The sequence below is a fragment of the Herpailurus yagouaroundi genome, unplaced genomic scaffold (assembly GCF_014898765.1).
Source record: "Herpailurus yagouaroundi ecotype Mexico unplaced genomic scaffold, PumYag 165, whole genome shotgun sequence".
NCBI classification, from domain to species: Eukaryota; Metazoa; Chordata; class Mammalia; order Carnivora; family Felidae; genus Herpailurus; species Herpailurus yagouaroundi.
The window spans coordinates 19,877,936-19,950,024 of record NW_024412406.1 but is presented as its reverse complement, the minus strand read 5'-3'; the positions used below and the strand labels follow the sequence as shown (position 1 = coordinate 19,950,024).

General features: G+C 36.5%; 1 long non-coding RNA gene across 2 annotated transcripts; it reads left to right on the top strand.

The window, feature by feature from the left end:
• Positions 1 to 29,271: 29,271 nt before the first annotated feature.
• LOC121038194 (uncharacterized) lies at positions 29,272 to 58,025 on the top strand. Of its 2 annotated transcripts, XR_005794216.1 has the most exons (4): positions 29,272 to 29,369; positions 49,771 to 49,940; positions 50,747 to 55,842; positions 57,814 to 58,025. It is a non-coding gene; the product is annotated as an uncharacterized LOC121038194 (long non-coding RNA). The 2 variants fall into 2 exon arrangements; XR_005794217.1 differs by lacking the exon at positions 49,771 to 49,940 and having other exon boundaries at positions 55,682 to 55,842.
• The last annotated feature ends 14,064 nt before the right edge of the window (positions 58,026 to 72,089 follow it).

Here is a 72,089-nt window from a genome sequence, read left to right as displayed (position 1 = left end):
GTAAGACAGAGTTAGAACCATATGATTTAGAATTGTGGTGGTGGCCACCAGAGAAACTAAAAACACAAAAATGATTGAGATTGATGGTGTCAGAGGGGGACATTGGAGGTATAGGGATTGAAGCTTTTCTTTCCACTGACACCTTGTGGGTTGTAATTGTTTTCATGGTGCACATGTTTTACTTTTATGATAAAAGTGACTTTTATTAAAAGGCAAGTTAACCACTCAGCGAATTTTAAATGGAATATATAGCTTACAAATCTCAGGAAAGATAAAAGGAAACAAGGTATTTTGAGGAGTGACTTTCCCTACCATGTATTAATATCCCCCAAAATATGAAATAATGTCAGAAAATACAACACAAATTTCATTAAACAAATGACAGAAGAGCAATATATAATATAACCCAATTTTGTACAAAATATTTAGAAAACATATAATTAATTATAACAAAAATAGTGTTAATTTAAAACATCTGTAATCTCTAATGCAATTTCTAAAAATTTTCCTTCAAAAATTCCAAGCTATAGAGAAAGCTATGCTCATGAAAATATATATTGAATCCTTATTTGAAACAGCAAAGCATTGAAAGCATCCTAAATTTATTGTATACAGAAATAGATAACTTATGTTAAAATATCCTAAACCACTGAGAAAGGATAGAGCTAATGATGGGCCCAGTGGTGAAGGACAGAGATCTTCCTGGAAAGAGCAGATCCGATGGTGCCCTCTGCGTGAGGCTGATGCTTGAATACTAACTCTGTTGGAGCACCTATTTGTTCTTTAGAGACAGCACTTCTAGTTGCTAGAAATACACAGTTCTCTGAGATGCACTATGCCCAGTGGTAGTTTGGTGAAAAGTTTACCAACTGGCTCTCCGGGAGGAAAAATTCTGATTTCCAGGATGCATATACTCCTGTCATGGCTGATTTTAAGATATCAATGTGATGTCACTAACTGCAGGGTACCACAGAATTTTACAGCATTTCCATCATAAACACAAGAGAATAGGTAATAGTAAAAATGTAATGAAATGAAAAGGAAGTAATGAGTTTTGAATATGCGTTAGCTTTCTTTTTAATGAAATTGATTTAATTTAAACCGATCAATATGATTTAAGTTTCTATCATTTTTAATAATAGCCCTATTTAACAACGAACTCACAAAACTCCTGAAAAATTAACAATCGTCTATTACGAGGCCATGTGAGCATGCTTCCACGGCCTCTTCACTTCTTAGTCCTAGCTTCTGCATCTGGGAAGTTCAAATGTATCTTGTACCATGATCTATTTTTATTGGAAGGGGTTCTTTTTTTTTTTTTTTTTCTTAGAGAAAGAGAGAGAATGCAAGGGGGGAGAGGGGAGACAGGCAGAGAGAGAGAGAGAGAGAGAGGGAGAGAGAATCTTAAGCAAGCTCCTTTCATGTCCAGAATTCTTTTCATCTTGCAAACTGAAACTCCACATTCCTTTTTCTGCAGTGTTTGGCAACCACTATTCTACTTTCTGCCTATATAAAATTTACTACTATGGGTGTTTTGTATAAATGGAATCATTGGCTTATGTCACTTAGCGTAATGTCCTCAGCGTTCATCCATGTTGTAGCATGGGGAGGGGTTCCTTTTAAGATAACCAATGATCCTGCCAGCCAGAGGATCCCTGTCGGACAATGTTCTAGTGAGAATTAAGTACCAGCCACGACTGAAAACACACATGCCAGACCCTCCAAGTTCCTCTTGCTTGGCTTAGGGTTTCCCTCAAAGAAATCCTACATTGTCTAATCTTCGTATAAAAAATACTTGCTCTTCTATCATAGAGTCTGGAAGTGGTTGATGAATGAACTTGGGAAAACCAGTTTGGAGCCATGTTTTCTGTAGGAGTCTGTGAGCCCTTGAACACCTACTCTTCTCACCTCTGACCCTCAATCCAAACTGTAATCAGGAGGAGCCCAATTTTAACACTCTCCATACATTCTGATGACTTTTACACCTTTATCCCTAGCTCAGGTTTCTCCTGAGCTCCAAATGAATATTCAATACCTATCCCACACACTGTAATATCAACCCCACTCCCTTCTTCCTCATATAATTCTCTAGCTTCTTCCATATGAGCACATCCAGCTGCCTCTGTAGTTTAACCGTCATTATCTGAAGCCCAGTATAACCGTAGTTCACTACCAGTCTTCCTCTCGTTGGGCTTCTCTTCAACCACCTGCTTCATTTATACCAGAGTGATGTTACTCAAATTTAAAGGTGATTTGCACCTTTCGGCAACTTCATAAGACCTCCTCATCATGCCCTTGCCTACATTATGCTCCCCTCTTTTTCTCAAGCCCTCTCATATCGGAAACTTCTCTGGGAATGACTATAGTTGCCTTGCACATGCCACATGTTCAGTTTCCTTCTTCATGTTATCTCCTTGCATGAAAGTTCAAATTCTCTTCTCCTCCCCAGCATTTCAGCCTAAAGAGCCTGTAACCATCCTTTAAAATTAACTTTTTAAAATAAAGCATTTTATGGCCATTTCTCCAAAAAGAGATTGACCATTTTCCTTTTTTTTTCAAATTGCTTTCTGCATAATCTACCATTGTACCTATGAAATTCTATTGTACTTCCCTGATTATATGTCTATTTTCCTCCAAAAGAAAGCTATAAGTTATTTGAGTTAAAGAACCAACTTTATTAATTTTTGCATTCTTAGACTATCTGGTAAGTATGTGTTATTCGATCTTTAAAAGGAATAAATAAATAAAACCATTAATCATTAATTTTATTTATTTAATTCTATTAATATAGATTTTTAAGATATGAGCCTTAAAACCTGTATGAGCCTGTGTATATGAAAACTTATTAATAAAGCAAGACACAAAACTGCATTTATATTATGCATGTAACTTGGTGACACATATGTACTTAGAATAAAAGCTGGAAGAAAAATACACATTGCTAAAGTTTTTTCACTAGGATATTAAAATTTGAAGTGCTTCTCATTCTCTCTTTCTTTCTTGTCCTCTCCTCTTCCTTCTTTTCCAAATGTTCTGTCAAGTGTTCAAATTTCTTTTATAACTATATGTATTTATATATATTTATTTTAGGAGACAGATGGTTACATGATTCTCAATGGTGTATCTGGTTTCATGTGTATAATTTCTTTCAAAATCACTTGAATATATAATCCTAAGAAATGCTTCCTCATGAAGACTGATTGAAAAATGGTCAAGGGTTTGGGACAAACTATACTAACTTAATTACACAAACCCCCAAAGTCAGGTTATTGGTAACTCAACTCATCTCTGTAGTCTCTAAGCTGTCTCCAAACAGCCCAAGAACTGCCCCAAACGAATCATGTTTTTTAAAGATTCCCCCACCAATAATTCCTATTCATTTTCCCCTAAATTTTCCTCCAAAGCAGTCCTTTATTGTATAATAATGTACTCTCACAGCATCTATGTGACTTAACCTATAGGCAATAAATCAAGTACACATTTGAAAATCATGGTCAAAACGAGATGGAGAGTTTCATACTTCTATTGACTGAGTATCCCCTGTATTAGACAAAACCCCCAAATATCCATGGACAGAATTTCTTTCCTTTCTGTGAAGGCAGTGTCGACTGAGAAGCTTGAGCGTTCTAAATTGTGCCCTCTCACCCCCGGGTCACATCCAATTCAAAGACCAGAACATATACGAGGCGTCTCTACTCTTTGGTGCCTAGCACAAAGAAGTTGCATAGTTAATACATACTCAAGAGTGGTATAAGTAATCAATGCAGAGTCATATCATTGCTTGGTGAGATACAGCAGGAGAGACAGCCATAACATCAATAAAAGAACAGTGATTAGAAATATAAAATTATTGCTCCCTGTTTTAGTATTAACTTTTTATAGAAGGGAAATGGAAAGGCAGAAGAAGCTAGTTGGAGTCAAATTTATGCTGGGCACCATTTCATATTGGTCTTTATTCATATTAGATCAGTGATTTAAAAAGTAAACATCAGCACCCAAACATGTGAATTTGGATCCTGGCTTCGCCCCTGCGTAATTGTGTGACTTTGGACAAGTTACGTGATGTCTCTAACCCTCAATTTTATTAGCTGTAATCTGGGGATGATATTCACAGACCTACTTGAGGACATAGTTGTGAGTATTGAGTTAACACATAAAAAGCCTTAGCACAGGGGCACCTGGGTAGCTCAGTCGGTTAAGTGGCCGACTTCAGCTCAGGTCATGATCTCGCGGTCCGTGAGTTTGAGCCCCGCGTCAGGCTCTGTGCTGACAGCTCAGAGCCTGGAGCCTGTTTCAGATTCTGTGTCTCCTTCTCTCTCTCTGCCCCTCCCCTGTTCATGCTCTGTCTCTCTCTGTCTCAAAAATAAATAAACATTAAAAAAAAATTTAAAAGCCTTAGCACAGAGACTGGCACATAATAAACACTTTCTAAGTGTGATTTACATTTTTTTATCATCATTAGTTAACTGGTATATCATCCCTTTGAGGGAGGTATTGCTATCACCATTACTCACCTGGGAAGATCTAAACCGAAATACAGAAAATTGTCATGTGTTACATAGTAAAACTCAACTCCAAACTCAAGGCACAGAGATTTTGCTCATATATCACAAACAATGCTTTCACAGAACAGGAAAAAAGGTATATTATATTTAAACCTTGGCAACCTAAAACCTCAAGGAACTAAGCTTTTCAAAACAGCAGAATTTTCTGGAGAGCTGATTCTTATTCCCTGTAAATACAACATTCTTTTGGTTCCAACTCTGTATGTTCATCAATCTAACATGCACTTAACATAATGTATTTTATTCTTTGTAATTCAGGCTCATTATTTCTATCAGTTATTGTACAGAGATATAATAGCCCGTGTTATCATGCCCTGAAGAGCTAGTGAGTTCTAGACAGAAATTTGCTCCTTCACTTAATGGTCCTGGCTTGCATCGATTCAAGTTTTTGGATCTGTGGCTCTATTGTTTTGCGTCTCCTCCTCTGTCCTGGGCCACAGCCTTCACAGGCCACTGGTGGCAGTGTGCCTACCAACAGCAGCCCCTTTCTCCCGATAATGTTTATTCTACATGTTCTGTGGTGCTGATAGAAATGAGTATATACAAACAGAGTGATTACAATCATGCAATCAGAATAAGCAGAATCTGAGTGAGACCTGAAGGACAATATAGGTCAAATCCATACACTTTATATGTGAGCATCGTAGCATCTCTTTTGGCTCTGTACAGGCCATTTGCACACTCACTTGTGTTCCCTGTTTCAACAGGGTCCGTACTAATGTATTTAGCAAATTCATTCAACTTTACAACAACGTTGACTTGGAATATCTAAATGCCTGAAAGGAGATTATATAAAAATTATTTTGAGGGGCACCTAGGTGGATCAATTGGTTAAACGTCTGACTCTGGATTTTGGCTCAGGTCATGATCTCATGGTTTGTGGGATCGAGCCCCACATCAGGCTCTGTTCTGACAGCATAAGCCTGCTTGGGATTCTCTCTCTCCCTCCATCTCGGCCTGTCTCCTGCTCATGCACGTGTGCACATGTTCTTCCCATCTCTCTCTCTCTCTCTCTCTCTCTCTCTCTCTCTCTCAAAATAAATAAATTGATTTAAAAAATTATTTTGAAGAGGAAAACTGTTGTAAACCACAGCACTGGAGTCTGGGCTGTCTGTGCTTGGTGTTGTGCAAATTTATGTGCTGACAAGACATTGAATAAGAAGTTTGTTATTTAGGAATATTTTCAGAAATTTTACCTGTGGTTTTTAAAAAATATATTTAGGTTTATTTTTTATTTATTTTGAGAGAGAGAGAGAGAGTACATGGGAGAGGCAGACAGAGAAGGAGAGAGAGAGAATCCCAAGCAGGCCCTGCACTGCCAGTGCAGAGCCTGATGCAGGGCTCGAACCCACGAATCGTGAGATCATTAACCGAGCCAAAATCAAGAGTCAGACGTTTAACCAACCGAGCCACCCAGGTGCCCCTTATCTGTGTTTTTTTTTGCATCTACAACAGGTTTACTGGAAAGATGAAATAAGTATTTGAGACAATCACTTATCAGAGAATAATCTCTTAAAGGATGTTCATTCCAACGCATAAAACATAACACATACGATAAAATGTTATTATTTTTCTTGCAATTCAATCTCCTCCTTAGTTAGAAGAGAAATGGTGACCTAATTCCTCTAAACCATTTGTAAATATTTTAATGTCAATTTCAACTTATTTCCTCACTGGATGAGATTCTAAAATTTGCCAGGTTGTAGAAAATTTGAAACAATGTTTCTTCTCTTTAACTTCATATTGTTTTCATCTCGTCTGAAATCCTTTTCAGACTTTTTTGTCTGTTAGGATTCTAGACAGGAAGAAGAAAACACAATGCGACACACTGAACATTATTAATTGCAATAATCAACCTGTATTTGTTTGGTGGTGGACTCCCTGAATTTGCTTTCAGCCTTGATGAATTATTTTCTTTTACACAGACCTTTCTACCCTGGCCTGAGTCTGTCCCAAAACATTTACTGTCCTTAAATTTTTGATATTTTCACATCAAAACCTCTCCCTGTAATCATTGTTAAGCTTTTTTATCAACGCACTTTTACTTCTATAACATCCTTAACTTCTTCATTCCAATATCTTATTAACCTTTTATGCAAAATACTTACTATAATATTGGCAATCTGTTTGCTATTCTGCTTATATTACGTGTCCTTTTCAAATTCTTGCCTCCACATATTAATTATTCCCCGCTATAATACCTTGTTTCCTTACTCTGCCAACCCAAATATCCTCTTTTCTCTGTATCTTCCAAGAAGCCTTCTTGGTTTAACCACACCTGATTTTTTTATGTTTTTTTTTTTTAATGTGGCTGTGGATTATTCATATTATTTGTCTTGTTGGATATGTTTTAATAAAGTTTTCTTTTGCCTTTTTCTTTTTTTTTAATTTTTTAACGGTTTTTTTTTGTGTTTTTTTTTTTGTTTTTTGGTTTTTTTTTTGAGACAGAGACAGAGCATGAACGGGGGAGGGGCAGAGAGAGAGGGAGACACAGAATTGGAAGCAGGCACCAGGCTCTGAGCCATCAGCCCAGAGCCCGACGCGGGGCTCGAACTCACGGACCGCGAGATGGTGACCTGAGCTGAAGTCGGACGCTTAACCGACTGAGCCACCCAGGCGCCCCTCTTTTGCCTTTTTCAAGAGTACATGCCCCATCTTTCAAAACGGAATAAGAAATCTATCACCGATAGGCACCATCTTTTTTTTTTTTTTCACTCATATTTATCTCCTTTAGTCAAGACATATTCTCTAATTTACATTCTTGGTACATGTTATTGCTCAACTGATAGAAGAACTTGAGATAAAATGAAAAAGCTGAAATTTTATTGTACGTTTTATAAGCTCTTCCATTTGATCAATTATTTCTTAGGTATTTGGCTAAAATTCATGAACGTTAGAGTTGCGACAGGTATTAGAGGTCATTAGGTTTGATCTTATTTTACAAATAAGGATTCTTGGGCCTGGAGACATTAGGAACAATATCCAAGGTGAGTGAGCTACGTATCACTCTCGGGACTGAATTCTGGTCACCTGATTCCCAGAACATGACTCTGGGCTCTATGACAGGTTGCCACTCTCCTTCAAGTCCTGTGGAGGCGCTAATTTAGCAATCCAGGTATCATGCCTGAGATTTGGGTAGAATAAAGAGCCGTGGCCCCTGTTTCACAGATGTGCCAGAACAAAGAGATGTTAAGTGTCTGGCCGAGGTAGCAGAACAAATCTACAAAGGTGTCAAAATAGAACATGCTTCTATTGTGTTATACTTCTCAGTGTTATCTAGTAAACTACTCTGCCTTTGTGAGAACAAATTCTATCTTCCCCAGAGGCTAAATAACTCCCTAATGGTAAATTAGTCACTTAGGAGGCACATTAACTCTCCCAGGCCACTGGGGTGTCATTACTTTGAAATCGTTTGTTTCTAGACCATTGGCTGCAATGATAGTACGCTACTCTAAATGGTACCCTAGTGGCCCAAAAGACCTAATGCACCTTCCTTAGTGCTAAACTTGCTGCAAAGCTTAGGGATGGCTCCTGAAACCCCTTCACCTCATAGAACATCTAGACATGTATTAAGCTTTTTTGGCCAAGGTTGGCATCGTATCAAATTGTGTCTTTGAGTTTATTTTTACTTCAGGGGTCTTACTTCTGCTTCCAGTGATTCTCCCTCTGTCCCTTTCCTGTTCACCCAGTATCTAACTCATACACCTTCCTCCAGGTGCTCATTTTGCTGTGCTATCAAGACTTGTAATCACTTTTTACATGTCAAAATATACAAAATTCAGTCCCATTTCCAGAAAAGTCTACACTAGCCAGTTTATATTAATGGATAAAATAACATATTAAGATTTTAATAATGGTTTAATTATTAACCACTAAACCATTCAATAAAATTAAGCCATTTAATAATGCTGTTAATAGCTAATAGTGAATTTATGTATTGCCTCTAAGATATGCTTTAAAATCATGTATCTAAAAAAAAAAAACATGTATTTTAATCCATTAGACCAAGGAATACATGAATATTATAAGAGAGTCAAAAGGTACAAAAAGTTGTAGAGTAAAACATAAATCTCCCTCCCTGATCTAATCCTGAGTCCGGGTTCCCTATAATCTGGGCCAATTCCTTTTACCAGTTATTCATGTTCAAAAATATGTGAACATATGTCTGCATATGTATGTGTATATATACACATATATGTGTATATATGTGTATACACATATATGTATTTTTTTCACAAATGTTACCTTATTATAGACATTATTTTATACCTTGCTCTTTCACTTGAAAATATAAATTGGGGATAATTCTATTTTAATACATGCAGAATAGCAGCATTCTTATTTTTTTTTAATATAGTTGACACACAATGTTACAATTGTGTGTATTGTATGCAATACAGAGATACAGGTATGCAATTCAGTGATTTGACAAGTTTATCCATTATGCTATGCTCACGACAAGTGTAGCTACCATCTGTTCCATGACATTGCTATTGTATCACTGACTATATTCCTCATGCTCTGCCTTTTATTCCCATGACCTACTCATTGAATAACTAGAGGCCCGTATCTCCCATTCTCCTTCACCCATTTTGCCCAACTTTCCACACTCAACTTTTGGCAACCATCATTTTGTTCTCTGCATTTATAACTCTGATTCTGTTTTTTATTTTTTTTATTTGTTTTTTTTTTTTTTAGATTCCATTTATGCGTGGAATCATATGATATTTGTCTTTCTCTGGCTGACTTATTTCACTTAGCATAATACACTATAGGTCCATCCATGTTGTTTCAAATGGCACAATCTCATCATTTTTATGGCTATGTAATATTCCATTGTGTATACATACCAGTTTCCTTATCCATTCACCTATTGATGGACATTTAGGTTGCATCAGTGTCTTGACTGTTGTAAATAATGCTGCATTAAACATAGGGGTGTGTGCTTTTTGAATTAATGTTTTCATTTTCCCTGGGTAGATACCCAAAAATGGAATTATTGGATCATATGGTATTTCTATTTTTAACTTTTTGAGGAACCTCCATACTGATTTTATTTTTAATGTTTTATTGATTTTTGAGAGAGAGACAGAGCATGAATCAGGGAGGGGCTCCAAAGCAGGCTGGAGGCTCTGAGCTGTCAGCACACAGCCCAATGCAGAACTCGAACTCATGAACTGTGAGATCATGACCCAAGCTGAAGTTGGATGCTTAACTGACTGAGCCACCCAGGTGCCCCCCTCCATACTGTTTTCCACAGTGGCTGTGCTAGTTTGCATTCCCACCCACAGTACATGAGGGTTCCTTTTCTCCACATCCTTGACAAAACTTGTTGTTTCTTATTTTCTTGATTTTAGCCATTCCAACAGGTATGAGGTGATATCTTATTGTGGTTTTTAATTTCATTTCCCTGATGATCAGTGATGTTATTTTTTACAGATGTGTAGTTTTCCATTGTATGGATGTACCATAATTTATCTAAACCTAGTTAGATAATTTCTCTAGTCCCCTACTGAGAGACATTTACAATTTTTTTCCTCCCCAACCTTCTGTTACAAACAAAATGCTACATACAGTATCAGCCTTTATACATATGTGTGAGTATACCTGTATAATAAATTCCTAGAAATGGAACTGCTGAACAAAGGATATGTGCATTTTTAATATTGATCCATATGATTAAATAATTATCCACAGAGTCTGTAACAATTGAAATTATCTCAACAATCTGTTGTGTTCTCACATTTTGGTGTTGGTCAACTTAATAGGTGAAAAATGATTTTCCATTGAAGAGGTTAATACAACTGACTCATGGAGCCAAGATTCAAAATTCTGACCAACTCACACCAATGCCTTTTGCTCCTCTTAGCCTGGTTATGAAGACAAATTTGGGAAGAGTGTTTTCTGTATGACCACACAAGTGACAACACATACGTAGACATCTATATTGTCTGGCCTGAGAAGTCAGGAGTAAGAGGGAGAGAGGTATAAAGTACTGACAAGCACAGGTCTGAAAGAAAGCCAACATCGATAGAGAACAGGAAGAGACGAGAAATAAAAATCTCAGCTGAAATAACACAGTGAGAGCCTGAGATACTGATATGACTAAAAGAGCATGGTGAGGAGGTGTGGTGTCAGTCTCCCCAACACAGAGCTTCGATTTGGCTCAGCAACCATTAATATCTCTCCTTCGTCAGTCCTCAGGATTCGTTATTCTCATCCTCACGGTCACATATTTACAGGTTTTGCTTTTGAAACATTTGTAACAGACTTTTTACCCTATACACTCAGCAGGAAATAGTAAGGATCATGTCTCTCTGAGGTTCTTTTCTTTCTTTCTTTCTTTCTTTCTTTCTTTCTTTCTTTCTTTCCTTCTTTCTCCTACTTCCTCTCTCTCTCCCTCTCTTTCTTTCTCTCTCTTTCTTTCTTTCTTTCTTTCTTTCTTTCTTTCTTTCTTTTTCTTTTTACATTATTGGGTTATTATATTTGAATCAACGGGACAAGTGATACGTGAGTAGTGCCCCAAAGACTCTGCTTTCATTAAAAAAAAAAATTAAATAGGATAAGCCAATCTTTTCCAATAAGAAGAGAAAAAAAATACCCAACCCAACATAATAGTCTTTATAGCCTCATAAACCACAGTACCACCCAAGATGTTAACAAGCTGGCATGTTTTGAGCATCAAAGATAGAGAGGAAACTGTGTTTACATGTTTGGCACAAAAACTAATGAGGAAAGTCAATTGGCCCTTTGTCTTGAGGGTCTGAAGCGCTGCGCTCTAATGTTTGGTTTCTTCGTTGGCACTTGTTCAAGTAATCACTCGTGGCCTGACAAAGCCGTGCTTGTGTTTTATTAGTGGCCATGCTGAACTCTCCCGCTTGGGCTGTGTTGTCTCTCAATAGAGTGCTGCAACAGAGGGCACACTTATTTGAAAACACTAAATCAGAGCATGATGATCTTTGCCCAACCAGAGCAACCCAGAGAACAACAAAAAATGTTCAGAGTACCGTTCCTTTTGTTTGCAGTGGGAGGGAGGCAAGAGCAGTAGGAAGGTAGAGCCTGTGCCTGTGGCTGAGTAATTTGGAAATGGTAGCTGCAAAACCTCATTTATAAAAGAAATCTTTCCCCCTTCTAATCATGGAAGCTACATTAACATCTGAACCTGCTGTAATGCATCACACGGCGCAATCCACGAGGCCCGACTCCAGCCTGCAGTGGCGGGAGACGTCAAGGTGACCCCAGAGGTCTTTTCTTTCTGGAATTCTAAGGTGCCATGAAAGAATAATCATATTACTCTGTGAGGAAGCTGACTCTGTCTTTGAAAATATAGTCTGGTAGAGAGGAAAAGTTCCAAAGTAGGTCAAAGCACAGTGTTTTTGTAACTTTCTTATGAGGTTGCTTTTTTATCTTCCTTCCTGCCCTTCTCCCCTCCCTCCCTTCTCTTTATTATTGCTGTTGTTGTCATTGTTGTTGTTATTATTATTTCCATTTAGAGATAAGAATGCTTTGGACTGTCCTGGAATTTTTATCTCCACAATTGAACAAGTATCCAAACATTTGGCTGCTATTTTCAAAGTTCTGAACCAGAAATGAGGACTCCAAAATCTGGTTGCAAACAACATTTTTTAAGTGACAGTTTTGGCAGTCTTACCTACAGATCCAGTAAAAATAAAACCCAGAACAGTTTGTTCTTAAACTATTTCTAGTACCAGTACTGTGAAGAAAGTACTGAGCTACACATAATTAAATTTATTTTTTTTTTAAGTGACTGAAATTTTACATGTTCAAAATGAGAATTCGGGATAGGTTAGGAGATGTCCTCGCCTTTGCCAAATCCTTGAAGTTCTCTCTGGCTGTCTGCCTCCCATCAGATCTTTTTATGAAGGGTGAAAGTATACACTCAATGCATTCGCTGCCGCTGAATTAGTCTAAGTGATGCCTACACTGAGAAAATTAGAAGATGCTCAGTGAGAGTCACTGCTTGGGAAATCACATGCTGGAAAGTTAAGAGTTTAGAATATACGGAATTTATTTGACTAAAGTGTCACCTATCTTTCAATAAGTAGCATTTTCTTTGCTCATTGCTTCTTAAATGTTTTTTTTTTTTTTTCTTTAACAAAGAGGATGCTGATCGCAGTGATGCTTAGTGTTACCGTTCTGTAGCACTTTTTATATAAGCCTCTCAAGCTTTCATTGTTCCTGCAGGAAGGAGGGCATTAATTTTACATGTGGGCAAAGTAGTTCCGAATTCCTATTCTTGTTGTTAATAATATTTACTCTTATGTAATGACTATGGTATGCCAGAAACACAAATGACCTGTTGGCGGTGGCAGAATAAGTAAACATGGGAAAGCCTTCTAGAAAACACAATTCTGTAAGGGAAAAAAAAATGTTGGTGGGCTGCTGGCCTTTGAAATCCACCTAAGGCGATGATAAGTGGAGTCTGATACCTGAAGCCCAAAGTCCTAGTCGGTGGAGGAGGCAACGTGTTTAAATAGGATTTGCTTTTATTAATAGGCAGTTCTATTCTCCGCCTTGAGATCAAGGGGGATCTAGTGGGAAGAGATCAGCCTCACCCGCGCCCCAACTCCTTCCTGCCTGTGCCTCTCTGCCAGCCACCCCATCTCTCCCTCCGATCTCCTGTGCCCTCCCACCCCACACACGCACCCAATATTGTTTCTTCCCGCAGGCTCTGCTGCAGGAATGTCAGACATCACGGCTCACATTCAGAGCTCAGCTTGCTATGAACGTAGCCAGGGGATGGAGGGTAGGGGGAGGAAAGAGGGCTGTGCGGTCCTCAGCCGTTTCTCCACGGAGGAGCTGTCCACAGCCTGGGCTCAGGATGGATGTGCCAGTGCTGCACAGGGGCCGTTTCTGCAGGTCTGCGCCACGTCCCTAGGTAGGGCGGCCGGCTGATCGGCACAGAAAGGGGGGGAGGGGAGGGCGTCCTGACCCCTTCCCCTCAGCTCCTACCTTCTGGGGACGAGTCACTCAGAATCTATCAACATGGATGCTAAAAGCTAACAACTATAATGATCTTTTAAGGGAAGATTTTTTTCCCCCGTTGGAAAATGTATACATACTCTGCCTAAAAACCATTAGCAGTTTTAATGCACGTGAGACCTTTTATGAAAAAGCGTGGACTAAATACATTTAGTTCACCTACAGTGGCATATATACACATATAATAATGCAGTCTAAGTATATCATGATATGTATAGATATAGACATATATAGATAGATATAGATGATATAGATATAGATAGATATAGATATAGATATAGATATAGATGATATAGATACAGATATAGATAGATATAGATGCCATTGTAACTCATTCTTTGTGTAAACAAGTTAGGCTTCAGAATTAGCTTAGTCACTGGACATATTCAATGCTTTTAACTCATGAGGCCGGGGCTCTGCTCACCAAATGCTGAAGAATCAAGGCCAACAAAATAGAATAATAACAAAAATGTATGAACCCATGTGAATTTCACAGGGCAAATCATATCTCATAGAATAAAGATAATGGTTCTGTGCCTTACCGTTCTTCTGTTGGCATGACCACTATGTTATCAGTCTAAGGATTCCCCAGGGATGATAAAACTTAAGGCTGATGTATTAAAATAGTTAGATGAGGGCAATGGATTTAAACAGTGAGTCAGGCGATAATGTATTCACCTATTCAGAAAATTGGAGAGGTAGAGCAAAGGATAAGCAGTGGGGAAGGTGAAGGCAGAGGATCTTGGGTAATTTCCTTCTAGAGGTGAAATAGTTTCAGAAAATTGTTCAGATTTCAAAATGAGAGTTGTTGGGAACCAAGCACCCGAATTTGAGTAGCACTGCAAAAAATTTACCCTAAGCGGTAATGAAAGAAAAGACACTTTATCATCCCCTGAATGTATTTTCAGAGACATAAAGAATTATCTTATTTAAATAACTGTGTGGTGTTTTTGTTTTGTTTTGGTTTGGTTTGGTTTTTTTTTTGGATTGGGTGTTTATCATAGTTGTAAGAGAATGAAACCAGAAACCATGGATGTATGCAATCAACAAACAGTAGATTGTACACGTCAAAGAAATTCAGACTTAATACACCGGTTTCACGGTCTGTTTTCTTTAAGAACCATTGCTCTTTTGTCTTTCTAGCCCTTTAAAGACATCAAAGTAAATAAATAAACAACTCAAAATATTAAGTGCTAGTTACCCACAGACTGTGGATGTTGGTAGCATCAGTTTTTGCAAGCAAGATTTGTGCATTAATTTGTAAAATAGGATTTTATAAGAATTCCATAATAGCTAATAAATGTTATTCAACACTTTCCAAATATTAACCAAAATATCTATTGTTTAGTTTGCACAAATTGCTCAGAAGTAGAATTACCATCACTTTAGCTAAGAGAGACTAGAATATCACAATTAAATTCGTTGGCTACCTGGTGTGATTGGTACTGGCATTCTGTGAAAGCCTATGGGCTATTTCATCACTGAAAAACATTCAATTTAAAAATTTAACAGGACCAAGTTTTCAAATAACGTCAGCTATTTTAAAATAGTTGTAACATTAATACATTACCCATCCTATAAGAAGTTAGGAATTACACTATGTTCCTAATAACTAAATTTCACATGTTTATGAACTGTCAGTAGCCTCAATAGAAATTCAGAAACTATTACCAGAGATTTGCATTAAAATTTAAAGTCCATAAATAACAAATAATGGCATATTTTACTTTTTAAAATAGAAAAATGATAAAAATATTTATCATTTCCTTTTGATGAATTCTGCCTAAAGTCATCAATATTATTTTATTATGATAACAGTAAATTTCTCTCCACGGTCTCTCTGGTGTTACATTGCTTCCAACTATATTCTGAACTACATTTCTCAAGTTAAACTTATTTACATGTTGGGGGGGCAGACATGAGGCTACTTTATAATGAATTATACCTTACCACCTAAAGATTATTTTTTAATTAAAGGATATACTGTACTGGGTGTCATCATTTATGTATGTTATGTTTTTCATTCAGACAGAGACATTTGATTGCTAGGCTGGACACAAAGCAGATCTGCTTGGCAAATGGTTTAAGACTTTCACTTCTTTGATATTATTTTAAAAATGGTCATTTCATCTATCAAAATAATATGAAAGCACAAATATTTCTGAAGCTATTCAAAGAAATGGCTCTCAGAAAATAAAATCATGATTTTAAAGTTGTTGAGTCCTTCCCTTAATTTAAGAACTAACGTTCTTAATACAGACCTTGATGACCTGATGCTGTTATCTCTACATGATACTATTTTTTGACCTTTGGAATTATTCATAAGCCTCAAACATAGTCCTATGTTTTAAGCATGTCTTTGAAGTCTTTGACTAGATTCAATGTTTACAAGGATTCTCTCTGCATGAATTGGGTCATGTTGTTATCATGTCCTCAAACCAAAGAAAAATGTAATATGTATCAACACATATATGATTCATCCTAGTTCTTCAGAATGAAAACAACAATTTGACTCAGCATTTTAGGAATTGTTGAAATACAGCCGTAATTTAATTTTTCTAGGTTGACTTTTTGCAAGCATCTAATGTCATGTTATTTTGCAAGCATCTAATGTCACGTTATTTGGAAAATATAAGGCCTTTCCTAAAAATCCAAGAAGTCGGTTGGCCATTTCAATCATGGAAATAGAAGATAGATTTTTCCTGTCTCTAATTTTCAACAATTCCAAGGGTTCTACTGAGAAGTGAGATAATGCAAATGGACCAAAGCTCCAAGCCAGGCATCCTCAGAGAAAATCTGAGTCCTGCAAGTTCGATTAAGCTAGCTAATTTTCAGTCCAACAAGCTAATTTCCAGACAGACTCTTCTGATGTTTTCCCTCTGTTTGTAATTTGCATCATTAAATAGTTCGGTGTTTCAAAGCAGCCACGGTACTAAGGTCACAGGGCTTTGTGTTAAATAGCAACCACCTCGATTTTTTTTTTTTTTTAAAGAAGGAACAGAGAGCAGCTGATCCTGCTGTAGTATGATTTTCTTTCTTTCTTAGTAGGAAGAGGCTGAAGTGTCTTGTGGATCACAGAAATGTTGCTTTGGTTTGGAGAACAGCTTTCCTCGGTGCCTTTGTGTTCCAGAAAGCAGCGCAGGATCACAGGTGGCCTTGATTATCAAGATTTTTTTTAATGGTGTACCCCTCCCTTCCCTAGAACAGCAGGACATCTCCCTGACATGAATATCTCATTTTAAGTGGCACAAAACTCAAAAATCTTAAAGAGATATCCAAAACCTAAAATTAAAAAAAAAAAATCTACCATGGAACTTCAAAGGGTAAAATTGATTAACAAACATCACTGGTACTACAAAAGGGTTATACAGGCAGCTAAGTAGAGCTATGACCTCTCCTGGTCAATTGTTCCTAGAAGGTTTCAAAGAAACTGCTCCGGAAATAACATGCCATATACAGAGAAAGCGAGAAAACACCTCTTCGTTCTTACCTATACCTCTACAGAATAAAATAATTTCTCTTTGTCTCTCTGGTCACAGGAATATGTACTTTGGCTCATTCGCACCCTGGAGCACTGTTTCTACCCTACACGCTGACGTTAGAGCTAGTATTAAAAAATCTTCAATCATAGAACTCCAAGCCATTCATATTAATGTGCCTGAGTCAAATTACCCTTTCTATTCTGCAGGGGGAAGAAAGACCATAAAATGCTCTCTGAATCCATAAGGACAACTCCGTTGGCACAGATGGGAATTTTGCTCTGATTCCCAGAACATGAACTAATAACTGTAAAGGGTTTCTTTGGAAACACCATATTCTGTCACCGACCCATCTTTTACCATAGCACACACTCCTCAACCATTCTCTCGTGATGTTCCCAGGAAGTTAAAGACAGCTCAGAAGAAAAACTGTCGTCTTTAACAAAGAAATGCAATAGATGTTTGTCGTGGGAGAAGGCCTAATTCAATTTGCAGTGTCTCTGGGTTTCTATTTTGACTCAAGTTGTTTTCAGCACATTCTCTCCATGTTACCAAAAGTTAGAAAGTATATTTTAAGAAATGCCACCATTTTTTTTTATATTTACTGAGAACAACATGCTCAGGGATTTATTTCCATGAAAATGTAGACTGCAGAATTTAGAAACATGCAATGTAGAAGAATCCAACATGTTTTAGGATACCACTAAGATGTAGGAAAGCTTTTGCCAGACAATAAGAGGTCTTAATGTTGGGAAATATGTACATGACCTTGTCTATGTCTTTTCGTTGACATTAGTTTTGATGGTGATAGGAAAAACTTGGGAATTGTAACACATTCCACTCTTGAAAGGAATACTTTTTGTTTTTTTTTAACAATAGTTCACTAATGCCAGTCTCTTTCAAGAAGTAATTCTGTTCCCTCCTCTCTGGTCCCTCAGCAATTGGTTTCTAGATTAAATATAATGCTTACTCCTTTTGCATCATACTATCTCTCCCTCACTAGAGTATGATCAGCTTGTGGGCAGGAACTGATTCCTATATAGCACTGACGCAGTGCCTGGCACATTTGCTGAACCAATCGTGCATGGAATTAAAATGTATTTTGTTTTTCTTAGAACTGTGTCATGGCATCTCATCACATTTCCATTATTTCGAAAAGCTTTGATTTGGGGGGAGAAAAGCAGAAGCCTATTAAAGGCCCCTCCAACAAAGTCAAAATGCAATAAGTTCCATTAGCAGAGTGAGTTATTAAGGAAGCAACAGAGGGGCGCCTGGGTGGCTCAGTCGGTTAAGCCTCCAACTTCGGCTCAGGTCTTGATTTTGTGGTTTGTGAGATCCAGCCCCGTGTCGGGCTCTGTGCTGACAGCTCCGAGCCTGGAGCCTGCTTCCGATTCTGTGTCTTCCTCTCTCTCTGCCCCTCCCTCCCTCTCTCTCTCTCTCAAAAATAAATAAACATTTAAAGAAGCAACAGAAACCAAATACTCATCCGTAGGCCATGTATACAAATGCTCTGGTGCAAACAGCCCTATGCTATTTAAATGGATGGATTCCCACAGGAATTTCCTATGCATCCTACCCTGGGTATGTTCGGAAAATGGGAACAGATTCAGTTATCTATCTCACCTGCCTACTTAGATCCCACGGAAGAATATGAAAATACTTCAATAAAATGAGTGATGCAAGCAAGGGTCTTTGGAGTGCAGTCTGATGTGTGCAAACATGACATATCTCATTAGTATTATAGTCCATCTTTTAAAAAGACATGCAAGATTTGAGATATGATAATTACTTTTTAACAACTTGGACCTGCTAAGTTTCTCAGGTAACCATAACTGTTACCGGTCTCAGTACAGACCGCGATGCAGGCCCCACACTCACAAAACTAGAACCAGAACCTTATTCTTTCATACTTCTGCACGGATCTGGGGCTAAAGAGCGGTGCGTCTATGTCAGAAGTTCAGGTGACTAAAAGCAAAGCCAGCTGAACAGCTGCATCGGCTAGATCATGGAATGACTTGGGTGGGTAACAGATGTGTTACCAAGGACTTTTGTTTATCCGTTGCACTTAGGGTAAAGAGAATCTTCAGGCTTTTAATTTGGTTCAAGAAAACTCATCTTCAAAAAGCAATTTTTTTGGCCCCCACTCTATCGGGCTGCACAGAATTTTCAAAGCAGCACAGTGTTGTAAAAAATGCCCTTTTAATCAGATTACCCTTGGCGAACGTCCCAAACTCAGGCTGAAGTGCAGGCCTTGTAGTTTCTCAACAGCTTACACTAAGCCTGCACCATGGAAATAATCTACTTTTAAAACCCAGGAAACAAATCGACTGCACTAAGGACATAAGTCGCTGTCATTAGGGAGTGATTAGGCTAAACATTTTTATACACTCTCCTAGCCCACTTTCAAATTATATATCTCTGGTTGATAGCAGGGAAGGTACTTCAGGTGAGTGTTCAGAACAGCCACGCAGAAATCCAAATGAATACAATGGTCAGAGAAAGAATTAAATGGCCTCTTGTTTCAACTTTAACCTCCTAATACCTAAATCAGGATTTTTCTGAACCCAAAATGGAGAGTTTGTCACGTACCACACACACACAAAATATTTTTCTTTTTACCATAGCATATCTTCAGGGCTCAACACATCACACATTCTTTATTTATTTTCGGCTAACACGTTTCCTGTGTTGCATGCTTTGTATAAAAAATTCTGTGGGAATTAAGAACAAGAAAGCAGTGTTTTTATAACTTAATATTACACTATTCATTTATCTTTAACAGTGAGGCTAGTTTTGGGGACTGGTGACTCATCATGATGTTATATTGTAGCATATAATAGGAGGTTACCGCATGGTCCTAAATACGCCACCCCTTCTTGTCCCAATAACCCCCACACATACTTTCCACCCCAGCACACATGTACCCCCACCATAAAGTACTCTGGGAATAGGAGACGTACGATCCCACATTATATTCGCTGTTATTTTACCTGTTAAAATGTTTATACTCTTTAATGAAACTCTTAGCATTGAGTTTCCTGGTTTTAAAGGCATTTCTGAGATTTTTCTTTCTTGTTCCTTCTGTGTTTAGTTTGCTTTTAAGAAATAAAAGCGAAAAATACCAACATGTTAAAAACATGTACACGACATTTATTTAATGAAAGAAGCTGAAGAGACATTTTCAGCCAGTGGATATGAGAGGTTTATTTTTGCCCCAGGTGATTGAAAAGGGATTGGATTTAAGAATGGACTATTCTACTGGCCCAAAGCTCTTGTCCGAGCAATGTTTGAGTCCTACTTTGGACATTCTGCTGATAGTTTCATTTCTAATTTATGAAACATTTCATTAATCCTCAATCTGTCAGCTTTTTCTTGACAAAAGAGGCTGACAGACAAAAGATTAAAATTTATTAAATACTCTACACTTCAAAAGTTTTGAAACATTCTGTTCATTTGAGTCCCTATTTCACCTAATTTTAAACAACTGCACTTTTCTGAATTTACTCGGAAAGCAAGTAGACAACACAGCATAACAATTTTTAAATACCAAGATATACAACACCGAATCTAACCATGACATACAGAAAAAAATCAAAATACAGCTATCCTTGAGCAGAATTGCTAGCATGCACATTAAAAGCGTCTCTACCCCAAGTATTTCAAGCATACATTTTTTTGTATGCTCTTCCTCATCCTCTCGCCAACCCCCCCACTTTTCCAATCTCATAAATAATTCATGAACTGATAAATATGCAATTTCAAAAAGTGCAGACAAGGCAGCACTGCATTAAAAAAAAAGGGGGCGGGGGACTTGTGCTTTTTACACACAGGTCCTGTGCTGCACTTTACGGATGACAAATTTGCTAGTATTCAAACCCTGTATTGTATATATGATGGGAGAGTGCCTGCATTTCTGGTCAGATGCCTTGCTAGACATGTTATGAACTGTCTGATGAAGACTGTAATACATAATATATAAACATTTAAAGAAATTAAGTTAGCAGTGATTTAGAGCTTGGCACTATATCATTGGAATTTGTGAGTAAATGGTTTAAATGTTCACTCTATCAAGCAGGAAGAACAGAGATGTGCACGTCTTGCAGGTAGAAGAATTCTCTAGTGATAATACCATAAAGGTCTCAAGCAACTAAGGTTTCTTCTAAGCAAGAGTCACTTATGTGACATCATAAGAACATTCTTCAGAGGCCAATTTAACAAGATCAACAGTAAACTGTGCTGCCTGAGCTTTCAGACAGGTAAAACCACCCATCTGAGAGCCGGTATATAGAGCAGAGCTGAGAACCTCCATTTTGTGGGCTAATTGCTTGATTACCAGCCTGAAACAAAATGGAGGCGAGACCTTTTAAAGCAGCTCAGGGCTGACGTATCAGAGGGAAATGTCTTAAGGGGGTAAAAACATTCCTTAAAGAACATTAGGTATCTAATCAGATCAGTATTAAAGGTAATATAATAAATACAGATGGCGTTGCACTCACATACTAAGAATATAGATAACAGGTAGAATAAAGTGTTCATTGAAAGAGAGCTATTCTAGTTTAGCAACAGTTAAGTTAAAAAAAAAAAACAAACGGATTTCAGTCTGAAATGTAACCTTTCAAATGAACACTTAAATTGGAAAACACCATGGGTAAGAAATAGACCACAGCATTTAATTTGGAGTGGCTAGTTGGAAGCCTATATTTACTGTACTATAATTTCAAATTTAATTAAGTCACACTGCTGACGCCAGTAGCATCAACACAGTAAAGATGATTAATTGCGTGCGTAAATGAAATATAAACAGCCCTAAAAGTAACATTAATGCAGAACCTTGCACACAGAAATGGTGTGATAGATTCAAGTGTAAGCGCCTACCTGCGTCTTTGAGACACACGCCAGAAGTGGGATAAGGGCCTTGCATTTGAATGTAATCACTGTACCAAAAATATAACCTTTTACGGGTCATTATTTTTCTAAGACATGTGTCCAACCTCCCCTTTTCCTCTCCTCCTGTACCTCAACCCCCAACATGATTTGTTATCTTCTAGAAGACTTTTCACACAATTTGCATTGTCATCTTACGGCCTGGCTACCGGTACACAAACATGAGCTGACACTGCAATGGGGGGACTGGGCTGTCACAACAAGGCAGCTGGACTCTTACATATTCCACTTTGCTTCCATTGTACTTCCATTCACAGCAGCAGTGGGACAAAGGGCCTGACAGAGCTAACCACGGATTGTCACCTTGATTTGTCCAGTCTAGCAGATATGCAGAAATGAATTATATTCTCCTGCTTATGAACACAACACAGAAGCAAATAAGCTCGCAAACAGCATCTTCCAAACCATATTATCTAAGAAACATCAAGCTTCTTCATCGATACTACATGCTGCCTCACTCGGTAGGTGAGGAAAAGCAGAAAGAACCATCCGATTAGTGAAGACACGCAAAGGCTCCCCTCCAATAATATATTCTTGACATTAGAGCCTAAACTCTCTCTGATTGAGAGATATGTAATTTGTATTCTGCTTAGCTTTTATTTTTGATGAACGCTTTCACAGTGCTTCAAGATGCAAACTTAAATCATATTTTGGAGAAGAATGTGCTATGTGAAACCTAGTAAATAAAGCTGTTGTTCTTTGAAGAGAAACTAAGTTAAATTGAAATATTCTTCTTAAAAATGACAAAATGAATGAGTTCACTCAATGTCTGTTATACTTCTCCATAAACCCAAAGCCTGTATTATTTAAATCTCCCCAAATGTTAAAGCTCTAAGCCTGAAAGCACCCAAAATAGTTGGCTGCTAATGAGAAAATTCGCTGGAAGATTTTTTTTTTAATGCCAGTTGTTTAATTTATTACTTTATTGACAAGGTGTTTGTATGCCTTAGAGATCCGCACAGTCTTAATAGCCACACATGGATAAACGAAGCAGACAGGGTTTTTGCTATTTCTTTACGGAAAGATGCCTTCAAAACCGGAGAAAAAGGGAACATTGTTTTCTACTAGCTTTTTTGAGGGGAAGTACAAGAACATTTCTCCTTGCAGCAAAGATAAAAATTGTTGCCATCTTAAAAAAAAAAAATACTGATGAAGATAAAGATCACCTCACATGCATGCCCTTACAAATTCTTTCCATTTTTGGAGACAATGCAGGTGCTTGCTGATCCCTCAAAAGACACTTTTTCAAAAACACTGGGACCTTGTGTTTAGGAACACTTCGGACAACATAATGTGACCTGCGGTTTGTTTTTATTATTATTTTTGAAATCTACCCACCTTGACGGGGATGTGCAGAGCGCTTGGCTCTGAAGAAAAGCCTTGAGAAGCATTCCTTTTTTAAAACATATGAGACAGGGCTAATCTGAAGACGGAGTGTTGAAGAAGCAAAATACTGCATTTTGTGTCTGAACATATAATGTTTAAAATACTCACACCAAAAATATGTTTCATTCAAAAGACCTATTAATTTTGAATTTTAAACTGCACTATTCCATTGTCTTCTGCTTATACATATGGATTCTGTTCACAAGGCAACACTTGGTACCTAGTGTTTTAAATGGTGACTAGCATAAACCAACAGGATACACGTAGTAGACAATATGTATGAAAAGAACATAAAACCCTACCCCATACAGAAATGCAAATGTTATTTGATCAAAGAGCTGCACGTTGATAGTGAAGGATTCGGTCAAAATAAAACCTTCACTCTAGCAAGATGCAGAAGAAAATCCGGCCTAATTCGCTTTAAAGGTATTTGGGAAAAATCTAAACGTACCAAAAAGTACTGTTTATTATTGTCCAAGGAAATACTGTACAAATGTGTTTTGCCTCAGAATTCTAGGCAGCCACCCATAAGTGCTCTGCGGCCGTTCACCTGCCTGCAGCAGAATCGGGGCTTGATGGTTACGGTGGGTGACAGAAAGGGGCCGTTGGAAGTGCTATTATGCAGTTTGCACAGGAAGATTTCAGCACATTTCAGCTGTGTCTAGTTATGCCGGGTAGTCGTGGGCTTTTTTCTCTTCTTTTACTAGTTGTGCATGGCTTCCAATACTAAAATCCGACCTGGACGGTGTGACCACCATTTACAGCACCTTGTGCTTTAAGATTTAGCATTATTTGATAGATTTTCAAGTTGCTTTGGCATTTCAATCTGCCTTATAGTAGTAAATAAAATTCACACATTAGTGCCTTCGTGCACATGGTCCCCTTTTAAAAAAATGTAATTCCACTTTATCCCTTTATTTTAATTGTAAGTTCCAAGAACATAATACAGAGTCTTAGGTTTTCTCCTAATTCATAGCAGAAATCCATGCCCACGTTAGGGCTTTTGTGAAAAAATGTGATCTTAAACATCAAAGTGGTTCCTCAAAGCTTGTCTTTTGTGTTTTTAAAATAAAACATGTACATTTTTTCTTTAAAATTGAGCATGTCATATTGCACGTGGCTCTAACATTTGGAGTTTATTTGCAATTATTTTCTAATAAGTACAATTAGATCTCTCCCTAAAAGGTGGAAGAACATTCTATAGTCATTGGAGGGGAAAATAAGTGGCTAGGTTGAAAACGTAAAGATTTGAAAGAAACACATACGACCGGCTATTTTTTTTTTTAATCAGTAATTATGCTTAAGGGAAAAAACATGTTTCAAGGCATTTCATGGAAAACGCAAATGAAATAGTTGGAAACATAAGATTTCGCCTCGGAATCTTAATCGTTCATTCCCTCCCCTCATTACATTGCCACCCCACGCCAGGATGTTCTTTTGAAACATAGGTTAAAAGGGGTGGGGGGCGATCAAATCACTGTTCAGTATTGCCCTAAACTTTCATTACATTTGAGAGCAAGGAAGCAACAGCACTCTACTCCCTGATAGATTGTTGAGGGGGCCGTCTGAGGTTCTATTTTCCACATAGGGTCAAGACTGCTGACATGGGATTAATCAGCTACTCCTCCTAAACCATGAATCAGAACAATTGCTGTCAGTTTCATATGGTACAACTGCCTGGAAACAGAAGAGGTGGAAAGTGAGAGAACAGATCAGGAACGTAGGAGAGGGGATGTTAGTGGATAGTTGTCACTCCAATTTGGCTACTTGTGATTCGGTATAGTAACCAAATTAAAATGATGAAATATGAGCTCAACCCAGTGATTTTGGAACATCATTCCCCACCTTCCCCACACCCCCCACGCCCCGCTTTGAGATCTTGCTCTTATATCAATTGTGACATTTTATAAAAACTTCACACTCGTTTACTTTCTTTTGGTAGACATCATTTATGTTCAAGTCCACATTTAAACATGTCTGTTGACCCAGGGTTAAATTCAACGAAGCCTGTGCAAAATGCGTGCAGCTCTTCTGCTACATATTGCAAAGCCAACATTGAATTTAACCTCTCCGTGAATGTTTGCATTACAGAATTGGAAAATACTAGGTGCAAATGTCTGCATAAAGGGGAACTGAAATCCTTCACTCTTAGGGAGGAGTGTGACAAGCTTCTTTCTATACTAGGATACACTTACATTAAAATGGCCTTGCTCCTAAATGAGATTGCGTCTATTACTAACAATGATATGAAAATGGACACTTATTGATCACATGTTTGGAAAAATAACCATCTCTTGCTTTATAGATGACATTCAGACAAAAGCAAGAAGAGTTTTTCCTGGGGATAAAGTATTACACTCAAAATCTTTCTCTATTTGTTAGCATTAGAATTGGATATTTGCAGGAAAGCAAGCGTAATATATGATCAGGCTACACAGGCAAAGGTGATTAATTATGGTGCCATAAAAATGAAATAATATTTTATTAGAAAATAGGAAAATGCAGGGAATTTTTCAAAATGAAAATTTATTTTCAATTATTAACTTTAATATTATTCAATAGCAATATTGGGTTCAATTGTAAGATACAGTGCTCTGGAAAATGGTCCTGCCATGATTAAAAAAGTAAATGCATGTTTCTATGTTGATAGATTTTTTAAAAGAATTTGTTATTCAAAATGTTAAAAACAAAAATTATATATAAATATAATAAGTACAGAGTCATGTATAAATATAATTATTTTCTATGTACCCTGAGGTTTGCTTTTACACAGCTGATTAAAGGCAATAAACTTATTTTGGTGTTTCATGATGCTACCACAAAAGTGATCATAGCACATGACGTAATAGAAAAATATTCACACTGATAGTAAATAGTGCAAAAATTATAAACCTATAAACTAAATCCATTCAACATATACTCAAATTATATTTTGGTTTTTTTTATTGAAGTATAGTTGACACACAATGCTCCATTAAATTATATTTCACTTTATCTTAACCACATAGTACAGACAGACGAGCAATTAGAGTCTTGTCATTATTAAAACACGCTGCAGAATCAGTGTGTTAAAGGAAATGGAATGACCCCAAAAGAAAGGTATGTAATATAAAAAATACATATTGTCATTCTAGTGAGGCAATAGTAAACACTCACTTTATACCACAAAAATTCTATAGACATTTGAAATGCAAAATTTAGTGTATCTGTACTAAACTCTTTGAGACAATTGAATCACTGAAGAAATAAATAGAAGCATCTGTAACTATTTGTCACAAGAATGTATTCTTCTCCAAAAGAATTTGCCCTACAACTTTACGACATCACTTGAAAGAAATATATGGCTAGCATCTTAATGTCTTTAAGTTTAGAAAAATATTTAAAGTGTTTTGTAAATACATTTAGTTTATTAAATAGTAGGTAACTTGAAAGTAAAGCTATCAATGCTTCAATAAAAAGATGTTTGTGTAATAGGAAAAAGTGCAAAATTCTGTGAACATAAATTGGTCATGCAAAAGCACCTACAAGAAGCAATGCTTTTGGAAATAGCTCACTTATTTTTACCTAAATGGGATAAAAGATTAATGCATGCTGTAATTGATGAAATATTTGATTATAAAAATAATTGGATATAGTGTAATTCAAAATGACTGTTCAACATTACTCTGACAATGATTTATAAGAGGTTTGATAAAATTAGTGCCAAATTTTCAAACTGTACAAGGCAGCCTAAATAATCAGTAAAAGGCTATTTAGAATAACTTTAATCTTTTTCCCGGTTTTATTAATTTTTTATAAATAAAAACATTTCCAAAAAGGTCCCTACATGTATGGGTTTAACATTTTCCAGGATATATTCTAATTCAGAACACTTAGTGCTATTCCTTTTATTTCAAAAGAAAACCCATAGTATCAATTTTATTGCCCTAAAGCTTGAATGAAAGCATTATAATGAATCACAAATGATATCATACTCTTTTTTTGAGCATGAGAATATTCTGCTTATCCAAAATCAAATAACATGTGCCATATATATATATATATGCCATATATATATATATATTTTTTTTTAAATGATTTGATAAGGGTGGTTGGAGATGAAAACACACAACATGAATCTCAGAGTAAAATCGGGGTAACCGAGAATAAATAAAGAAGAACAGAATTAAGACTTAGTATTATACCTGAATACAACTTCTGCAAGACAAAGTCAAACTGCTACAGAAATGCAGAGGTGTTCACAAAGAGTGGGCAGAGGGAGGAGGCCAGGGAAGGGTGAAGAGGGGATCTCGATAACCTTTAGTAAGGCAACCAATTCATTGATGTGACTCCTCCCATTCTGCCCAGAATGATTTGCACTTAGAAAGGCTGGACACCTAGATCAAAGCCAGACTCAGCCTCTGGACTGTTGCTAACTTGTCTTCAATTACAGATGACCTTTAGGCAAAGGAGGGGAAAGAAATATTTCTTTACCATTAAATGGAACAAAATTAGTATTTTAAAATTGCTGAGTACACACTACACAAATGAACCCCAGAACATTTTCACTTGCCTTTCTCTCTAGGTTTCATCTACTTTCTGCATACAATTTGGGGAGAGAGTATTAAATTATTATGTATGCCTTTAAACAATATAATCAATACTTAATGTTTAGAAATTCCATTTTAGTCTATGTAAAAGAATCAAGAAGCACGTATGAGGAAGATTGATGTAACATTTTTTTTCCTGTAAAAAATTAAATTGGCATAAGACCTTGATTTCTTTTAATGAAAGTAGTATCGAAAGAATTGCTAATCATATAAAAACCCAAAATACTATTATCTCTATTTGAAAAAAGTCCCTTAACAATTTGCTTACCAAATATATGGATGATACCTCAAAATTAGAAAAGTGTAGAATGTAATTCAAGGAAGAGAGAACTCTGCTGGTCAACTAGGAATTTTTTAAGTATATGCCTGGAAAAGGCATAGGTATTTTTAAAATTATCTTTAGCTGTATATAAAATTTTTAAATTGTGACACAAATAGTTTGGTTAAATAACAAAACTATCGCAGGATAATAATGGCATTGTCAAACAAGAATTCTAAAATATCAACACACTCTCCTTTGGTAGTATTTGGTTGATACAATTTTCCATACAATTAGGAATTTGCTCTCAGAGGCTTTAAATCACACAGATGATCTAGCCTCTACTCAAATTGTTTGAATCTGTTAAGAAAACTTTTTTGTGACTTTAAAAAAAAGCTTTTATGACTCCCTTGACTTTACAAGAGAAGTAACACTTGAAAAGTTTCTCACTGAGTCCTTTTTGTTCAAAGATAAACACACTAGTAATTATTTTTTCCTTTTTTAACCCATTGTGTAAAATCTGGAAAAATAGGACCAATGTGTGATAAGAAAATAAATTATCTACAATCCTAACAACCGTAGGCAACTACTGGATATATTTTAAAATATTTCCTTCCAGTCTTTTTTTTCCTCTTAGGATTTTACTTCTTATAAAAATTTATATTAAAAATTTCATATAATTTGGCATTTGGCTCTTTTGTTCCAAAGCATGTTATTAGAACATTCCCACATCACTGTATGCCCTTTGTAAACAAAACTGTAAAGGTTATAGGATAGTCAATCATATGAAAATGTTAGCTAGACCACTTGTATGGAAGCAAGAAAGGAAATTTGTTATTTGAATGATATTATGGTGAATATTTTGGTGAAGATAATAATTACCCCTGGCTTTTTTTTTTCTTTTCTTTGTATAGTTTAGAATTTTGTCAGTTATTTAAAACAAAAGATTAAAATAAAAAAAAAACCACTGTATTATAGCGAAAATGTTTATCAGATGAAGAGCTCAGCTTTAACAACACGCCTTGCCAAAAAGCTTTGCAAATCGTTCCTCACTTGGGAGCATGTGAGAAAGGGCTGTAATAAGAATAGCTGAGATTTGCTGGAGCCAAAGCTTACAGAAGGAAGAATCTGCAGGTTTAAAAAGGTAATGCTATCATCTTAAATTTATTTGGAGCAAATCACAGGTGTGTAATGTGACCATTTGCAAATATCATTCTAAAAGGACACATAGCTATGAATTCCATATTTGTTTCAGATAACCTTGTTGTTTTGTATGCTGAGATGATATTTGTGTGTGTGATGTATATACATTCACCTTAAAGTGTTGTAGTGAGAATCAAAGTCACAGGAATGGCTAAATGAAATAATGAGGAGAATGTGCAATGAGGTATGTGAACAAGGTGCCCATTTTAGTATACTTAAGAATATTTCAGGTAACATCAAGATCTCTTTTTCTTGCCAACTTTCTCACTAAAAAAATTCCCCCAAAGAAAGCAAAATGGTCGCATTTATATCAATAGGTTTGTTTTTTTTTTTTTAGTTATTTAGGAACATCTTGTCAAAAAACCAACACAATCTCTAGTCATTATTACATAGGATTTCTGGCATATGGGCAAACATTTTTTTTTCCCTTTCACTGATCATTCTAATTGACTGAAATGACTTGATGCTGAAGATATGGTGGAATATCTTGAAATAAGTGTAATAATCAATTTAACAAGTTGATTGATTTTCTTTTGTATTTAATTGAACACTTATTTTGCTTAATTGATCATCTTATTTACTTTGGGGGATGCAGTGTGTGTGTGTGTGTGTGTGTGTGTGTGTGTGTGTGTGTGTGTGTGTATGTGTGTGTGTGTGTGTGTGTGTGTGTGTGTGTGTGGAGAGAGAGAAAGAGAGAGAGAGAGAGAGGGAACGATGGGCAGGAAAGCTTCATGCCTAAGGAGAAGTAGAAATGATCACAGATGCAGAAAGTATTTAAAATAACACACGCAGGCATCTCTGAAGCCTTGATTACAAGTGTCAAATGTTTCTTACATGTTTAAACTATAAAATGATCCTGACTCCATTACTTTAGAAAGCCAAAATATATAGTGTGTGCATGTTAAAGATCTAAATGAGGTATTAATTGTGTTCTTTCTCATTGGAGTTTATTTTGAAAGCAAAGTGTTCAGGATATATTTAGAAATATGGTTTGATATATCCATGCTTGCAAAGGGGAACAGGGTTAATTTAAATGATTCTATAAAAAATAAATATGTCCTATGCTGTGCCTTCTTAATTGTTGTGCTGGTTTATTTTAATATGAAAAAAATAATCAAATCTCTGCTTGTTAAGAAGATTGTGTAATGTATTAATTTATCTAAAATTAGGATACACTTGATATTGTGTGAGTTCCAGACATGCAAAAGCAGAGAAAAAATTATGAACCCAAACACAAAGGAAGGGTCTAAGCTTGAGTATCCATTTTATTGCAACCCTCATTTTGTAAAGTTACACAGTGTTCATTCTTCAGTTAACGAAAAAAGTAATAGTTTCCATTTTTTCCCCAGCAAATAATCAAACTGAAGAATGTGCACTACTAAATTTGAAGGAAAGTGAAAACTAAAGATGTTTTTTCCTGTTTTCCTTGGGGGTGTAACAGGAGATTGTTCTTTTCCAATTTGTTTTGTACCAGGAAGTTAAACTTTATTTTGTGGATAATTTAATTACCTTCTATCCCTCATAGATTTAGAACTTTTCAAGGAATGTTTCCACTTCCCACTTTTCCCTGTATCTCACATAGGATATGTGATAGAACTCTTTGAAATGCTAGTGTTTTCACATGAGGCTAATTCCTTGAGAATATAATCTTTGTCTTTCTAAGGGAACATATGTGTGAATTAAAAATTCATGTCTTAATCTAGTAGAACATATCCAATCCTTTAAAAATACTCACTAAATATCTTTTTTTCCATTTAGTTACTTCCTTCTAAGATGCTATAAGCAATTCCACTGGCAAATTCCATTTGTGCACCATATAATTGCCTCCTGACTTTGGGTACCAAAATGGTATAAAACATATCAGGTTTGAGTATAAAGTTTGAGATCAATCTAACCAACAGACCCAAACTTACATTTTCAAATCAGTATTTTCATTCAAAGGCATCACCTCAAGAGTCTGTATTTACTCCATTTGTGTAGCCATTCTTCTCTTTAAAATTACTCTCTTGATGGACGTCCTATTTACAAATCTGCAATGAAGTCCAATTATTGTGTATTGAGAGAATTTGTATTATCATTCAGTGCCAATACTGGTGAAAAGATACATGACCTGGCTTGTTTTAGGTAAAGAAGAGGAAGAAAAAGAAGAGAAAAATTACAAGAGACTGGGTGATATAACCATGTGGTTAAACTTCTTGTGTGGTTCATGAACGTATTCAGAAGATCATTCTAAAAAGGAGCTTCAAAATAAGTTTTTAACAAAGAGTAGTATTGGTGAACTGGATGTATGGGCTCCAAGATAGCCAGCCCATTTGAAGGACATTACACATTTGGGTCTATCCACACTAATTGGCTACTTTCTAATAGACTATATACTCATTACTTTATGGCAACACTTTTATGTTTTTTTCCTGCATTTGTATCTTGAAAGAGAAAAAAAAAACCTATGAACTCAGTAGTTAGAAACTGGACCAAGACTAGAGTCTGAAGCTTGGGTCCCAGCCAGTTGATTATTTTCTCCCAGGTTTGCCATTTGTATACAGAGAGATTTTACACTTGGTTCCAACCCATTGGGTTTTGCCTACAGAGTCCTTGATTTGGACATTTCTTCTATTAGGCACACAAGAAGGTCAGTCTTTTTATCTTAGCATCATGATTTTAGACCCCCAAAATGGCATTATACGATCCTCAGTTTATACATTAGACTTGACTTGGAATGAATTCTCATTGTTTCTCGAACCAAAATAATTCTCCAAGGAAAAACGTTTTCAGATTTTGATGGCAGTCTGTGTAGTTTAAGGAACATGTCACAGATTGTGAAAAAAATTCCAAAAATTACTTTTAGTACTATTTTGATCAATGCCCACTCATTGGCTTAAGAGCCCTACTATTTGAAGAGGATAGCACTCCGAGTCTCTAATTTTTGATGTGTGCATCTAAAACATTTCCACAAAATTAATTTTCACCATCTATTTATTGCAAAACATACAATTACAAAATTTTAAATGTAGTGACTGTAAATCACATTAGTGCTTCCTATATGAATAATCTCTTACTTAGGGGTTAAAATCAATTCAGAAAAAAAGCTGGATTAAAAGGTACACTAAACTAACTTTAATTGTAAAATAAAATCATTATAAGATCTAATATTTTATTTTCTCTCCCCCTCTTCCTATTCCAGGATGTGTTGTTGGGAGATATTGTTATTTTTGACCAGGGAAGTTTGGAATATGAAAGAACTAATATATTTCAATGCATTGTGGAGAAGAAATTTTTTAAAAAACCCTCCAAAAGAAACAAACAAAAAAAAACTTGGTAACATTAGATTTATCAATATACAATTATGAACATTTTATCTACTGACTAACTTAAATTTGGTAAATGTCCATAGATTATATAGGACATTGTCTGGCAAGGGAGCCATCAAATCGAGTAATATATTCCCCTGGGCCAATTTCTTATGTATAGGTTTGGGTATTTTAAAAAGTAAATATGTGGAATATTTTAATTCTTTTTAATTCTCTATTGCTTTATTTTACTTCAATGGAGGAGTCTACAGATTTCACTTGAGGATAATCTTTATAAATGTGCTGTGAAAATTCTTTATAATTTGTTAAAATGCTATTTCATGTCCTAACCATTAATGCTTAAAAGCCAACTTTAAGAACAACTTCTCTACGACTCAAGAATTTTCTGAACATTTTAGGCAAAGCTTCCCTGTTCCTTCAGATTTCCCATACATTTCCTATAATATCAAACATTATCAGGCAAAGTTATAAAAATATGATTGATTAGTAGTTAATTTTCAGAGTAAGAAGGGATTTCGCAATAATTTCATCTAATGCCATATTCTGTATATGAGGAACCAAGACGCTGAAGGAGAATGAGACTTTGCTCAAGGTCACTTAGTTTATTGGTGCAAATGTGCAAATGTGCACCACGTGCAATGTGAAGAATTTTTCTAATATGTCTTAGGACACACCCCCTACTCAATGGGTAGTAGAAAGAAAAATATAGTCTCTTTTTCTTGATCTGTTTGTATTTAGCTGCTTCAAGGCTATTTAGATTGAGATTTGGAACTCACTTAGGCTGACTTTTTTTTCTAATAATTCAAAGATCCATTTTTCTAGAGGGAATAAAAAGGAAGTCAATACTAAAATAGATCAAGCTTCGAAACCACCAAACTGGAACTGATTCAAAACTTTTCCAAAGCAGTTAGCATCCCCTCACTATCAGCAGTGTCATGAAAGCCAGCAACAGGCTCGTCTTTGGAGCCCTCATCAAGCACTAAAGTGATGGCAGTAAGGGACTTGGGCGGCTGTGATGGGGGTGGCCCACTGCCACAGGGACAAGGTAAGCAGTGAATCCTTTCAGGAAAGCACAGGGCTTTTAGGATGTTCATTGTGTTCTTCCTTATTTGGAGTTCTATTTATGCTGCTAACATTAGCACATATTTTCCTTAATGAATACTTTCCAGCTGAAAGACGGTGAGAGATAAATTATGTGAATCTTTTTAATATTAGTTCATTAAATTAAAGCAGCTCTGACTTGCAATAAAGCCGTTTCTTTTTGATGCTAAGCTCAGGTTTGCAGATACTGTCCGTGGCAATACATGTGTGCCCTGCAAAGATGATTTTTTAAACCAAGTGAGGTAGTGTTAGCACTCTTGTGTAACAATTTCTGGGTTTTTCTGTTGGTGGTATGAAAGTAAACATAAAAATGCAGCTATTTTAGGGGAGCTTGGGTGGCTCATTCAGTTAAGCGTCAGACTTCTCTGCTCGTGGTTCTTGGGTTCAAGCCTGGCGTCGGGCTCTCTGCTATTAGCACGGAGCCTGCTTGGGATCCTCTGTCTCCTTCTCTGCCTCTCCTGCACACACACCCTCTCCTTCTTTCTCTCTCAAAAATAAACATTAAATTTTTTTACTGTGGCTATTTCATAATGTGGATCCATGCATTTAGTTGAAACTATTTTCTTCCCTCAAACTTGGTGACCCGATATATCTTGCTTTCCATCTCTTTTTTCAAAATACAAGTGTTAAATTAGGCTGTTTTTCTCATTTTCTTACAAATGATTGGGGGGAGGGAGACCCTTTCAAAATTCCCTGTGCAAAACTAAAGGGAAAACATCACCACATTCTCGATGATTGTATTTACTAAATCACTCCCAAATTAGATGCTTCAGAAACAACATGCTACACAAATAGCAAATATTCAATTCATGCATTGCCTGGAGGCTTTGGACTGCATTACCCTCCATATCTATCACAGGAACAATAGAATAAAATGATTCTGCAAGGTTAGAGAAATCAAACCCACTCAGCCACTCTTCACAAGGAATATTTGGATAACCAAGGCTTGGTGCAAATATTTGTTACTAGCCATTATGACAAGCTGGGGACACTCCTTGATCTTATTAGTATCTAGTCATTCACAGTTTGCTTCTTCTGTATCAAAACATGCACACAGATAATAGGAATAAATTGTTTATTTCCCATGTTACTAGGCAATTATAAATATTTCAGCAAAAGGGTTACACTGTGCCAAGGTTAGAATCTAATAGAATAATTCAAGATGCAAATGCCATTGTCTGGTGAGCTAATGCTGATGTTCCCAAATAGTCCTCATTTGATTGGCTTTTAGAGAAAAGACTTAGAATAAAGTATGCAATAGCTTTTAAAAAGCTGCTAGCCTATCACTTATCACTTCTGTAAGATCTCCTTTGTTTTTACTTCCCTGGACAGCATTCATAGTAAAACATGTTATATACTGCACATAGATATTAACAGATGGGAGCTGCTTTATTTCAACTCCAGAATATTTTAAACACAAGAATTGTTGAGAGTTACCAAACTACTTGTTTACCTTACCACTTTCATTATATAATGTTTTTGGAGAATTCTGCCTAATTTAACACTGCAGACTTTTCCACGGTTGCTTTTCATAATTTATTTAATGGTTTGCAATAGCCAGTGTGTAGAGGTTTGTCAACAGGTTATATAGTCTCTGAAAAATAAAAATACAGCTACAGAATTATGAAACTGGAATGGACTTGACTTCCTGAGGCCAGCCATCTCACTCAACAGGTGAAAGACCACTGTGCCAGTAAAATAACACAGTTTGGCCCGAACTGAAGTAACTCTTTTGCAGGAGGGCCAAGACCAGAACCAAGGTCACATAACACACTGATTGCTGTAGTGCTCTTTATACTATATTATATTTTCACCTTTCTGGGACTTTTTTTTTCCTTTTTTTTTTTTTTTTGGCAGGAAGGGGAATGAGAACAGGCCATTTAAGAAGCATACCTACCCTCTTTGCATTCTGCTGAGTCCCTCATAATCCTATATCCCTATGGCAACATGGAACACTTCTATGTTCCACAATCATTGCTTTCATCCCCTACACTTTGCATGACATTTTCTTTGGTGTTCTTTCTATTTCACAGAAGATAAAAAGGATCATCAAAATGCTGTTGTTCTTTTTCTGGGATACACAGAACAATTTAAGCTATTTCAACCCAAGAACATTTCTTCAACTTCGAACACGTAGAGGAGATAGAAAGGATAGGACATCCTTGTCAGCAGTCACTGAGATTTTCCTGTGGGAAGAAAACCAGGAGTAGAGTTTTCCAGAAGGCCTAGCCTATTTTGTGATTAAACTTCACAAATGAACTTCACAAACTACCTATCTGTTAAAACCAGTCTTATGCCTCTTTTGATAGAAAGGAATCATAAGAGATGCAGGAAAAAACCAAATCCTCCTTTAGCAGCATTTGAAGGAAACAAAATAAAATAGAAAACCAGGCCGGCTGTTCTAAATCTTAAATATAAGAAGGATGGACAGAAACAAAGAGGACATTTGTATGAATTTAGTATTAAATGATGCATTAATTAATAACCAACGCTTACACATATTAGTGCAGTTGGAGTTTTTTGGTATATGTGGTGGTAGTGAATATCTCAAGTGTATATCATTGAATTTACAAAAGTTCAGAGATATTCCAAGAAAGCCGAAGCACGTTTTATTTCTTCCCAAAATATTACTCTGAAATAGGAAGGATGTAACTATTTCACTCATTGTGCAATCAAATTGAAAAAAAGTCCAGTTAGCTGATGAAGATCGTTCAGCTCAATATGGATAGATCACAGCATACAACCTTCTGGAACTCATCCTTTAAAGGGATGGCATCCAAAAATTTTAAATATTAATTAAAATATTCCAGCCTTTGAGATTCATATTTTATGCATTTTTCCATGGTTTATTTGTTTGTTAGCATAATACCTTTTTCTGGGTATAGCAGGATACACACACACACGCTACACATACACACATACGCTATTTTATATGTAAATGCAATTGTTAATTGATATAATAAGATGTAAGAGCTAAAAAAAAGAGAGAGAGACAGGCGCCTGGGTGACTCAGTCAGTTGAGTGTCTGAGTCTTGATTTCAGCTCAAGTAATTATCTTACCTTTGTGAGTTTGAGCTCCATGTCAGGCTCTATGCTGACAGTGTGGAGCCTGCTTAGGATTCCCTCTCTCTCCCTCTCTCTCTCTCTGCCCCTCCCTCACTTGCTGGGGTGCGTGTGTGTGTGCGCACACACACGCACACACTTTCCCTCTCTCAAAATAAATAAACATAAAAAAAAGAAAAAGATTCTTTGTCTAAAGAAAAAGCACAAATAGTAAAAAAAAAAAAAAAAAAGGCTACTAGGAGGCACTCAGAAAATGGGCATGAGGCCACTATATTTAACATTTCCCTTTGGAGAGGCAAAAATATTTTAGGAGGGTTATTTCTTCATTTCCAATGGCATACAAGGGTTGGGATACCCAATCTTTAATGCGCAATAAAATGAAATGGCAATTTTCCAAGAGCTGTGAGACTGTTGCTAATTAGCACATTAATTTATATAAATAAAATTCTCTTTGCTGTTCCCCAGTGTTCTGCCTGAGAAATGCAACAAGATGAATGAACATGACAAATCAAAGTGAAATTTACAGGCTTAAAAAAAAAAGAAAGATACAGAGATAATTCCTTGACCTAATTCCAACTTTTCTGACCCTCCTTCATCAGTGCCATTTTTCCACAGAGCCCCTAAATGTGTACTCCCCCTGCTGCCAGATTTAAATTCTAAAGACAAGTTCACAGAGAGGGTACACCTATCTCCTTACTCCTGGAGTTGGACTCCTGTCCAAAGGGGCCAAGATCAGAACTCAAGAGAATGACTTTCATTTATTCTTATATTTACTTTTAGATTTTTGTCGCACATATTTTCTTAGCAAAACTATAAACATTTTCCCTGTTTTTAACAGTTTTCCTTATGTAGAAAATATTGTGTTTAATCATTTTTAGTTTTAACTAATTTTATGGTTAACCCAATTTAAAAAAATGAATATTGTCTCAAAGCTAAATCAATATTTCAAAAGAAATGGCTAGTTGAATAAAAATCGTAATTTCTAGGAAATGTTTTACTAAATTTATGTTTTATTGTAACTCTGTTATTCTGAAAATAAATTTAATGTAATAATACTTTCAAATATGCGCATATGTTTACACTCTTACTTTCACACAGATAGATACATGAATATGGCTATAACCTCTTTGGCAGATACTGCCTGCAAAGCCATAAGTAGTAACCCTTTTTATAATCCATTTCTAAGTAGTAAAATCAGTCTTTTTAATAAATTTTTTTAATGTTTATTTATTTTTGAGACAGAGGGAGACAGAGAGTGAGTGGGGGAGGGGCAGAGGGAGAGGGAGACACAGAATCTGAAACAGGCTCCAGGCTCTGAGCTGTCAGCACAGAGCCCAACGTGGGGATCAAACCCACAAACTGTGAGATCATGACCTGAGCCGAAGTCGGACGCTTAACCGACTGAGCCAGCCAGGTGTCCCAGTAGTAAAATCAGTTTTATGAAAAATAGAATAGAACAGAAAAAAGAGGGGTGACTGGGTGGTTCAGTTGGTTGTGTCCAATTTAGATTCAGGTCATGATCTCAGTGCTCATGGGTTCCAGCCCCATGTCGGGCTCTGTGCTGACAGCTTGGATTCGAAGCTCTGCTTCGGATTCTGTGTCTCCCTCTCTCTCTCTGCCCCTCCCTGGCTTGCGCTCTGTCTCTCTCTCAAAAATAAACATAAAAAAAAAAAAAAAGAACAGAAAAAAGAGAATGCATTTCTTTTTTTTAAATTTTTTTTTCAACATTTATTTATTTTTGGGACAGAGAGAGACAGAGCATGAATGGGGGAGGGGCAGAGAGAGAGGGAGACACAGAATGGGAAACAGGCTCCAGGCTCTGAGCCATCAGCCCAGAGCCTGACGCGGGGCTCGAACTCACGGACCGCGAGATCGTGACCTGGCTGAAGTCGGACGCTTAACCGACTGCGCCACCCAGGCGCCCCTGCATTTCATACAGTAAAGATAAGTACTGTTTTGTGAGACATACTTATCAGTTATGTGTAGGTTTCTGAGTGTATATATTGTGATGTATTATGTATTTCTTCCAGGGAATCATGTTCATAACAGTTGGGAAGATCTTCCAATAAAACAGCATGTAAAAAGGATAGAAAAAATAGAACCTAGACTATGAAATGCATCCCTTAATTTATATTTCAGTAAACTTTTATCATTAATACTGCAGTGAACAAGACAAAGCCTGTGGAATCATGGAACCTATATTATGGTGAAAAGTCAGAAGGTATACAAGTAAACAAAATGCATGCATGATGTAGTCTCTAGGGATAAGTGTCATGAAGAAAACAAAGGAAGATAAGAGGATTAGAGAATGAAACTAGGGAGTAGGATGGAGGCTAGAGCAACAGGATCCTTCAAGTTCACTGGGGAGGTAACCTCTGATCAGGAACCTGAATGGTGTGAAGAAGAGTACAACAAATGCAAAGTCCCTGAGGTGAGAACTAGATTAGCATGTATTGAGGAACTGTACAAAAATCAGGACAATTAGACAGGAAAGATCAAGGCAGGGAGTGTTTGAAATGACAGAGAGAGAGAGAGAGAGAGAGAGAGAGAGGCAGTTGCCAATTATGTGGGACCTTATCGGCTTGGCAAAAACTATGAATTTCATCCTAAATATGATGGTAAAGCTGTTTGGAGAACTATGGAATGATTTCCATTTCTAACAGAGCTCTCCAGGTACTATGTAAAGAATAGACTGTAGTGAAATGTTAGAGTTAAAGAAAAGAAAAGAAGGGAAAGGAGAGAAGTTGGGAGGGAGGGAGATAGAGACAGACAGGGGTGCTGGGGTGGCTCAGTTGGTTGAGCATCCGAGTTCGACTCAGGTCATGATCTCAGGTTCGTGAGTTCGAGCCCCATGTCGGGCTCTGTGCTGACAGCTCAGAGCCTGAAGCCTGCTTTGGATTCTGTGTCTCCCTCTCTCTCTGCGCCTCCCCTGCTCATGCTCTGTCTTTCTCTCTCCATCAAAAATAAATAAAAACATTTAAAAAGAAAGAAAGAAAAAGAAAGAAAGAAAGAAAGAAAGGGAGACTAGTATGAAGCCAAGACAAGAAGAAATAGCTTGGTGTTGGAAGGATGAGAAATGGTCAGAGTTATGATACATTTGTCCCAACATGGCCTGCTAATGGAGGTTATGAGTTATGATTATGGAGGGAAAATACATATCAAGGATGATTTTTTGATTTTTGGTCCTAACAATTCTATAAAGGGTGGGTAGCCTCTCTTACTGATGCGTGGAAGGCTTGAGGTGAGAGGGTCAGGGTGGGTGATTGGGTAATTAGGCACTTTCACTTTTTTTTCTGATTGATATATTACCATTATTATAGCATTCCAATAAACATTGAGCAAGAAATTGCTAGGATCCAGGCTCTGTGCTAAGTGCTGGGAATATAAAGTCAAAACAAAACCAGTGTTTATGCAAAGAAAAATAAAACAAAACTAGAAATTGTACTATGGTATAATTGGTACTATGATAAGTGTATGAATACAATATTTGAGCAGCAAAAAGGAAGGAATCTATATTAGTTTGAGGAATTATCAAGTATTTCCAATAAAGATGAAGCTGGAGCTTTCGAAAGATGAATGGAAATTAACAAGAACAACAACTGGCATGAGACATGGAAGGATACTTGAGGCATTTAGTGGAACATAGGTAAATGCATAGAGAAATTAAGCACATTTGTTTGGGAAACTAGAAGCTCACTGGATTAAAGGTCTATTTTGGGTATTGGCCAATGATGTTGCCAACATGCGAGGCAGGGACAAAATCATGAAGGGTCTGGCCTAGCAAGCTAGAAGTTTGATTTTTATTAAAATCTATAAAAAGACACTACAGGATTTGAACAGAGGGAATAATATGATTAGATAAATTAGATAGAGACCAGACCACAATTGAAAAATGCAATGAGGATGCTCTTGCAGTAATAAAAAATACTGAGTTCCAGAGTTGCTGACTCCTTACACTTTGGTCTCCTAGACTAGGTCCTAATTTTTACCATAATAAACTCCCTGATCTTCATTTTTACTTTGACCTCTACACTTCCTACTGCTCCATTACAAGTAATGTGTGTGGTAGAGTCAAGAGCAGTGGCAGAGGAAAGAACAGTGGCATGGACGTCACAACTGGTGCAGGATTAGCCACCAAAAAGTTTCCAGAATAGAAGAGTTTTCATGACAGGGCTATTTGGCATTGTGAGAAATCTGAAACATTCAGAATGCCCCATAATATGTAATTGATTAAATACAAAGTTTTGAAAAATCATAAAATATAATACTGCTTTAAAAGTCATGCTCTTATTATATTTAATAATACAGAAAATGTGTGTGATATAGTCTCGCATAAATAGAAAGCAGTTTATAAAAGTGCACATATGCTTTAAACTATGGATAAAATTGTGCTCGCTTCGGCAGCACATATACTAAACTATGGATAAATAGATATATATTACAAAAAGTTGAAAAAATATACAACAAAATGATATTAATGCTTATATCTATGAAAAGTGACTATGGGTAATTTTAATTTTCCTCTGTGGTTTTTCTGTATTTTTTATATTTTCTATATCAAAAATAGGTTAATTTTAGTTTAGTTTAGCTTGCTTTTTCTTTTGACAGAGAGCAAGAGTGCAAGTGGGGAGGGACAGAGGAAGAAGGTGAGAGATAATCTTAAGCAGGCTCCACACCCAGCATGGAGCCCCATGTGGGATTTGAGCCCATGGCCCTGGGATTGTGACCAGAGTTGAAATCAAGAGTAGGATTCTTAACCAGCTGAGCCACCCAGGCATCCCACAAAAATAGATTAATTTTATAATGAGGAAAAAAGTAATTTAAATGATCTATGGTTTTCTCATCCTGAAGAACAATTTCAAATATAGTATAGATCTGATTAGGCTAAATTCAGCAGCAAGTAACAGAAAACTCAATTAAAAGTGTCTTAAAGAGACTTCTGCTTTCAATTAGGTTAAAGACAGTTACAGGATAATGTCCTTCCATCCTAACAATGAGAATAACCCAGATAATCTATACAGTCATAACTTTGTGTGTGTGTGTGTGTGTGTGTGTGTGTGTGTTAATCATGATGCAAAGAATGAGGATGCAAAGAAACCCAAGTAACTGAAATGTAGAGAGTGACAAGCTCTTCCCACAACCACTGTCATTCTTGGAGGAGCAGTGAAGGAAGAAGGACAAAGGTAAAGAGAAATCACTGTAATTTTTAGAAACTTTTAAGGTCAATATGGACAGGCATGACACGTTAGAATTCAGTGGGTAACAGTCACATACAGAATCTGCACCCACCCACAAACTCTTTCCTGTAGGCCTTTCCTAAGTACACATATAAGACTGAGTAGAGCCAAAAGCCTGAAGGAGGTTAAGAGCAGGGTTAGCAATCCCATCCCCCACAGAGTATGAATCAGTGGCTGCCCAAGGCTGGGGGACAGCAGAAGAGCTGAGAGGGACCACTTCCTGGTGACCAGGCAGGCAGAGCCAGCAAAGTTGGGAGCAGAGCTAAAGAACTGAGGAAAAATTCCTGAAAGGTAATTCAGGCCTTCCTAGAATCTACCCCTTTAGTCCTCCAAAACCTGGGTTCATGGCAGCAGGAGGGGGAGGTGTGGGGGGGGCAGTGTCCTAAGGCACAAAAAGCTGGGATCAACAATGGAGAGCTAGGAATACAAACAATAACCCAACCAAGTAGTAACCTGCTGTGAACATGAGATGTCACATGGCTTGAAAACTTGGGGTGGACTATAAAGCACAAGATGTATCAAGAGTCTCCTGGTGCTTAGATCTCCAGTCCTGCTAAAAGAAATGTTTTGATCTCCATCTCAAATCATGTGAAGCCAATGTTGAATTGGATCCAACTATAGTAACAACAATCTCAGCTCATCTGGAGATTAGATTGACTCAACCCCTCACCCTAGTGGCCTGAAAGAAAAATGAATCTTCATGCTTCTGGGTCTTACTATTATTCACTTTAGTCTCTACCATTTTTTAGATGCAATTCCTTGCATGCAATAAAAAAGATGACACATAAAAAGAGGCAAGGAAATGTGACCCATCAATAGAAGCAGATACAGAAATGGAATAGATATTGGAATGATCAGATAAGGACTTTGAAATAATTATGATAAATATGTTAATGAAAGTGGAAAAGTGGACAATATAAGTAAATAGAGAATAAATTTCATCAGAGCTGTGGAAACCATTTTTTAAAAGAGCCAAATGGGCAAAATAGAAATAAAAACCATGATATCAGATACCAGAAATCAGGGATCATTTGATGAGTTTATCAGAAGATGGGTCACAGAATAGAAAGAATAAGTGAACTTGAAGACACTTCCAACAGAAACAATCCAAACTAAAACAAAGAGGGAAAAAAATAGAACAGAGCATCTAAGATCTGTGAAACAACAGCAAACAATGTAATGTATGAATAATTGGAGTTGCAGAAAGAGAGAAGAGAGAAATCAAGCTGGAAAGAATATTTGAAGAGGTAATAGACAAGAATTTGCCAAAATTGTTGAAATACGTCACCCAAAAATCCCAACCAAATAGGATAAATACCAAGAAAACCACACCTAGGCATTTTATAATGGAACTACTAAGAGCCAATAATTAGGAAAAAAAAAATCAAGTAACATATGCAGAAAAGAAAATGTATCATCACATCATAAAATGTCTGGAAATGGAATAGATCCAGAATTGACTAGTTCAGCATCTAACACAGGACAACAACCCATACCCTTTCCATCTTTCCTTTCTGTAATATTTAGCAGAGTCTGTTCCCCTTGTGATCAAAGATGCTTACAGGAGTACCAGGAAACATCACTGCACACATCCAAATGCCAAAAGTGAGGATCTCTTTCTTATATCCCCTATTAAGAGTAATAAAATCTTCCCAGAAACTTCCTGGAACATTAGTTCTTCCAGCTAGAATGGTATCACATGCTCACTCCTAAAGTAATCACCAGCAAAGAAGAAATAATTGATTGGCTTAGACTAATTAGTATTGACTCTTGAAGTCTCTCCTAAACTATATAGTCCTTCACACCTTTGCCCAAACAAGACTTCTTTTAGCAAAGAAGTAAAGGCGAGGTATAATGGTTGGATAGAAAACCAGATGTGGCATTTGTTAAAATAAAATGTTACAAATGTAGTAGGAAACCAAGGATGACCATAATCATAAATCTTACAATCACATTACTAATGATTTCAGTACATCTTTGAATTGTTCCTGTCACAATTTAATTATTGTTATATTCTTATATTTCATTCTACAATGTCTACTGGGTGTGGAAAATACTGGAGCGGCATTGTTTCTTTTCTCCGAGTTTGCTTTAGGATGCAGAGGTAGACCTAAAACAAATGAATACCATTGGCAGTATGATAGCAGTGCATGGATCTGACTTCAGCTCCTTCACTTACTAACTAAATTACCTTGAACAAATTACCTAAATTCTCTAAGCCTTAGGATCTGCATCAGTGACAGGAGCTAATATGGATCATTCTCATATAACTGTGGTGAGTTTTAAATCGATAATCCATGAAGTGACTGGTGAAAGCGTTCCATAAACATTGCTATCATTATTATTTACCAATGTGTTTACAAAGTTCAAGAGGCATGCATAAAAACAATGGTTGAGAAAGTCAACACAGAAATGGTAAAGCTTGAATGTATCTGGATACATGAACTCTTCACCTATTTGTAGAAAAGACCAGGATAGCAACCAAAGGCATGTCTAGAAGAATAACCAGTTTGAAAAAAGAAGAAAAGAAAAGAAAGAAAAGAAAATGAAGCATGAAAAATGAAGGGGTAGGGATCCAGGAAAAGCAAATAACCCTCAGTGTAAGCTCTGTGAATGGAGTCTGTGGCTAGCAGATGAAAATGTAAAAGAACACTTGGGTGAGGCATGGAGCCTTATGCATGACATGATGATGGTGTCAAACTATTCTCTAGGCAAAAGGGAATCATTAAAGAACTTTTTAAGGTAGTAATAATGGCTGCCGTTTCCAAATATTACGGCAACAGTGTATTGAGATGAACACTGAGAGAGAGACCAGTGAGATACAGTGTCTGTGCCAGAGAAACTATGACATACAGAAGGCTTGCAGTAATCTACTTGAGTAATCAAGAGGTCTAAACCGAGCCCGTTAGGAAAAGCTGGGAGAGAAGCAGAGGGTATGAGACTTGTTATGGAAAAGCTGGATTCTCAGGAGACTGGTCAGTTTGAACACTAGAAAGCTTGAAGTTTATGATTAAAAATTGAAAGGCAATTGAATGACTTTCAATTACAGGTACTAACATAAAAATACTAGGAAATAAAGTGTTGAGAAGCAGACATTCTACAAAATGTTTGGGTTGTTAGAAAGAACATTTGAAGAATTATTATTTGTAGCCAGTAGGTACTATTAAGCTACTTAAAACCAGCCTGAATGTTTAAGTAAGATAAATATTTCTCTTCAGAAGAACAGAACAATTTTGTTTATTAACTTAATTAGGAAGTGTCTTTAAAAAAAAGAAAAAAAAGGATAAGTGTTACATTAAAGCTCAATCCATTCCTGGTTGAGCTATAACAAATTATAAATTAGCAGATTGTGAAGTAATGAGATTTAAAAATATCTAGTCTTAATCTCTATTGCTTGAATTTAAATTTCTCTCTTATTTGTTTCTCTTTGGAGATGAAATAAAACTGCTTTAACCTTATATTTAGGATGTGGTTCTAATGGAGAGTACACATGAGTGTCTTCTGGATTTACTACTTAAATTATAAATAAATTAACATTTCCTCTTGGACAAAATCTCTTTCCCCATTAATCCTAGTGTTTTGACAATACCCTGAATCCCTCTTTCAAGTCTTTTCCAATCATTTTAGAGCAGTCTGTCAGGGTTATTGATTAATCCTCACTCTATATAAAGCAAAGCAGTCATAGGCTTTATTCCCATTTCACAGATAATTTATTTATTTAGGCAAAATTCTCTAACACATAATGCCATTCAAAAGTAATTTTTATACAAAACTTATTACATGTATTCTTGGTTGTCAGTTATAAAATTGGAAAACTTTTCTGCTGGCTATGCTTTTCTGCAACTCAGTTAAAGATACTTGAGGCTATAACCTGAAATTTAGTATATTGTTGGTGATGTAGTGACATTTATCAAGTATAGAGCAATCCCATATTACAATTTCTATGATATTCTAATAGTCCAGTCTGCTTTATAAAAGAAGTATATTCCAGTGACCATTTAGGCTTTAACAAGCTAAGGAGGGAGCGCCTGGGTGGCTCAGTCGGTTAAGCAACCAACTCTTGATTTTGGCTCGGGTCGTGATCTCACGTTTTGTAGTGTGGAGCCCCACCTTGGGCTCTGTGCTGTCAGCACAGAGGAATTCTTTCTACTTGGAATTCTTTCTCTCTCTTTCTACCCCTCCCCCGCTCATGCACTCTCACTCTCTCTTTTTCTCTCAAATAAACAAACATTAAAAAAAATATATCTTAAGGAGTATAAAGGAATGAGGGCCAGTTTTAAGAACATTTAAATCGGTAGCAGGGCTCTAGTCTCAGCTCTGCCACTGGCTGGACTTCTTTGGGCAGTTCACAGAGAGCTTTCTGCACCCACTCGCACATCTCTAAATTAGAGGTCATGGTCCCTAGATCTACTTCATCCAAAAGATGTTGTGTGAATGGATGCAATCATTTGTCTTCCGACAATGAAGAAAAGAAAAACACTTCCTATTTTATACCGATGATGCATAGGACTTGCTCTGCTGTAGATCCTCTACTGGTTTTTAATAATAAGTAAAAAGTAATTTCTGAATGTCTACTTTTTATAATACGTACAACTCTAATTCATTGGATTAACTGGTTTCTGATCCTTGCAAAATGCTTGGGTGGCAATAGAAATTTCCTCCAGCTGCTACAATTTCCTCTTTGTGTTCATAAACAGTGAAACTAATGCTACCCATTAGAGGTGAAGTAATTCACTGTGTCTGCTAGATACTCTGATCTAAGGCACAAATAAATTCCAAGTTACTTCCCTCTGCCAATTGCAATCTTTTTTAATCCCTCCTCAACTCCACCAGAAAGGCCACTCTACTATACCAAAACAACTATATAAAACACCAAAATAAATGACTCGGAGGTGGGACTGCTTGCGTTAATTTGTAAACCCCATTATAACATCCAAATTAAAATAAAAGCAAAGTATGTGTGAAATATATGTATTTACAGAGTTTACAAATAGTGAATTAACATTGGAACTTTGGTAGGAGCTCTTAGATATTTCGAGATGCTGATATTTACATTCCGATCTGAGAATGGGCCTATGCTGTCGGTACTTCAGAGCTTCCAGCTAGCCTGCAGCATGAACCCAATATCTGTCTACTAGAACTTATACTAAAAGGTGGAAACTCTTGTTATTGCCTAGGCTATGAATCCATGGATATCTTTATTTGAAGGACATGAATAGCTTATTAACTTACAGTCTGCTTTTCTTTCATCTGTGAACACTGCATCTTCCTTCATTCAGGCTGGACCCCAGGAGCCTGGCACATTTTTTATACAAGAGAGTAAATTCCCATTTGGCCAATGCAAAGTTGTCCTTGGAATCCACATCTCTGGCCACAGTTGTGTTTATTCTTAGTATCTAGTTTCAGTGATCTTTTTTTGTGCCATTTTGGACTCTGATCTGTTTGTTTCATTTACTAAGTTTCCCATTACGGAATGGTGAACAGGGCTACGAAAAGGTGGCATAATGTGGTGAGGCTCAGCACTTCCTGGCCCTATGGCACTTAATTACTACACTTTGCTTGCCAACTATTTCTTGGCATCTAATTTAATTTGGGGACTTGCCTAAGCATTTAATTGAACTTGAAGAACTCCTTTCAAATATTTATACCCACTTTCTCTTTCTCCTCCTGCCATATCATCAATAATTCTGCATCACATTTTAGATCAGGTCCACTTTTATTTTTTTCCAAAATGCTTGCCATTCCCCCTTTTCTATTAAGTATATTGCTCATGCACCAAATCCTAATACGAGTTCGTTTTTAAAAACATATAGTTTGCCCTCCTTTTCTTCTAAACCTTTTCCTGCCTATTACAGCAGAAGAATTCTATACTTTCTCTGTCCATAAAGCTTTTATTCTCCCATTTTATCCAAGCTGCATCTCACCCCTCTGATAGGTTTCTTGTATAAAAATAGGCAGCACAAAGGAAAGAACAATGGATTCCTTATTCTGGTCACAGCCGCATAAGCTTCAATATTCTTGTCTCTGACCACGACTCTACCCACTCAGTTCTGTTACTCTCAGTTATGTTGAACATGTTCTTGAATTTTGTCAACACCTACAATGTCATGATGAGACTCTTCTTTTCCCAACATGTTAGTATTCTCCTGGTTTTCTGTCCTTCTGAAGCTAGCATCGGCCCCATAGGTCATGATTTTACTTAGCCTTTTGTAGGTGTCTTTGAGCCCATATCAGTGCTGGAACAATTCAATCATATCCCTTCCTCACACTCATACAAATATACACAGTGCTGTATGGGAAAGTACAAGTCAGTACCTCAATATACATGTGGTTTCCAACTGCCTTTGGAATTGCAACGCTATTCGTCTATATTTTTCTTCAGCCCCCCCTCCTTTTTTACTTTTCTCATTGCTCTTACCTACCTTTTCCAGACACTATTCAAAGTCCTGAAATCACAGAACCAGTATTTCCAGTCACAATTTTAGCTGGGAATTTTCCCTATGAAATCCTTATGTTAATAATTGATAAATAATGATTTTATTCACAACACCTGCAGTATTTTGAAAAGTGTAGTGCCAATGCAAACATTAGCAAAACAAATGAATATAATAGACAATCCAGAAATAAGTGCAATTGTATATAAGAAAATATTCAAATTAGTGGGAAAATAGATTATTCAGTAATGATATTGGAACAACTGGTTAGCCATTTGGAAAAAAAAATAAAGTGGGATCTCTTCCTCATTTCTTCCACCTAACAATAATAATGAGAATATACATAGTAATAATTCATTTTGCATCAACGCAATCATGAATTTACCCATAGAAAGTGATGTCTAAAATATTTATAAACTGGCTTTAGGGAAAGCCTTCTAACGATGTCATAAAACCTGCAAAGAAAAATTAAAATGTGGACAAATTTGATTACATAAAAACTGTGTTTTGAAAAACAAGACAAACATAAGCAAATAAAATGGAAAACCGGATGGCATGATTATGTCATTGCAGCATTATTTGTAATAATAAGAAATTAAGAACAGTCTATACATTCACCCGTAGGGGAACAATTAATTAAATCCCAGTGTATACCTATAATGAAATACTATACTAAAATTAAAACTGAAGTTGTATTACAGCCACAACATATTATTGTCAAGGAAACAAAAGGAAGGTACAGTATACAGTATTATAATATTAAATCAGGATGTATGTGTGTATGTACATGTATATGTGAAAATATATATGTGAATTTTTATAAGAAAAAGGTTGAAAGGGCCTGGATTATTGAGTTAATATAATATCTCACTGTCCATTTATAACATATTTTATGTGAGAGGCAGTATTCCGGGCAATTAAAAATACTATTTTAACCCAATTTATAGGCTGGGAACAGTCTCCGAAAGTGTGAGCAACTTGCCTTGAATGAGAAGGTAAGGCCGTGATGATACCAGACCCCAAGAACCTTACGCTTAGCCCGCTGTTTGACCTACCACATGACAGCAGATCCTAAAGAGAAGATAATCATTTCAATCCAACCAGTTACTCTCTATCTTTACTACAGCAAAGAAGGAAAATAATGTAGATTAATATACCAGTGTACACACTATAAAAGTTCTTTCTTTCTGACTATACAGAAACTGATCGTGAAGTACTAAAATAGGTACCAAATAAAGTACCTTCCACTGATTTATCTGCAGCCTTGCCAAGGAGTTAACACTGCTGGTGTGCTTCCTGACGCTGACATCTGTTGGTTTAATATAGGCATATAGGATGGATGGAGCATAGCCTAGGACATATGAAACAGGTAACATCTACCTCAGCTGTCTGAGAACAGCTACTGAAGAGATGTTTCCTCCTCAGCTCGTCATTCAGTTCCATGAATCTGATCTCAGCCTCCTGCCCCCGCCCCCAAAGATAAACTTGATTCACACAGGGTATCTAGGTAGAGTGGGAGTAATATGGGGAGTGGGGATGGTTGCTGCTCACATCCCAAGTGGAGAGGAAGAGAAGGATCACTCATGAGTCTTTATCCGGATGACCCCTATTTAGGAAAGAGGCAGTTTACTGAGAGCTTTAGTGAGAAGTTTACAAGTCAAAGCTTCATTAGAAGAAAAGGGAATTCACACAAAATCTAGTACTGTTGAATTAAATCTAAGGATTACAGGTGTCACAATTACAAGAGTCCAGATAAATCCAAAGCGGTGAAGGGGGGAATGAATTTATTATTTATTAAAAAATCTCTGTGTTGTATGCAACTAGGTCCTTTATATACCTTATATGACATTTTAATCCTCACAACAGTGTTTACCTGACCCAAAATCTGTGCAGTAAGGAGCCAGCTTTGAAATATCTGAGAACAAAATGTACGAAACACAGAACTACCTCCCTATATTTCATTAGTTATTTCTCAGGTGATTATATAGAAAATCTCTGGCAAAAATATGGTATCTAGGTCAACCTTCTCATCCCCATGATATTTCATTCTATTAAGTAATGACACTGACGCTCCTATTTCTGATAAAAGTCTTTATTGGCGTTTGCTACCCTCCTTCAACTAAAGTGGTGTACAACGTCAAACTAAAGTTGATAAATGGCACTTTTATATTGCAGTTCAGGTAAACAGTGAAAGTCAGAAGAAGGTAAATGCAGCTGTTCCACTGGGCGTGAATCTCCAAGCACATAAGTCGGCTGTGCTATTTTGCAGACTGTGTGAAGGCTTCACTGCAGCACAGCTAGCCGGGACTGCTGTGCAGAAAGTCTTTTTACAACACCTTTTATATTACCGGAGTAGGTCTATTAAAGTAACATGCTTACTTTTTAGCAGGTGACATTTGGAATAAAAGTACATGATAGGTGATAGAGCCAGGGGTCGAGGTTAAAGTCACCACTGCGGATGCTTAAACCAATTATTTTAATAAACTGATTATCAGTTGTTAAAAAATATGCAAGAATCTCCAGAGCCTGGTTTTTCTTCATATTTGACAATTGGCTTTAATGTATGTGTTAGAAAACTACTGTACTGGTTATAGATACTTAGATTAACAGATTTAAACCTTTCAGATTAAACATCAAGTGGGTACTGTCACAGTATTGCAAATATAAATATTCAACGTATGTTTTGATCATCTAGGCTGGAATTATCTTCAGAAGAAACAGAACACGAAGGATATTCATAAGGATAAATTCCTAAAATTGCAATATATATGTATATATGTATATGTGTTTGTGTGTATATATATACATATATAAACAAAGTATGTATATATATTCATTGCTGTTGTTAAGCTACCAGTTTAACGGTTCTCTAAATTTCTTATTTCTTTTTTCTTCTAGTTCGTGTGAGATCGTCCATAGCTCACACTATCTGTGTATAATGAAATATGAAGACATTTCTTACTGCACTGTTAACTGGGGTCATTTTTTTTTAAGAAATTGAGGGACAACATATGCTTGTCTAAGCATGTTATGCAAATTATTGGCATAAAAGGATTTTTAACATGTAGGTAGTGTAAAACATGTCATAGTGACAATTCTTACATTCGGTATTCATTTATCCCGACAATTACCATGGTTATAACGCCTTTCTACATGTCGCCATTTTATATGCATGTTGAAAAGCAAGGCATGCTCATGTACCTGCAAGATATTGGAATTATATCCTCAACACTTTATCTTCAAGTTGGGGCTTGGACTCTGTAATTTTCCTCTGTTTATAAAATCGCATACATGAGATACCCCAGCAAGGTGAGTTTGTCTATTCAGAATGTTTGAAGCGGAAATATGTTAACACAGAAGGAATTTTCCCTCTGCTGATTTTAGACTCAGTCACATGGTCAGAGGCTGGAATTTATACCAGACGGTCTCAGAAATCTTCTAGTAGCCATATTATTGCTTTCTTCAAAAGACAACTGCACATTGCCTATTTTCTAGCTACCTTTGCAGCACTGTTCTGCTCCCAACACACAATCCCCATTTTTAAAATGTACGTTACTAACAAGTTTTCTGTTATAAAGCAGAACAGTATGAACACCATCTATGCAATCTGCTATTCTGTGTTGTCAGATATGTCTTTTAAAGGAAAACTCTACAGCAATCAATCACGTGACACATAAGGTCTCTCTCTTTTTTCTAAGAAAAGAATACCATATTTCATCTATGAAGGAGGCAGCATAAAATGCTACCAGCATATCAGTATGATTTTTTAGTCATTTGCAAATGCACAATTTTCCACATTTGCTGAAATAAAGTCTCAGAATAAATGCTTGTCAGTTGGAACAATTGTGTGGGGATGGGACAGATGGGCAGCTGTTTCTGTTTTAATCCCAGATTTTGTTCTTTTACTTTAAATAATGTTGAAAATGTTTTTTTAATTGTGAAAAAATAAACATAGGCCGTTTTTAAAAAAGAAAATAAAGTGGTAGTTACTGAACTATAATGAAAGAAAGATAGTTCTCATAATGTGGATTAAAAATCTCTAGCTCTCTTAACTGAAAACAATGGATTTCACTGGCTGTACTCAGCTGATACTGATCATTATTCGTACTATAATTGATATGACCAACTGTCTTTTTAGTTTTATAGGAATACACAAAAGTTCCGGTGAAGTCAAATATGCATGATCAACTGGGCATCATAATTTCACTGTTAGTGCTTATGGATTTTTCACATTTTAATCACAAACATGAACTCTTTTCTTAGCTGTACACTGCATTATGAATTAATCTAAACTAAAACTATTTTAAAACCCTTTTGTTCCCATAAAAAAACCACGTAAGAATGCCTCTATTTTTAAATCAGCATTTCTTTCTTCTATCATAATTACTTCCTCATAATATGAAAGAATAAAGATTTAACTAATGCCCTAACTAAATAGGCCAAAGATTATAAATAATGACTTTTCACTAGGTACAAATCTTCTGTAATTAGAAAGGGAGGCAAATAATCTGTAATGAATGAACTGTATTTAATATGTAAGTACTGAATATTGAACACAGATGCCCCGACATTGGGCTCAAGTGAAAAAACAAACAAACAAACAAACAAAAAACCTAAAAAGCAAAAACAAAACAAAACAAACAAACAAACAACAAAAAAACCCACATTTATCTCCTTTTCTGGACAGAAACTCCATGTTCCAGGAAGGTAAAACACTCAACTCAGAAAAGTACCACCACCAAAAAAAAAAAAGGGGAATTTTTATTAGTTGAAAACCAAACTGCCTTTAATAGAAAGATTTTAAATAGCAAATAGGTCATTATCCCACTATGTTACTTGAGATTACTCCAGATATTATAGCTGACCAGAAACTATTTCTGTATCCTACTCAAAAATCCGAATTATTCTGACCTTCAGTTAAGTAAAACTCATTTCATTGGTCAGTTCCATACCATGCAGCAATGCTGATGTGGGATAATTTTATGTAGGAAATATAGTTCTATTGAATGCTTTTAATGGATTGAATCTGTTAATACAACAGTGGTTGATTAAAGAACCTATTTTAATATCTTAACTTTAAACAGATGACAATGCTTTACACTCTAAATTGTTAGAACCCATTTTTAATTTCTTTAAAACTGATAAGCCTCCCTGCCCTTCCCTAATTTCAAATTTAATTAAATCCACGACACCACCACACTGAAGAGAAAGGCCAGTTTTATTTACATAACATAACAATAGTAATAACAATGAATGGACTGCACTAAACCAACATCAGTCTTCACCACAAAATATTATTCTTGACCCCCTCAAAGACCAGCCTTTTTATCTACCCAGCCAGGAATAGCATTCAATTTTGTATTAAAATAACTACTGCGACAGAACTCACAAACGAACACATGTATTTTTGGAAGTAAATCAGCATATTCAACATCACAATCATCACTAGGATTTTTTTTTCATAAACTGAGTAATCTTCCATCTTAACCCACATCGGCAGTGCTTAAATTTTATGTTTTTTAGATACTATAAAAACTACCCACTTATTAAGCTCTCAGGATGGGCAATGAGGAAGGTAAGGTACAGATTACAAAAACCTGGGGCATCAGCAGGTTAAGGGGGCAAGATCAGAGAAATAAAAGTGGTGGAACCAGGGCTTTCAAGCAGTTCCTTTCCTCCCAGGTTATATTCAGACCTGAGGCCTGCCTCAGGCAGAGTCAAAGGAGGAGTTTGCCTGGAGCAGACAGTCCAGAGGGAGAACCCCACTACTTTATTAACCAAGCAAGCACCGATTGTGGTTGCCTCAGACTAACATCTACTCACAGCCTGAGAGCTTTCGGACTCTTTGGATCATGTGTGCACGGACCACAAAATCTCTCTACATGCTTGCAGAGTTATGCACACGTATTGGTTACTTGAGAGTCAGAGTTACTGACTTCATGAGAGGCCCCCACCAAAGTGAAAGGCAACTCACAATGTCAGTTTAATATTAGACACTTAAAACTATGTTCTCCCTATACTGAATTTTCTAATCAATATCTAAGAGTACTTTTGGCTGTTAGTTCACTGTTTTCACTTTCACACAGCAATTCCCTTCCCATGATGCCCTTTACACACACACACACACACACACACACACACACACACACACCCTTCTCAGAGTAAAACCTGACCTCCTTTGTCTTGGATGGGATCCATCCTTCAAAGAGACCACATCCCTACTAGTGCTCACTCTATTTTAGTTTTTTTTTTTCTTTAACTCTTATTTCTCCTTGAAATATGTTTGAATTTCCAAAACCTTGAAAATTCTTCCCATTTGAAACTACTGATCCATTTTAATCACTGTCCTATTATTTGACATTATTTTACAGCTAAGATCCTTAAACAAGCAACCTACCTCCAGACCCCACTGCTCTTACAAGCATCCCTTACTTCCTTAATCTCCTGTCATCTGATTTATGGACCCATCAATATCCTGACACTGTTCAATTAAATCATTTTTCTAATGGAATTGAATTTCTTTATTCTGACCCTCTTCAAATTCTCCACTACACCTTATACAGTTTATCTCATTTTTAGTTTCCATGATATTGTCTGTGATTTTTTTTTCTCTGTATGTCTCACAAACTGGGCTTTTTCTTCTTTCTATGCTCCAATTTAGTGATTCTCTTTGTTGTCTATCTGCTGACTTTCCTCTACGCTTACATATTTTTTCCATTCAAGTGTTTTAATTATCTCCTCTATACCAAAATTCTTGCCTCCTGGACATCTTATTTCCTCCTTTCTCTCCTGTTCCATTCTCCAAAATTTATTATAGAGCCCTTCATTATTTATTTAAAAAGAAAAAAAAAAGAACTGTTCACACTTCTACCTATATGCCAGGCATTCCTAAAGGCACTGAAAATAGAGTAGTGAAAAAGATAAAAATAAAAATTACCTGCCCTCATGCAGTATGTCTGGTATTGAGGGAGAGAGATAATAAACAGGATAACAGTAAAACATTAAAATCATGGAAATGAGTGTTAACGGGAAAACATAAAGCAAAGAAGGGATATGTGAAATCTCAGGGGTGGGCTTAAAATTTTAAAGGCTGTCAACTATACACTACAGAGACCAATGCAGAAGCTAAGGCATCACTTTTAAAAATGCTGTAATGATTCAGGAGAGAGATGATGAAACCATGGACCAGACATAAGAAGAAGGAATCAAGATTAATACCAAAGTTTTTGATCCAATGCCTGGAAATATGTCACCACCACTAACCAATATAGGTAAGTGAGCAGAAACTGCATGCTAGTGGTAGGGTTTGAAGCATTTTCTGTGGGAGTTGTCTGATAGATAAATGTTATGTTGACTGGGCAGTTGGATGGATAGATTTGAAGTTAAAAGGAAGATCCCAGCTGCAGAATACAAATTTTGTTGTCATAAATATAAAAATGGTATTTAAATCCCATGAGAGGAAAATCATATGACTTTGGAAGTGAATAAAGGCAGGAAAAGAAGGTCAAAGAATTAGAGTTTAGAACAGAATTCAGAAAAATAAGGAGGAACCGGCAAAGTAACTGAGAAGTAGTCAGATATGTCAGAGAAGTGATGGACATTATGAGAAAAAAGTGATTCTAGGAGAAGGATATAAGTTGTGTCTAATGCTACAGATAGTACAAATATGAAAACTGGCAATTAAAATTACCAATATGAATGTCTTTGGTGACCTTGACAAAAGCAATTCCCATGGACTAGGAGAGAAAAACCTGATTACAGTAAGTACAAAAGAGAATGGCAAGAAGGAAACTGGTAACAGCAGACAGAGAAACTCCTCGAGAAGTTTTGTTTATAAAGGTAAAACTTGGGAACATAGCTGTAGAACTAAGTGTTATCAAGTGATGATGTTATGATGAGTGAATTAGTAGTATGCCAATATGGCAATGAGACAGAAAAAACATGATGTTGTTGGAAGTATGGAGAAATCCAGAACAGGCAAAAGAGTATGGTCTTTATGCACAGATGGAGACAGAGCCTGGGTAGAAACATAAATGAACACGGTAAAAGGAGGTACTTCGGAATATAATAGTATAGGTACTCTTAGGTGGGTGATGCATTACTAGGAACTTAAAGAAATTCTCTTTAAAATGCTCCAACAATAGCATTTGTTGGGGAATGCTAAGACATCAGCTGGAAATAAGAATGAAGGAGGAGGTATTGGCAGGTTGAAGAAATAGAAGAAATCATGAAAAATCATCCAGGAGAGTGGAAGGGAGAGTGGATGAAGAAAATATAGTATGCTTACATTAAGAAACTCCCTTGAAGCTATTGATAATTAATTTAAAGTGAGATCAGTTATCATAGCCGTGTATTCCATGTCATCGAACTGTATAGCTATAAGTGCATCACAGAAAGTTTTACTTTACTAGAGTTATAGTTTCATCAGGATAATATGATGAAACAAGAGAGCCATGAGGGTTGATGATATATGCAAAGGAGAGACTACAATGATTGAATACAAAATCTAAGGTCGGTATGGAGGAAATGAAAGATTATTAGGAGATGAGGGAAAGTATAAAGCTGGCAGGGTTGATGCTAACAAGGTCTCAGTGGCACTGAGATAAGGGTAGTGACTCAAAGATAGGAGTTGAGAATCAGAGAGTTGGATATTTAAAATAGAGTTGATGGAGAGTCATTGTGATTGGGAAAAAAGGGCCAAAGGAATAATCATGGAGGTAAGGTTCAGGTAGGGAAGGAAACACCATCATTTGGTGGGGGAAAGTCAAGGAATTGAGGAGCCAAAGCATTAAAAAGTTTATCTGTGTGGACATTGAAATCATTAAGAACTATGAAAGAAGGCGTATTAGAGAGCATGACAGTGACCCAGTGTGGTGTAGAGATGACTACTACAAACAGTGACATTGGCATAATCTAATGATAAAAATTGCAAAGTGGTGATCATTAGGGAAGAAGGAGGGAACATGACCTGTGAGCAGGACTGATTAATAAGGAAGACACCTATTCCATTCCAAATGTTTATTCATTCAGTTGCTCAACCACATTTTTTAGGTATGTGGGGTGTGATAGGCACTATGCTAAATGTTTATATTCACTGTCTAATTTTGATTCATGAAATAACATTATGATGTAGGATTATTATGTGCATTTTTACAGGTGACCAAACTGAGGTTCAATAATTTACTCAAGGTTATTCAACTATTGTTTCTTCTCTCTCATATTGTGCTTCCTTCATTCCAAAGTAATACCAGTGCAAGTTTCTTAACACTGAGGGTTGACCACTTTGGCGATGGTGGCGAGAGATGCTCTGCAGACCCCCTCCGTAGTGAAACAACTGATGGAAATTATACACATACACGAAAGAACTTTAAATATCTAGAAGCTGTCCCAGGGATCACAACAAATCCAAAAACATTTCTTTTCAAGAAAATGTACTGCAACAGTAGATTTGACCAAAAAAAGGGGGGGTGGGGTTTCCTGGGTGGCTCAGTTGGTTAAGCGTCCTGCTTTGGCTCAGGTCATGATCTCACAATTGGTGACTTTGAGCCCCACGTCAGGCTCTGTACTGACAGCTCAGAGCCTGGAGCCTGCTTTGGATTTTGTGTCTCCCTCTCTCTCTGTTCCTCCCGGGCTCACACTCTGTTTCTCTCGCTCTCAAAAACAAATAAAGATTTTTAAAATTAAAAAAGAATAAAGACAAAAAAAATAACAAGAGTCTGTGGCTATTGAGCCTTTACTGTCTCCCTCCTTCTCGCACTCTCAGCTCAGCATGACAGAAGGTCTACTTGGGCAGGGATGGCCAAGAAGATAGGACTCCCACTGCCCCATGCTCCTAGTCAAGGGTTATGATAGCTCCTTGGAAGGGGCAGGCCACCAGCATTTCTCACTTCCCCTAGCTCCATTTTATAGAAACTAAATTCCAAATGACTGCACCCAAGAGTTCAAGGATTCCCTTTCTTGTAGGTCAGATGTTTTACCCCAGATATAGCAGACTGACAATGATATCCTTTTCACACCCCAGGTTGCTTATACGGGGGAGATTTCACATGGGGAAAGGCGAGTGGAAAAGACAAGAGGCTACTTCTCCTCCTTAGTACCCCACCAATGAAGCAGGGATGTCAGTCTGAAGAAGTGGGCCACTGTCTCCACTTCCAGTTCTCGAGCAGTGGCTCAGAGATTTTTCCAAGGGGAGAGGTAGGCCATGACAGAGAGCTCCAAGGATCTCTCTTAAAGGAACTAAAGCTCAAGCCTAAGATTGCTCTCAAAACTAATGGAGATTTTGGTAGTAATCAGTAAGAAGAGGCTACGAAATCCGTGAGAGCAACAAGCAAGACCTAACACCAGCTAGTCTATAAGAGAGAATCAGCGTCAGAGAAAAATAGGAAGAACTCTCCTGGGATTAGAATAAACCTTAAAGGTTGGTCTCAAAACTATCCCTGTAAAGGGACTCAAATTTAATTGGCCTGTGTGGGCACTTTGATTCCAGAGTATCACAAAAAAACAGTAGCACAATTAGTTGGCAATTAGAGTAACCTAGTATTGGCGTGACCAGAGAAAAATAAGAAAAGTCTAAGACAGCCTGATAAAACCACTGTCATCTCAGGGTGACTGTGCATGCCCAACTTTGTACCCACTGAAGAGTGACACCAGAGACTTCATATTATGGGGAAACAGACTTTACTAAAATAGCTCAGGAACATCCACAAACAAGCAAGCAAACAGCAACAATAAAAAGCCCTTAAGAGGAGGGCAGATAGGATCTCGAGTTGCTACAGCATACTACTGAAAATTATGAGACAAGCAAAGAAATGGGGAAGTGTGACCTACACATGGAAACAAAAGCAGGCAATAGAAACTAATTGTGAGAGGGTCTAGTTGTCAGACTTAACAAAGACTTCAAAGCAGTCATCATAAATACGTTCAAAGAACTGAAGGAAATCACCCTTAAGTAAATGAAGGCATCATTACAAGGTCTCATCAAATAGAGAATATCAACAAAGTGAAAGAAACTTAAAAAGAACCAAACGGAAATTCTGGAGTTGACAAGATCACTGAAACAAAAAATTCTCTAAAAATTCTCAACAATAGATTTAAACAGACAAAAGAATCAATTAGCTTGAAAATACTCCCTCGAAGGACATTATGTTAAGTGAAATAAGTCAGACAGAGAAAAACAAATACTGTGTGATCTTATATGTGGAATCTGGGGGAAAAATAAAAATCTCATAGATACAGAGATTAATTGCTGGTTGCCGGAGGTGGGTGTTGGGAGTGGGAGAGATGGGTGAAGGTGATCAAAAGGTACAAAGTTCCACTTATAAAATAAATAAGCCCTGGGGAGATACTGTACAGCATGATAACTACAGCAAATACTGTATTGTGTGTTTGAAAGTTGCTAAAACAGACCTTAAAAGTTCTCATCAATAAGGAAAAAAAATTATTAACTATGTATACTGATGGATGTTAACCAGACTTATTGTGGTAGTCATTTCACAATAAGTATGTATATAGAATCATTATGTTATTCACTTAAAAATAATATATGTCAATTATATCTCCTTTAAAAAAATAGCATGGCAGGGCTTGAGTGTTGGTAACTGGTAAGATAACTAATTTAAGAGATATTTCATTGCTGCTGTGTACAGGACTTGGCATCTGATAGGAATAGAAATATTAACTTATAGTTATCCAATTATAATATATAAAGACCTTTTCATAATGAAAATAACAATAAAATAAGAAAGTTCTCAAATCAGTGAGCTAACTTTCTATCTTAAAATACTAGAAAAAGAAGAAAAAAAATTAAGCCTAAAGCAAGCAGAAGGGAAGAAATAATAAAAATTAGAGTGTTAATTAATGAAATGGAGAATAGAAGTATAATAGAGAAAATCAATGAAATTAAAAAGTGGTTCTTTGAAAAGATCCACAAAATTGACCACCTGTAGTTGGACTCAATGGAGGCATGAAAGAGGGGACATTACTACTAACCTTATAGAAAGAAAAGGATTATAAAGTAATACTATGAATAATTATATGCCAATAAATTAGTTAACTTTGATGAAATAGAAAAATTCCTGAAAAATAAAAACAAAATATTGAAGTTTAAAGAAATAAGAAACCTGAATTAGCCTTCAACAGGTAAAGAGATTGAATAAAAATTGGGGATCTCCAAGACCACTTTAAGGATTAGTGATTCACTAAGAGGACTTACAGGACTCAGCATATGATTGTATCCGTGGCTATGAGGATAGGATGGCTAGTGAGAGGATACCAAACATAATCAGCAAAGGGAAAAAGTACATGTGGCAAAGTCCAAGGAAAACAAGGCATAAGCTTCCAAGGGTAATCTCTCACGGAAGTCACAAAGTGCATGCTTAATTCTCCCAATAAAAAGTTGTGACAACGCACGTGAAATGTTGATTAATGAAAGCTCACGAGAGACTCAACATCCTGGGACTGGCCATTTAGACAGCATCTGCCTAGCACATATCAAAATTCTAGACTCCCAGAAGAAATGCAGGTGTTCAGCATAAACTACATTGTGTGCACAAATAGGTAAAGCAGCGTGAGCCACTCTTTATCAATTCTGGGAATGGTGGGAACCCTCCCCAAATCCAAGTTCCCAGATATCAGCCAAAGGCTATAAATTAGCCCCTCTAAGGATCTTAATTCTGCTATGTTAACTTTTTTCTGAACAATTGGAAATTTTCTAATTTCTGCACAATTAAAAATTTTTAAACTTTCTACAAAGTGAAGTCAATATCCAGTCTCCCCCCACCAACTGGTGAATTCTACCAAGCACTAAAAATAAATATATAGATAGATAAAACATTAATAACAAATTTTCACAAACTCTTCCAAAAAAGAGGAGACAACATGTCCCAGTACATTAGGTTAGGACCTAATAAGGTTACTTTGATATCAAACCTATAAAAACACATCACAAGAACAGAAATCACCAATTAACTCTCTAGTGAATAAACATGCAAAAATTCTCCAAAAAATCCTTTGAGTTGAGTCTTACTATTTGCAGAAGTTATGTTCTATAGAGTCACTGAGAACCCTGAATAAGTGAATAGTGAGCCATTGCTCATAAGAGAAATACAGGGTTAGGTTCTCAAGAGCCTCTGGTCACAACATTTTCATCAATTGATCAATAATAGCTTTGTTTTATGTGTGTTTGTGTTTAAAGGCACTTTATTTAATATATATTGCTGACTCATTAACGTTGAACTCGTGGCCAACAGCACTATAACTCATGCCTGAATAAACCTTATCTAACAAACATTTTCTATGTAAGCCACATCACAACCTTCCTGCACTTAGAAGCTTTAGATAGCATTTGAGAACTAATATTGGAAGCCATTTTAAACACCAAATCATCAACAAATGGCACAAATGCATGGAAAATATGACACTAAATAGGCCACAAAAGGATACTTGTTTAAAATACGAAAGATGAAATAGAAAGCAGAATATTGTCTTTTTCGGGGTGCCTGGGTGACTCAGTCCGTTGAGCATCTGACTTTGGCTCAGGTCATGATCTCACAGTTGGTGGGTTTGAGCCCCACATTGGGATCTGTGCTGACAGCTCGGAGCCTGGAGCCTGTTTTGGATTCTGTGTGTCCTTCTCTTTCTACCCCTCCCCCACTTGCTTGTACGCATTCTCTCTCTCTCTCTCTCTCTCTCTCTCTCTCTCTCTCTCTCTCTCTCAAAAATAAATTTAAAAAAAGAAAAGAATATTGTCTTTTTCAACTTCAACTTGAAATGTGCACATTGGTCAACAAAATTTTCAGTGCTCTGTGTATGTTCACAAATGACCACAAAAGTGCCACAAACATTGATTTGGGGGTTACAAGTAGATTTTAGTGAGTAAGTGAATTTGCAAATATGGAAACTGCAAATAATGAGGATTGATTGTACCAGCAAATAGATTCTAGCAACATATAAAAAGGATTATACAACATGAGTAAGTGGGATTTATCTCAGGAATGCAAGTTGGTTTAACATCTGAAAATCAATTAATATAATACATCATATTAATAGAAAATAGTACAAAAGCCAGATAATCATCTCAATAGTTTCAGAAAAATCATTTGACAAAACCCACATCCTTTCATGATAAAAACACTCAATGCACTGAAAATGGGAGGGAGTTTATTCAACCTTACAAAAGCACCTACAAAAAGGTACCATTATACTTAATAATAAAATACTGAAGAATTCTCCCTAAGGTTGGAAGCAAGAATATGTCCTGTCTCAGCCCATTTATTCAACATTGTACTGAAGTTTCTAGCCAGGTCAATTAGGCAAGAAAATGAAATAAAAGGCATCCAGATTAGAAAAGAAAACTAAGATTAACTCTTTAATCTTACAGGTGACATGATCTTATATATGGAAAATCATAAGGAAGCAGCTAAAAATATTATTAGAACTAATAAGTGAATTCTAGATACTTTCAGAATTCACATCATATACAAAATCACTTATGCTTCCATACACTAGAAATGAACAATCAAAAAAATGAAATTAAGAAAAAACAATTCCATTTATCATGTCATCAAAATGAATGAAATATTTAGAAATAATTTTTTTTAATTTTTTACCATTTATTTATTTTCAAGAGACAGGGAAAGACAGAACATCAGCAGGGGAGGGTCAGAGAGAGAGGGAGACACAGAATCTGAAGCAGGCTCCAGGCTCTGAGCTGTCAGCATAGAGCCTGATGCAAGGGAAAAACCCACAAACCGTGAGATCATGACCTGAGCTGAAATCAGATGCTTAACCAGCTGAGCCACCCAGGCACCCCAGGAATAAAATTTTAAAATAAAGACAGAATATATACTCTGAAAGCAAAAAACACTGTTGAAAGAAACTAAGATCTTTATTTAGATTTGAATTTATTTATTCAAAGACATTCTGAGTTCCTGGATCAGAAAACTTAATATTGGTAAAATGGCAATATTCCCCAAATTGTTCTACAGATTCAATGTACTCCACTGAAAACCTCAGCAGTATTCTTTTTTAGAAATTGACAAGCTGTTCTTAAAATTCATGTAAAAATTCATGGTACCCAAAATAGGCAAAAGTCGTGAAATGGAAGAACAAAGTTGGAAGATACACTTCACAATTTCAACAAAGCTATAGTTATCAAGAGGGTGAGGTACTGGAATAAGGGTGGACACAAAAACCAATGCAACAGAATTGAGAATCCAGAGATAAACTCTCACATGAACAGTTTAGTTAATTTTGGACGAAGGTACCAAGACAATCCAATCGTGAAAGAATAGTCTTGTTGGCAAATGGTGTTGGGATAACCGAGTATTCATGTGCAAAATAATAAAGCTGGAGCACTGCCTCACACCATACAAATGTATCATAAACCTCAATGTAAGAGTTACAACTTAGAAGAAAATACAGGAGTAATCTTCAGGAACGTCGGCTAGCCAAAGTCTTCCTAAGTATGACATGAAAGCAAAAGTGAGAAGAGAAAAATAGATAAACTAGACTTCATTCAATTAAATCGTTTTTGTATTTCAAAGAATAGCACCAAGAAAAATAAAAGGCCATTCACAGAACAAGAGAACATATTTCCATAATACATTTGATAAGGGATTTGTATCCAGAGTATGTAAAGAAACGTACAACTCAGTAGTAGAAAAATAAATAACCCACAATTTTGAAATGGGCAAAAGATCTGAATAGCTGTTTCTCCAAAGAAGATATACAAATGACCAAATAAACACAATGATAGTCCTTCAACACCATTAGTCATTAGGAAAATACAGATCAAGGCCATAATGAGATACCAATTCACGCACACTAAGATGGCTAAAATTAAAAAGACATATTTTGACAAATTTGGCAAGGGAATGAAACATTGGAACTCTCATACACTGCTGGTTGGAATGTATAATGTTGCATCCAACTCTGGGAATTAGGCTGGCAGTTCCTCCAAATGTTCCTCTAAACATAGTCACCATAAGACCTAGCATTTCAACTCTTAGGTATATACCAAGAGAAATGAAAACATATGTCCATGCAAAAACTTGTACACAAACATTCCTAAAAGCATTACTCATTTTAGCACAAAAATGGAAACAACCCAAAGGTCTATCAACTGATGAGTGGATAAATAAATATGGCATCTCTATATAATGGAATATTACTTGGCAATAAAAGTCCAAAAAACTGATTCATGCTACAGGACGGATGAACATTAAAAACAAGCCTAATGAAGGACATCAGTCACTAAAGACCACGTATTGTATGATTTCTGTAAAATGCCCAAATCTGTAGAGACAGAGAGGTCAGCAGTTGTGTCCAACTGAGGTATTAGAGAGAAACGAGAAGCTGCTGTTAATGAGAACAGGTGTTTATTTAGGGGTGATGAAATGTTTTACAGTTGGTTTTGGTGATGGTTGTAAAATTCTGTGAATATACTAAAAACTATCGAATGATGTACTTCAAATGCACTAGGTGTATGAGATATGAGTTCTGTCTCAAAAAAGCTGTTACATATATATTAGAAAAAGCAGATAACTTTTTTTATATCCATCCATGCCAAAGTCTAACAATAGTGCTAGCCCCTAGTGCACGCTCTAATCACCCTTACATAGATTACTACGAATAATCTACTACAGAAACTGTTTCCAGTTTTGATGAGCCAGCTGTCGCAATATTAATTTTATTAAAATACTATTTCACTAAATCACTCCCTTGCTCTATATCAATAAATCTCTAATCTCTGCAGTCTGCCACGTAAGACCCATAATCAACTGGCCAGTGTTACCCATTGTGTTAGGCAAAATAACAAGCCTCTCAAAGATAGATGTCCATAGCCTAAATCCCAAAACCTTTAAATATGTTACTTTACATGGCAAAAGAGACTGTGCGGACATGATTAAATTAAAGTTCTTGAGATGTAGAGATTATCCAGGATTATCCAGTTGGGCCCAATGTAATCACAAGCGTCCTTCTAAGTGAAAGAAGGAAGCAGGAGAGTCAGAGAAAAGGTGCCACAAAGGGAACAGAGGTCAAAGTGATGTGTGCCACAATCTAAGGAATGTGGGCAGCCTCTAGAAGCAAAAGTTGCAAGGAAACAGTTCTCCCCTAGGGCCTCCAGAAGGAATGCAACCCTGCTGACCCATGTTTTTTTACTATGACATTCAGAGCAGTAAGATAATAAATTCGTATTGTTTTAAGCCAATTGGTGGCAATTTGTTACAACTGTGATAGGAAATGAAATGAATACACCCATGCAGTCATATCACTATGATTTTTTTGCTCTTTTCACATCTCTGATTTGAATAATACTTCTCTACTTATCTGGAAATCCCTTTCTTTCCCTCAGTGCTGACACAGGAAGTCCTGCCTGCATACGAATACCCTCAAGAAGTTCCCCCCCCCCCCCCAATAACTCCATCCTCAGGTCATTTTATTTATTTATTTATTTATTTTTTAATTTTTTTTCAACGTTTTTTTATTTATTTTTGGGACAGAGAGAGACAGAGCATGAACGGGGGAGGGGCAGAGAAAGAGGGAGACACAGAATCGGAAACAGGCTCCAGGCTCCGAGCCATCAGCCCAGAGCCTGACGCAGGGCTCGAACTCACGGACCGCGAGATCGTGACCTGGCTGAAGTCGGACACTTAACCGACTGCGCCACCCAGGCGCCCCTTCCTCAGGTCATTTTAATTCTGACTGGAGATTTCTTTAGAATGTACTTACGCCATCTACATATTACTAGCATCTGAATTACCTATGCACAATCATTTGATTTTAAGTTAGACATGGAAGGCATGTGGCACATTATATGGAAACAAAGCAGTGAAGTGTTAGGGTGCTGACGGCTCAACTTTTTCCAAAAAAAGCCCTGATTTATAGTGTTTGCTGATTACTCCCAACAAGACTGATTTCTATCATCATATTATACACCTTAAAACTTACATAATGTTATATGTCAGTTATATCTTGATAGAGCTGGAAAAAAAGTAAAAGACTGATTTGAAGCCACCAATGGCTTGACCACTAGATCACAAAATCCCTGACTATTTAATAATGTCTTTAGTGAGCTAGTTCATGCCTCTGGTATAAGGCATCAGATATTTCTCTTAGTTCTTTCTTTCCAATCTATGGTTATAAATGTATTCTCAAGTACACAAATATGCCTATTTTTTTTTTTTTTTGCTATATGTCTAATAGTATTTAACAAATATTTCTGAGTCTTTGAATTTAATTTACTTTCTTACTAGGTGAGGACTCCCTTACCAGTGGGGAGGTCTTTTCCCTACCATTAACATGCATTGGTATTCAGGATAATACCTTACGCTACTGGAGAGGGGATTTCTCTCCTCATCCCAGTCCCTATCACATCTTTTACACAGTTGCAGAAATGTTTTTAGTCAATAAAGAAAACTTTTAACAGTCATTAAGTTTAAAAGTAAAAAAAAAAAATGAGGTTAAAAGTCTCAAGCTCCCAATTATCAGCTTCATGAATAGAACCTTGTCATTTATCATCAGTTGAGAGGAAATCAGGGGTTCTGTAGCTGTGCAGAGCCTTGGTACCACCCACTGCAGGCCATAGTTCTTTCCCAGTGTGTGTCTTCTTTATTATGTCCCCCACTGATGTGATTCTTGTTCATTCACCAGACAAATACTTATGGACTCTCAAGAATTCTCAAAATAGGAACCAGAGATATTTTTCAGGGACAACTGGGCACTTATTCTGCTTTTCCACTCCTGCTCCTCACCTCCACTGTATTAGTTTTCTAGTGTGTCACAATAACCACAAAATTATTAGCTTAAGACAACATCCATTTATCATTGTATAAATCTGTTGGCTGAGCTTTATGATATCACAAGGCTAGAATCAAGGTGTTGGATAAACTGAGTTCTCATGGAGGAGGCTTAAAGAAAAATCCAGTCCCAATATCATTTCTGTTATTAGTACAATATAGTTCTTGCAGTTATAGGACTGAGTTTCTGTCTTCTTGCTGGCTCCCAGCTGTCTGGGGCTGATCTAAGATGCTAGACATCATCAAAATTCCTCATCACATGGTTTCTCCATCTTTAAGTAAGTAATGGTGTGTCAACTCCTTATACATCCAATCTCTGACTTCCTCTTCTACAACCAGATGGAGACAACTCTTGGCTTTTAAAGGACTTGTGATTAGCTAAGTCTCACACAGATAATCTCTTTAAGGTCAACATGGAATTTAAGGCAAGCTCATCACAAAAATAAAATTCATCATATTCACAGTCCTAGGGATTATTCAGGACTCATACACATGAGAAAGGAAGACAGAAAGTTTTGAAAGCCATCCCCACCATGGTCTTTCTGATGCTGACTTTGGTTCAAGAACAGGAGAAATTGATGCGGTAAATATAAAGACAAACATGTAGATTATTAGCATAAATTCTTACGGAACAGAGCCTCCCAAATCCAAGATCCTACTCTGGGCCAGAAACTATGTGCTGCTTTTAGAGTCTCAATAAGCCATGGGAAGCTACACTGGTAAGTGAGATATACACAACATAACCACACCAATTTTTTATAAAATCTCATTTATATGGATAATTAAATCAGGATCTTAATTTGTTTCAGGACAGCAGGGGATTTCTGGTCTGGAACACCAGAAGCATTACTTCCATTGGTGTCAAAAGTGAGATGAGACGCCCTGTAAAGACATAAATAGATGTTTTCATGACGCTTGCAGTCTAGTAAGAAATATACATAAGAAAATAGATGGTGAAGAGAAAGCATGCTGACTATGTCCTAGACAAAGGGAGCAATTTATGCAAGTGCCCAAAGAAGAAAAAAAGGGTATAGTGCATTGGAGGAACTGCAAGTTATCTCAGTAAGATTGGAAGGTGAAGGAGGAATGGAAGCAGCGGCTCAGAGGTGAAACTGGAGAAGCAGGTAAGTGAAAGTTCATGGAGAGCCAAATATACCACGTAAAGGTAATTGATCCTAAAATTAATTGGGAGTTCAGCAATTCCATGAATAGAAATTTATTCTAAGGAGATAATAAATCAATAAAGATTCATGGATCAGGATATTTACTACAGCATAATATAAAGGCCACCCATGCTCCTGTGCCCATGGAAATAAACTCAGTGTTCATTAAAAGGGGATTGATAAAAAATAATGGATGGAGTTGGCCGCCTTAAAAATGATGATACACACTCCATCTCACTGACATGGAATAACACTGTATTAAGAATAAGAATATGAAGGAGTAAGAGAATAGCATAAGTACTCATTATGCCCCAGGCAGCGAGATCAGCTTTTATCAAGTATTATGTCCAATCCCCTCAACAATCCAATGAGGTAAAAACTGCAATTGTTCCTATTTTACAAAAGAGGTAACTGAAGTACAAGTCGTTAGATAACCTGCCTAAGTCCATACATTTATTAAGAAGCAGAACCAGGCGTAAAACACAGGCAGGGGCAGTATTTTTCTGTTTCTACCTTGAATTCTGAAAAATAATAAAATACAAGGGAAAAAGGTAGGAAGAAGTGGGAGAGGATAAGGAAAAGGATAGAGAGACACAGAGAGACAGAAATAGACAATGAATAATGATGACCAGAAAATCGTAAGGGGCGCCTGGGTGGCTCAGTCCGTGAAGTGTCAGATTCTTGATTTTAGCTCGGGTCATGATCTCATCATGGTTGGTGAGATTGAGCCCTGAGTCGGGCTCTGTGCTAAGAGATTTTCTCCTCAGATTTTCTCTTTTTGTTTCTGCCCCACTCATGCTCTTTCTCTCTCAAAATTAATAAACTTAAATAGGAAGAAAATCTCAAGAGCAGTTATCTCTGAGTTGTAAGATTTTAGGTAATTTTTTCCTTCCTTACAATTTTTTGAGTTTGTATTCTCACAGAGAGTGATTTGATTTTTTTTTTAATTAATAGACTCTTTAAAAAGCTCAATTTTCAGTTTACACATAAACTGAACAAAAAGTATGGAGTTCCAATATGCCTCTCTCCTCCCTCACACATTTTTCTCTATTATTAAAACCTTGCATTAGTATGGTACATTTCTTATAATTGATGAGCCAATATTGACACACTATTATTAACTAAATTCTAGAGTTTACATTAGTGTTCACTCTTTGTGTTGTACATTCTGTGGGTTTTGACAAATGAATAATGTCATGTATCATCATTACATTATCACACAGAATAATTTTTCTTCCCTAAAAATTCAAAATAAACTCTGAAAGGCAAATAATCATCACATATATAAAGGATTTACGGTGAGTGTATGAGACAAGTTTAGTCCAATTTCCCTGAGTCTAGTCCTCTCTCTCATACGGGGATATGCTCTCATGTTGCAAGGAAAGGTCCTATATAAGTTGTTTCTCTCTTTGCATTGTTCTTTAGATTCAAGCTCGGGTTTTACTTCTATGGTATCATTTGTCTCCTTCCTAAATTCCATGGTAGTGTCAGCCAATGGAAGCCTGGATGACTGAGTTCAAGAAGTTGTATTCTTTATGATGGCCAAATCAAGCACAGAAGAGCAAAGCTCTGCAATGCCTCAAATCTTCTTGATATGGATGCCCACACAAATCAACAGACTTTATATAGGTCTTAAGAAAGAATTAAAACTCAACATCCGTCACCAGTTTTAGGTTTCTGTACTTTCTCTTTGGTTTATCTGTAAACCTAAAACTGCTCTTTTACTGAAGGATAAATGTTACTGTGTAACATTTTGATTCATGGCTGAAAGAAGTGACACATGTAAGAATCACTGAAGTGTTTCCTTGTTTGTCTGATTTATTAGGTAGTTTTAGAGAAGGAGAAATATAGTTTCCTCTATTTACACTTATATATCTTATGTTGTGGGTTCTTTGTATTTGGATACTATGTTTATAATGTTATTATTTATGACATTGTCTTTGTGAAAATATTAGAATATGTATCAGAATTTTATCTTTACAAAAAATGTTCATGTTGCTCTTCACTGAATGCCAGTGAGATTTGAATTTTTGTCTACATCTCCTGAGAGCAATTTACCAAAGTTTTAGATTTTATGAATGAGAATTTGATGTGTAGTTACCTATTTTTTAAAATCAGCTTTAGCTTAATCCCTTGGAATTGTTTTCTTTTACACTGTGGGTGATTTAGGGCGTTCAAGTAAGTGAACTGAAGTAGTTGTGGAATTGGGTCAAATAGAGACTAATACGTGGTAGTGAACATTAAGGGGATGAACAAAGAATAAATCTATAGTAACAATAAATACATACCATAATTCAGGCATATTATCAAAGTAAAAACTATATGCATTTGAAGCAAATTTCTCACTTTAAGTAGTGAAGACTTGAGGGCTACAATGTGTTGAAGGTGTGTTTTGTAAAATTAGTACACCGTCAATGAATGCTACAACTCAAATGGAAAAGGTCATCAGAAGATGGGTTCTTAATTAATTAAACAAGAGACAAAAACATGCTATCACTTTTAAAAGTTATGATAATAATCTTACAATAATAACCTTATGATAATAACCTTATCCTAACAATTTGTTTTAACCCGATAGCTGTAACCTTCATTGATACATCATGTAGCAGCTGCAATATATTTGCTAGTGGAGAATGTGTCTAAAAGGAAAAGTGAGCAAATTCATTGAGGACTTTATAAACAGAAAAAGGAGAGAAAATTAGGAGCAAATAAAGGGTGCACCAAATTTACCTATAAATCGGATCTGGAAAAAAAAAATTGTCTTGAATATGGCTTCTGAACTATCACTGGCCACTTTTTGCCCCTTTTCAGCTGCTTCCCAGTGATTCCCAGAGCAATAGTTAAGTTCATAATTATCTCCTGAACTAAAGGCATCTCTACCCAGTAACATATGGTACAACATTTCCACTCACATCCCCAGTGGGACTTCAGACTCAACAGGATCCAAACCAATCTTTTTATCTCTTCTCTGCCTTACTTTGATCCAGATTTCCTCCTGGTTCTGCACTCTCTTTCTTGGAATGTTATAGCAGCATTGACCCATTTGCACAAGCTGGAAACAGAGAGGTCATCTTGCATTCCTCCTTTTCCCTCTCCTCATCATGAAATTATGACAATGCTGCTTTTATTACATTACACTGGTCTGCCCTGCCTTTATATCCTATCAGCTGACACCTTCTAGCTCAACTACCTGCTCTCCTCTGCACAGATCCTCATTTCATTCTGTATATTCTCCTTTGTTCTATTTCCCCACAGACAATCTTTCATGTACCTTTTCAAAAACCCTTTACTGATTCCTTCCATAGATTGATAAAGACCACATCCCTTTGAACGGAAAGCTACTTGTCATTCCCTCCAACATCCTACCTGTCCAAGGCTCTCCTGAAACCCTACCCACCAGTGTATGTATGGAACTATTTGCCTTTCTTGGAGCACATTATGTTTGGTAATGCCTTTGCGATTTTGTGTAAGTGATTTGCCTTTTCCAGAAGATCCTTTCATTTCTTTTCCTTCTGATGAACATTAAACAAGTCTTGGACACCATTCCAATTTGAGCTG